The sequence below is a fragment of the Bufo gargarizans genome, chromosome 4, assembly GCF_014858855.1.
Source record: "Bufo gargarizans isolate SCDJY-AF-19 chromosome 4, ASM1485885v1, whole genome shotgun sequence".
NCBI lineage: Eukaryota > Metazoa > Chordata > Amphibia > Anura > Bufonidae > Bufo > Bufo gargarizans.
In genome coordinates, this window is record NC_058083.1 from 3,219,499 (window position 1) to 3,291,587 (window position 72,089).

The following is a 72,089-nucleotide window of genomic DNA, read 5'->3' on the forward strand; positions in this document are numbered from 1 at the left end:
TCCGCAAAACACATACGGACGTCTGAATGGAGCCTTACAGGGGGGTGATCAATGACAGGGTGGTGATCACCCCATATAGACTCCCTGATCAGCCCCCTGTCATTGATCACCCCCCCTGTAAGGCTCCATTCAGACATTTATTTATTTTTTGGCACAAGTTAGCGGAAATTGATTTTAATTTTTTTTTGTTTTGTTTTTTTCTTACAATGTCTCATATTCCACTAACTTGTGTCCAAAAAAAATTTCACATGAACTCACCATACCCCTCACGGAATCCAAATGCATAACATTTTTTAGACATTTATATTCCAGGCTTCTTCTCACGCTTTAGGGCCCCTAAAATGCCAGGGCAGTATAAATACCCCACATGTGACCCCATTTTGGAAAGAAGACACCCCAAGGTATCCGCTGAGGGGCATATTGAGTCCATGAAAGATTGAAATTTTTGTCCCAAGTTAGCGGAAAGGGAGAAAAAAAATAAAATAAATTTCCGCTAACTTGTGCCCAAATTTTTTTTTTCTATGAACTCGCCATGCTCCTCATTGAATACCTTGGGGTGTCTTCTTTCCAAAATGGGGTCACATGTGGGGTATTTATACTGCCCTGGCATTTTAGGGGCCCTAAAGCGTGAGAAGAAGTCTGGGATCCAAATGTCTAAAAATGCCCTCCTAAAAGGAATTTGGGCTGCAAAAAAGTGCCACACATGTGGTGTCACCGTACTCAGGAGAAGTTGGGCAATGTGTTTTGGGGTGTCATTTTACATATACCCATGCTGGATGAGATGAGATAAATATCTTGGCAAATGTCAACTTTTCCCATTTTTTTATACAAAGGTGGCATTTGACCGAGATATTTCTCTCACCCAGCATGGGTATATGTAAAATGACACCCCAAAACACATTCCCCAACTTCTCCTGAGTACGGCGATACCAGATGTGTGACACTTTTTTGCAGCCTAGGTGGGCAAAGGGGCCCACATTCCAAAGAGCACCTTTCGGATTTCACAGGGCATTTATTACACATTTTGATTTCAAACTACTTCCCACATATTTGGGCCCCTAAAATGCCAAGGCAGTATAACTACCCCACAAGTGACCCTATTTTGAAAAGAAGACACCCCAAGGTATTTTGTGATGGGCATAGTGAGTTCATGGAAGTTTTTATTTTTTGTCACAAGTTAGTGGAATATGAGACTTTGTAAGGAAAAAAAAAATCATCATTTTCCGCTAACTTGTGACAAAAAATAAAAACTTCCATGAACTCACTATGCCCATCACAAAATACCTTGGGGTGTCTTCTTTTCAAAATAGGGTCACTTGTGGGGTAGTTATACTGCCTTGGCATTTTAGGGGCCCAAATATGTGGGAAGTAGTTTGAAATCAAAATGTGTAATAAATGCCCTGTGAAATCCGAAAGGTGCTCTTTGGAATGTGGGCCCCTTTGCCCACCTAGGCTGCAAAAAAGTGTCACACATCTGGTATCGCCGTACTCAGGAGAAGTTGGGGAATGTGTTTTGGGGTGTCATTTTACATATACCCATGCTGGGTGAGAGAAATATCTCGGTCAAATGCCACCTTTGTATAAAAAAATGGGAAAAGTTGACATTTGCCAAGATATTTATCTCATCTCATCCAGCATGGGTATATGTAAAATGACACCCCAAAACACATTGCCCAACTTCTCCTGAGTACGGTGACACCACATGTGTGGCACTTTTTTGCAGCCCAAATTCCTTTTAGGAGGGCATTTTTAGACATTTGGATCCCAGACTTCTTCTCACGCTTTAGGGCCCCTAAAATGCCAGGGCAGTATAAATACCCCACATGTGACCCCATTTTGGAAAGAAGACACCCCAAGGTATTCAATGAGGAGCATGGCGAGTTCATAGAAAAAAAAAATTTGGGCACAAGTTAGCGGAAATTTATTTTATTTTTTTTCTCCCTTTCCGCTAACTTGGGACAAAAATTTCAATCTTTCATGGACTCAATATGCCCCTCAGCGGATACCTTGGGGTGTCTTCTTTCCAAAATGGGGTCATTTGTGGGGTGTTTCTACTGTCTGGGCATTGTAGAACCTCAGGAAACATGACAGGTGCTCAGAAAGTCAGAGCTGCTTCAAAAAGCGGAAATTCACATTTTTGTACCATAGTTTGTAAACGCTATAACTTTTACCCAAACCATTTTGTTTTTTACCCAAGCATGTTATTTTTTTTTATCAAAGACATGTAGAACAATAAATTTAGAGAAAAATTTATATATAGATGTCGTTTTAAAAAAAAAAATTACAACTGAAAGTGAAAAATGTAATTTTTTTGCAAAAAAATTGGTAAATTTCGATTTAATAACAAAAAAAGTAAAAATGTCAGCAACAATGAAATCTCTATTAGTGAGAAGAAAAGGAGGTAAAATTCATTTGGGGGGTAAGTTGCATGACCGAGCAATAAACTGTGAAAGTAGTGTAGTGCAGAAGTGTAAAAAGTGGTCTGGTCATTAAGGGGGTTTCAGCTAGCGGGGCTGAGGGGGTTAATAGGTAGGTAGGTAAATGTTTGATAGATGGATAGATAGGTAGTTAGATGTTTGATAGGTAGGTAGGTAGATGTTTGATAGATGGATAGGTAGGTAGATGTTTGATAGGTAGGTAGATGTGTGATAGATAGATGGATAGGTAGGTAGATGTTTGATAGATGGATAGGTAGGTAGATGTTTGATAGGTAGGTCAGAAATATTGAGCAGAAAGGAGTCCAGGCAGTGACGGCCGATGGCTGTTACATTACAGATGGGTTCGGCAGGAGCCGTGTTGTCTGATCTCCAAGAGGGTCAGGAATTTGTGCATAATCCTTTTTGTGTCCTAAAACTGAGGGCTTCAGACGGACCCCATAAAGTGCTTCATGCTTTGCCCGGAGAAGAAACAAGGAGATTGTCCAGAGATCTGTTTCTTTTCCCAATGAATAGAGTTATCTGTATCACGATGTGTTATATCCTACATGTTATATCCTACGTGTTATATCCTACGCGTTATATCCTACGTGTTATATCCTACGTGTTATATCCTACGTGTTATATCCTACGTGTTATATCCTACGCGTTATATCCTACGCGTTATATCCTACGTGTTATATCCTACGTGTTATATCCTACGTGTTATATCCTACGTGTTATATCCTACGTGTTATTGTTTTAGAGAAATAGGAAGTGAAATATAATCTTGTACTTTCGTTATATCCAAGTATATTCCTGGTATCTGTATCTACAGCCTGGCCCATAAATATTGGGACATGGACACAATTCTAACATTTCTGGCTCTATACACCACCACAATGGATGTGAGATGAAACGGACAAGATGTGCTTTACCTGCAGACTGTCAGCTTTACCTGCAGACTGTCAGCTTTACCTGCAGACTGTCAGCTTTACCCGCAGACTGTCAGCTTTACCTGCAGACTGTCAGCTGTACCTGCAGACTGTCAGCTTTACCTGCAGACTGTCAGCTTTACCTGCAGACTGTCCGCTTTACCTGCAGACTGTCCGCTTTACCTGCAGACTGTCAGCTTTACCTGCAGACTGTCAGCTTTACCCGCAGACTGTCAGCTTTACCTGCAGACTGTCAGCTTTACCTGCAGACTGTCAGCTTTACCCGCAGACTGTCAGCTTTACTTGCAGACTGTCGGCTGTAATCTGAGGTATTTACATCCACATCAGGTGAACGGTGCAGGAATTACAGCAGTTGCATCTGTGCCTCCCACTTGTTAAGGGACCAAAAGTAATGGGACAGAATAATAATCATAAATCAAACTGTCACTTTTTAATACTTGGTTGCAAATCCTTTGCAGTCAATTACAGCCTGAAGTCTGGAACGCATAGACATCCCCAGACGCTGGTCTCATCCCTGGTGATGCTCTGCCCGGCCTCTACTGCCACTGTCTTCAGCTCCTGCTTGTTCTTGGGGCATTTTCCCTTCAGTTTTGTCTTCACCAAGTGAAATGCTCAATCGGATTCAGGTCCGGTAATTGACTCAACCATTGCAGAACATTCCACTTCTTTCCCTTAAACTCTTTGGTTGCTTTTGCAGTATGCTTTGGGTCATTGTCCATCTGCACTGTGAAGCGCCGTCCAATGAGTTCTGAAGCATTTGGCTGAATATGAGCAGATAATATTGCCCAAAACACTTCAGAATTCATCCTGCTGCTTTTGTCAGCAGTCACATCATCAATAAATACAAGAGAAGCAGTTCCATTGGCCGCCATACATGCCCACGCCATGACACTACCACCACCATGCTTCACTGATGAGGTGGTATGCTTAGGATCATGAGCAGTTCCTTTCCTTCTCCATACTCTTCTCTTCCCATCACTCTGGTACAAGTTGATCTTGGTCTCATCTGTCCATAGGATGTTGTTGTTCCAGAACTGTGAAGGCTTTTTTAGATGTCGTTTGACAAACTCTAATCCGGCCTTCCTGTTTTTGAGGCTCACCAATGGTTTACATCTTGTGGTGAACCCTCTGTATTCACTCTGGTGAAGTCTTCTCTTGATTGTTGACTTTGACACACATACACCTACCTCCTGGAGAGTGTTCTTGATCTGGCCAACTGTTGTGAAGGGTTTTTTCTTCACCAGGGAAAGAATTCTTCGGTCATCCACCACAGTTGTTTTCCGTGGTCTTCCGGGTCTTTTGGTGTTGCTGAGCTCAACGGTGCGTTCCTTCTTTTTAAGAATGCTCCAGACAGTTGTTTTGGCCAGGCCTAATGTTTTTGCTATCTCTCTGATGGGTTTGTTGTGTTTTTCAGCCTAATGATGGCTTCACTGATAGTGACAGCTCTTTGGATCTCATCTTGAGAGTTGACAGCAACAGATTCCAAATGCAAATAGCAGACTGGAAATGACCTCTGGACCTTTTATCTGATCATTGTAATTGGGATAATGAGGGAATAACACACACCGGCCATGGAACAGCTGAGAAGACAATTGTCCCATTACTTCTGGTCCCTTAACAAGTGGGAGGCACAGATGCAACTGCTGTAATTCCTGCACCGTTCACCTGATATGGATGTAAATTCCTCACATTAAAGCTGACAGTCTGCAGGTAAAGCCGACAGTCTGCAGGTAAAGCCGACAGTCTGCAGGTAAAGCTGACAGTCTGTGGGTAAAGCTGACAGTCTGCAGGTAAAGCTGACAGTCTGCAGGTAAAGCTGACAGTCTGCAGGTAAAGCACATCTTGTCCGTTTCATGCCAAATCCATTGTGGTGGTGTATAGAGCCAAACATTTTACAATTGTGTCCATGTCCCAATATTTATGGACCTGACTGTAGAATTAGGTAAAAGAATGGTGTGGAGTTAATGACTTCATTGTTAGGATATCTGAAGAGTAAATATCTTGAGGGGTTGTTTGAAGAGTAGATTTAAGAATAGATGTTTGACAAGTTGGTGGACATCATTGTCTTTCTTGTTTGATTCAAAGCTCTGCCCGAGACTGACATGAAAACCTTATCTTTTTGCAAACTTAAAATAAAATCGAAGTGTTGATTATGATTGCTCAGACTGTTACATCGAACCCTAATTCCATCTTGTGGTAGGATTGACATAAGACATAAGGGATGTCGCAATACAAAGTGATTGGTCAGATAAATCCTGGAGCTCTGGTATAGTATTCATTTGTATATATATATATTAGGCAACTAATTAGCCATAGATTAGAAAAAAATTATAAAATATATATATATACATTAAGATTGTTGCGGGTATCAAAATATCGGTACTTTTGACATTTATTGATACTGGGCTGCCCTACTGCGCAGTCTAGTATCACAGAACCCCCCCCCCCCCCCCCAGTATTAAAAACATTGGTGGCAGTGGCCCCAGGGTCCCCTCCCCTCCTCCTCATTGGTGGTGCAGTGGCATCTTCTGATCGGAGCCCCAGCAGTGTAATCCCAGGGCTCCGATCGGTTACCATGGCAGCCAGGACGCTACTGAAGCCGTCCATGATAACCTCCCTGCGGCTGTGTGTACTATGCACAGGGCAGCAGGCAGTGTGTGAGGTCCTAGTCACCCTAAGGCCCCTTTCACACAGGCAAGTATTCCGTGCGGGTGCAATGCATGAGGTGAACGCATTGCTCCCGCACTGAATCCGGACCCATTCACTTCAATGGGGTTATGCACATGAGAGATGTTTTTCACGCATCACTTGCTGCGATTTTCACGCAACGCGCATGTTCTATATTCTGCGTTTTTCATTCCAAGCAGGCCCCATAGAAATGAATCGGGCTGCGTGAAAATCACAAGCAAGTGCAGATGCGGTGCAGTTTTCACGCATGGTTGCATTGCATTGCACTCGCACGGGAAAGACTGAACAACTGAACTCGATCGCAGTCAAAACTGACTGAAATTCCGTGCCTACTTGCGCGGATTTGCCGCAATGCAACATGAACACATGCGGCCCTCACCTGCGATGCCCGTGTGAAAGAGGCCTAATAGAGCTCTATCAGGGTGCATAGGACAAGGGATGGAAAGATCCCAGGTTCTACCCCTAAGGGGGCTAATAGTTATTAAATAAAAAGTATAAAAAAGAAAAACTAAATATGAAGTAGAAATCACCCCTTTTCCCAATTTTACATCTAAAATATATAAACAATAAATAATCGCCACATCCGAAAAGTCCAAACTATTAAAATATAAAAAAAATGCCCTATGCAGTGAACGCCGTAACAGAAAAAAAATAATAATAAAATACAAACGATTCGCCATTTTATCTAAATGCGGAATGCATGTGGCTTTTTTGGTGTTTTATTTTTTTTTGCGTGGTATCGAATGGTATAGAGTATCGCAATACTTTTTTATGATATCAAAACCAAATCAAAATGGTATATCGGACCCAAACCCGTACATGAGTAGATTAGTGTGCCAGGCATCGTTACATTTATAGATGACATTACTACTACACTATAAAGGCTAGAGACATGTAGTAATGGCTGTTATACCTCAGGTAGGTGACATCAGATGTCGGGTGTTATAGATGACATTACTACTACACTATAAAGGCTGGAGACATGTAGTAATGGCTGTTATACCTCAGGTAGGTGACATCAGATGCCGGGTGTTATAGATGACATTACTACTACACTATAAAGGCTGGAGACATGTAGTAATGGCTGTTATACCTCAGGTAGGTGTCATCAGATGCCGGGTGTTATAGATGACATTACTTCTACACTATAAAGGCTGGAGACATGTAGTAATGGCTGTTATACCTCAGGTAGGTGTCATCAGATGCCGGGTGATATAGATGACATTACTTCTACACTATAAAGGCTGGAGACATGTAGTAATGGCTGTTATACCTCAGGTAGGTGTCATCAGATGCCGGGTGTTATAGATGACATTACTACTACACTATAAAGGCTGGAGACATGTAGTAATGACTGTTATACCTCAGGTAGGTGTCATCAGATGCCGGGTGTTATAGATGACATTACTTCTACACTATAAAGGCTGGAGACATGTAGTAATGGCTGTTATACCTCAGGTAGGTGTCATCAGATGCCGGGTGATATAGATGACATTACTTCTACACTATAAAGGCTGGAGACATGTAGTAATGGCTGTTATACCTCAGGTAGGTGTCATCAGATGCCGGGTGTTATAGATGACATTACTACTACACTATAAAGGCTGGAGACATGTAGTAATGGCTGTTATACCTCAGGTAGGCGTCATCAGATGCCGGGTGTTATAGATGACATTACTTCTACACTATAAAGGCTGGAGACATGTAGTAATGGCTGTTATACCTCAGGTAGGTGTCATCAGATGCCGGGTGATATAGATGACATTACTTCTACACTATAAAGGCTGGAGACATGTAGTAATGGCTGTTATACCTCAGGTAGGTGTCATCAGATGCCGGGTGTTATAGATGACATTATTATATATAGGGATCACACTTTCCAAGGATTTTTCTTTTCCATTAGAAGCAGAAAACTGAAGGGTCAGAAATTCCCCTGGAAACCATAGAAAGGCTGGTGAATCTGTGGCTCACGAACTGCTGTTGGCTGCCCATAGACTTCCAGACTGCTGACTGCCACACCCCAGTTATCAGGACACTCGGAGGGCAGCGGGGTGAACTCCACCCTAATCCACCCACAGGTTGCTGCTCTCCTCTGCCACAATTCAGTGCTCAGTATTGTATTCAATCTGTGTGTTCTCTCCTATAGGTTCTGACTCCAGGAGGAGAAGTCCCCCCGAGAGATATCCCCGTCCTCAGTATTCCCAGGACTGTCCAGAGGAGAAGCTCCAAGAGAACCATCAGGTAGATGGAGCTGAAGTCTCCCCAGAATCTGACCAGAAAGGGATTGAACCAAAGATCATTTTACATTTCTCTTGTTTAGGATGAAAATCTGATGGATATTAAGGCTGAGGTTAAAGATGAAGCAGAAGAGGAGACGGATTTATGGGGCGATCAGCAGGGTAAGGAGGGGGGCTGTCATGGGTCACCTGGATACTACTCCCATCATCTCATCACATGTAGTAATCTCTCCTGCCCCTGTGTGTTTCCTACAGATGGACTCATAGAAGGAAATCCCCCCGAGAGATGTCCCCGTCCTCTGTATTCCCAGGACTGTCCAGAGGAGAAGCTCCCAGAGAACCATCAGGTAGATGGAGCTGAGCCCTATACACATCTATTTAGGGGGGTCCTGCAGTCATAGAGGGGTCATAGATTGTGGGGGTCTCTTATGTGGATCTGTTAGATTTCCCACCTGTCTGCTGTATTGTCCTGAATTGTTACAGATGACAAATCAGGGGGAAGATATGACTGATATTAAAGTGGAGGATGAAGAAGAGCGGATGATGGGCGATCCCCCGTGTAAGAGTGAGGTGGAGGAGGACATTCCAGTCCATGTGACCACAGGTATGGAATCATGAATGGAGGAAGGGAATTGGGAGGTTTCTTCAGGTGAGGCTCCACCTTAGAGCTGCAGTAAATGAGCACTCCGGGCAGTGACCCAGCTTTGAGTCTTGAAATAGCAATCTAATGGTTGTATACTAGTAAAGTCACCGGAGACATGTAGTAATGGCTGTTATACCTCAGGTAGGTCTCATCAGATGCCGGGTGTTATAGATGACATTACTACTACACTATAAAGGCTGGAGACATGTAGTAATAGCTGTTATACCTCAGGTAGGTGTCATCAGATGCCGGGTGTTATAGATGACATTACTTCTACACTATAAAGGCTGGAGACATGTAGTAATGGCTGTTATACCTCAGGTAGGTGTCATCAGATGCCGGGTGTTATAGATGACATTACTACTGCACTATAAAGGCTGGAGACATGTAGTAATGGCTGTTATACCCCAGGTAGGTGACATCAGATGCCGGGTGTTATGGGTGACATTACTACTACACTATATAGGCTGGAGACATGTAGTAATGGCTGTTATTATGAATGATCAGATTGTCACATTTTTTTATGTTATACCCAAAAACTTAAAGGCTATGGACACCTTTGGGGGCATATTGTACTTGAGCTAAAAATCTTTTTTTTTCAATTGGTTTATTAAAAATATGGAGTCCTTTTCTCTGTACAGAGCTGAGATGCTCTACTGGCAGTGTATGAATTTTCTCTCTGCTCCGTCAGGCAGGGAGGTGACAGGCTCTTTATCTCTGACATTATAGACCCTCATTATAGATCAGTTCTTATCTTACTGATGGCCTCTAAGGCCTGTATTACACCAACAGATTATCTGACAGATTTTCTGACCAACTATTGGTCTCATTGGGCAGATATTGGTCAGATAATCTGTTGGTGTAATACAGGCCTTAGTAATTTAGAGATCAGGATTATTAGATGACCAGCACAAGTACCAGTCACACAGCTAGATAAACAGTTAACCCTTTGTGACAGAACGGCTCAATATTTTTACTAAAGAGCAATTGAAAAAATGATTAAGGCCCAAATGAGTAAAATGCAATCATAAAATAATGTTCCCCATACATAGTCTTTAAATGTATTTTATTGCGATTTTATGTGATCGACCAACACAAAGTACAAGTCTGTGTGAGGTTTCTCTGCAGAAGCGTCTGTGAACAGCAATCTATATGTCTTGTCACAGACAAGATTAAACCCTTCCATTGTAGCTCTGGCTGGATGTTTAGGGTTGTTGTCCTGCTGGAATGTGAACCTCCGCATCAGTCTGAAGTCTTCTGCAGCCTCTACCAGATTTTCCTCCAGGATTGCCCTGTATTTAGCTCCTTCCATCATCCCATCAACTCTGACCAGCTTTCCTGTCCCTGTTGAAAAGACGGCCCCCCACAGCATGATGCTGCCACCACCATGTTTTATGGTGGGTTCAGGGTGATGTGCAGTGGTAGTTTTCTGTCACACATAGCATATTACATTTGTGCCAAAAAGTTCCACTTTGGTCTCCTCGGACCAGAGCACCTTCTTCCATGTGTTTGCTATGTCCCCTACATGGATTGTGGCAAACTTCAAACAAGATTTCTTATGGCTTTCTTCTTGCCACTCTTTCATAAAGGGCAGATTGGTGGAGTACACAACTAATAGGTGTGCTGTAGACAGATTCTCCCACCTGAGCTGTGGATTTCTGCAGTGTGACCATGGTCCTCCTGGCTGCTTCTCTAATTAGTGTTCTCCTTGCCTTGTCTGTCAGTTAAGGTGGACGGTCATGTATTTCTAGATTTGCAGTTGTGCCATACTCCTTCCATTTTCAGATAATGGATTGACCTGTGCTCCAAGAGATGTTCAGAACTTTGGATATTTTTTTTTATAACCTAACCCTGCTTTACACTACTTCACAACTTTATTCTTGACCTATCTGGCGTGTTCCTTGGTTTTCATGATGCTGTTTGATCCCTGATGTTCTCTAACAAACTTCTGAGGCCTTCACAGAAGAGCTGGAGTTATACTGAGAATACATTACACACAGTTGGACTCTGTTACTAATTAGGTGACTTCTGAAGGCAGTTTGTTACACTGGATTTTATTTAGGGGGATCAGAGTACAGGGGGCTGAATACAAATGCATGCCATACCTTTCAGATATTTATTTATTAAACACTTTTAAACAATGTCTCATCTTCTTCTCACTTTACACAGACTTGTGCTTTGTTGGTCGATGACATAAAATCCCAATAAAATACATACAAAGGGGTATGAATACGTTTTATGGCACTGTATAAGACCTTCATTCCGAATACTGCGCCTTCTTTTTTTCCCCAGGCTTGTAAAAACATTTTGGCAAGCTGTTAGATGAGAAGCAAAGTAAAGGAGGGTTACCACCTTCAGTCCCGGCCCCAGAAAAATTCTAAATCTCAGATTTACATGCAAATTCATAAAGAGCTTCTGCAGTAAACAAGGAGGTCTTTTCTCTATTGGAAAGTTCTGAAAACTTATGGTTCCTTTTATATGATTATAAACCTCAGGGAGATTAATCCGTACCTGGCGTGTAAGGAAATTCAGGACGGAGTCCATCCAATCCACAATCAAGTATCGTTTCAAGGACTGTGTGATGGGCACAATAGTTATGAAAGATGCTTAGTATCACGTGCCGATTCTTCATTTTCAATATCGTGCCCTAATATTCGGAGTCTGCCAAGCCCCCAGAGTGTTCGCGGGGAGACCCGTGTAGCCCTTTGACTAGACCACAATAAAAAGGCATATTGGCGGTCATTGGGTTAAAGGCTTTTACTATAAATACCAGATCAGCGGTGGTCCGACGCTTGGCACCCTCGCCGATCAGCTGTATGAAGGGAAGGCGCGTGCACTGCGCACATGCCGTCTCCCTTCCTGGTCACCGCTGCTGCTGTCTATGGCAAAGCTCTCCTGTGAGCGGCGTCACATCTTCTGTACTTTATTTCACACCATCAACACGGATCCATCTTCCATATCTTTTCTTACGCGTTTCGATCATAACGTCTTAGTCACAGCCGGGGTTACACTAATAAATGCCATCTTTACATACTGTCCCATCTGAGACTCCCAGCATGCACCTCTCACTATGGGGGCAGCGCCGCCCCCTGTGGTTACCAAACCTTAGTGAAAACAGATGGAATTGGAAACCTGAGCATGGTGGGAGAGTCACTCCTGAACATTAGGACAGCAAAAAAAAAAAAAACTGCACATACTTAGTGTGAATGGTTCTCATAAGTGTGGACACAATATCTGCAAAACTTGCAGGTTTTTGGAAGTGCGGCATCTTTTTAAGACAATAGTTTTTTATTGGGTTTTTGAAGTAATCAAAACATTACACAAAGTCTGTAAAACATCTTAGTAGCATCGTACATCGCTTAATATACATCAAGTACATGTGCAAAAGTTTTTCTACATTAATGAGATACTAATAATAGTAGTTCTATTTTACGATTTATAAACTACAACCAACTTGTTTCATGGAAGAGAAACGTAAAAGAATAAAACCTTCAAACTAGGAATTCTCAGCGATCTCGAGTTGTTGGAAAATATCAAGAGCTTTATTGGCTCGGTATAACTGCATAAGTAGACGTTGGCCAAGATCTCCAAGAGGTCTCAAAGCGTGAATAAGTATGGTTCATATAGGCAATCATTTTTTCGTATGCACAAGAAGTATTTACCAAGTCAACCACCTCTCCTAATCGGGGGACTGTTGAGGGTTTCCAGTACCTCGTTACGACTAGCCTGGTGGACAACAGAATGTGAGCCATAACTATGCGTGCTTTAACCGGGAAGTTTGATATGTCATGAAATAATAAAGGCAATTCTGGGGATGGACTGGTCTGGACTCCAGTGAGAGAGTAAAGCTATCGTCCCAGATATTTTGGAGCTTGGGGGATGACCAGACGGTGTGTAGGAGGGATCCTCTCTACCCGCAGCCTTTCTAACATAGGTCGGAAGTGCCCGGGTAAATATGGCTCAATCTATCCAGGATGAGATACCATCTGAGCATTGTCTTGATAGCTGCTTCATAGTGGGAGATACAGGTAATTGATGCGGAAATGAAAGAGAGTGAGGATGTCCAGCTAAGATCTGAGAATGTTTTACCCAATTCCTTTTCCCATGAGAGGAAGGGGGTTGACTTGGCAAATTTGTGTTTGGACTCAAGCATATCATAAATATGCCTTAAAGGGCTTCTGTCACCCTGCTAAACTTTTTTATTTTTTATTTGGGTACTTATAATCCCTATACTGCGATATATCTATACATTATGTTATTAATCATTTTCGTTCAGTAGATAATGTAAAAAACAAACTTTTATAATATGCAAATTACCTGTCTACCAGCAAGCAGGGCGGCTACTTGCTGGTAGCAGCCGCAAAATACCGCCCCCTCCTGCTGTTGATTGACAGGGCCAGCAGCGATCTCCTCCTCCGGCTGGCCCTGTCTGCATTTCAAAAATCGCGCGCCTGTCTTCATTCGGCGCAGGCGCTCTGAGAGAAGGAGGCTCGCCTCCTCAGTACTCCCTCAGTGCGCCTGCGCCGTTGATGTCACCGAAAGAGAAGACGTCAACGGCGCAGGCGCAAATTGCAGATCCACAACACACCCGCCCGGTACCCCTATAGAAATGCCTATTCTTGTCCGCAAGCTGCGGACAAGAATAGGACATGTTCTATCTTTTGCGGAGCTGCGGACCCGAAGATCGCGGCCGCGCTCCGCAAATGCGGATGCGAACAGCACACTGTGTGCTGTCCGCATCCATTCCGTACCCATAGTAAATGAATGGGTCCGCACCCGTTCCGCAAAATTGCGGGACAAATGCGGAACCATTTGCAGACGTGTGAAAGGAGCCTAAAGGTGACTTTTTATAAGGGATTCTGGATTTGGTTCTTTGGGATTTTACTCGTTGAGCCAACAGTTTACCAGCTTTTGTAATTTTGCGAGTGATATCTAGTGTGGAGGGATAAGCTCGGGATCGCCTTTGCTGGGGTCAAAGGACACTTGTCTGTTTCACACAATTCCAACCAGCCACCAAGGTAGAAGTTCTCAGCTGGCCTGGAGCCAGGTTTATTGAGCAGGTTGCACAAATAAAATAAAACAACAAAAGAAAAGTCTTGCCGGTCCGGCACTTACTAAACATTAGAGGTTCCTATCTGTCCGCTGGTAGGCTTCTCCCGGCCAGCTCACAGAACAAGGCATCAGCAACCGAGTACTCATGGTTTGCTCGCTCACACAGACATGCTTTCTGTGTCCCCAGGCAGAGAGAGACTGACTGACCTCTTGCTCTGTTATATCAGTGCTGCTTCATTAATGACCTCACAGGTGAGATTCTTTCACCTGCTACTTACATAGGAGAGGAATCTAGGGGAAATATACCTCCCTTCCACTACCAATCCAGCATTGGTATCACATATCCCCCCCCCCCCTGCAGGGCCAGAAACCATCTTGTAACTCTGCTATTTTTCTCTCTGTTCATGTTCATCCACTTCAGAGGGGCATGATCAGTGACCAGGCGAAACTTCCGACCCAGCAAGTAGTATTTGAGTGATTCTATGGCCCACTTGATGGCCAAACACTCCTTCTTCTCTACAACTGCATAGTTCTTCTCATGCTTATTTAGTTTGCGGCTCAGGTAAAGCACAGGATGCTCCTCTCCATTAACAGTCTGTGACAACACTGCCCCTATTCCTGAGCTGGAAGCATCTGTCTGTACCACAAATTAATTTCTAAAGTCAGGGGTCATCAATACTGGTTGGGAACAAAGAGCCTGTTTTAAAGTCTGAAACGCTTCTTCTGCCTCATAATTCCATTTTACCATCACCGACCCGTTTCCCTTGGTGAGATCGGTTAAGGGAACTGCTATAGCTGCAAAATTGGGAATATAATAGCCAGTAATCCCCAGAAATGCCTTCACTTGTTTTTTATTTACAGGGCGGGGCCAGTTCTGTATAGCTTCAATCTTGTCAACTTGGGGCTTGACTACCCCTCTCCCAATAATGTAACCCAAGTACTTGGCTTCTTCTAGGCCAATGCTACATTTCTTGGGGTTTGCAGTCAACCCTGCTCTCCTCAAATCATCAATCATTGCCTGTACCTGTACTTTCCCAGTCTGCACTGTGTATCACTATATCATCAAGATAAGCAGACGCGTACTGTCTATGTGGTCTTAACACTCTGTCCATTAGCCGCTGAAATGTTGCAGGAGCCCCATGTAGTCCAAAAGGCATAGTTACATATTGGAATAGGCCGTCAGGTGTGGAAAATGCTGTCTTCTCTTTGGCAGCGTCCGTCAGGGGTATTTGCCAATAATCCTTTGTCAGGTCTAAGGTCGTAATGTAACGGGCTGTACCAAGTCGGTCTATAAGTTCGTCCACATGTGGCATAGCGTATGCATCGAATTTAGACACAGTATTTAACCTCCTAAAATCATTACAGAACCTTATGGTACCATCAGGCTTTGGAATTAACACAATCGGGCTTGACCATTCACTATGAGACTCCTCAATTACTCCCAACTCCAACATATCTTTTACTTCTTTTGAGACTGCTTCTCGTCTGGCCTCAGGAATCCTATAAGGTTTTACATGGACCTTAACACCAGGTTCAGTTATGATGTCATGTTTTATGAGTGATGTCTGCCCCGGCTTTTCTGAAAAAAATTCTCTGTTCTGAGTGACCAACAATCTAGCTTCCTTCTTTTTGGACATCGGACAGAGTTTCGGCTATTCTGACAGCAGGTATTGCTGCCCCATTATTGATGGTTGGAGCAAGTGCTGCTGCCAGGACTGGCCGGTCCTTCCAAGGTTTTAACATATTTATAGAAACATAGAAACATAGAATGTGTCGGCAGATAAGAACCATTTGGCCCATCTAGTCTGCCCAATATACTGAATCCTATGAATAGTCCCTGGCTCTATCTTATATGAAGGATGGCCTTATGCCTATCCCATGCATGCTTAACCTTCTCCACTGTATTTGCAGCTACCACTTCTGCAGGAAGGCTATTCCATGCATCCACTACTCTCTCAGTAAAGTAATACTTCCTGATATTACTGTTAACCCTTTGTCCCTCTAATGTAACACTATGTCCTCTTGTAGCAGTTTTTCTTCTTGTAAATCTTCTCTCCTCTTTTACCTTGTTGATTCCCTTTATGTATTTAGCAGTCTCTCTCATCTCCCCTCTGTCTCGTCTTTCTTCCAAGCTATACATGTTAAGGTCCTTTCATCTTTCCTGGTAAGTTTTATCCTGCAATCCATGGACCAGTTTAGTAGCTCTTCTCTGAACTCTCTCTAGAGTATCAGTATCCTTCTGGAGATATGGCCTCCAGTACTGCGCACAATACTCCAAGTGAGGTCTCACCAGTGTTCTGTACAGCGGCATAAGCACTTCACTCTTTCTACTGCTTATACCTCTCCCTATACATCCAAGCATTCTGCTGGCATTTCGTGCTGCTTTATTACATTGTCTTCCCACCTTTAAGTCTTCTGAAATAATTACTCCTAAATCCCTTTCCTCAGATACTGAGGTCAGGACTGTATCACTGATTGTATATTCTGCCCTTGGGTTTTTACGCCCCAGGTGCATTATCTCGCACTTATCCACATTAAATTTCAGTTGCCAGAGTTCTGACCGTTCCTCTAGTTTTCCTAAATCCTTTTCCATTTGGCGTTTCCCTCCAGGAACATCAACCCTGTTACATATCTTTGTGTCATCAGCAAAAAGACAAACCTTACCATCGAGGCCTTCTGCAATATCACTTATGAAGATATTAAACAAAATTGGTCCCAGTACAGATCCCTGTGGAACCCCACTGGTAACATGACCTTGTTTTGAATGTTCTCCATTGACTACAACCCTCTGTTGCCTGTCCCTCAGCCACTGCCTAATCCACTCAACAATATGGGAGTCCATGCTCAATGACTGCACTTTATTGATAAGTCTTCTATGTGGGACAGTGTCAAAAGCCTTACTAAAATCTAGAGATATGCGATGTCTACTGCACCTCCACCGTCTATTATTTTAGTCACCCAGTCAAAAAAATCTATAAGATTTGTTTGACATGATCTCCCTGAAGTAAACCCATGTTGTTTTTCATCTTGCAATCCATGGGATTTTAGATGTTCCACAATCCTATCCTTTAATAGGGTTTCCATTAATTTGCCTACTATTGATGACAGACTCACTGGTCTATAGTTGCTCGATTCCTCCCTACTACCTTTCTTGTGAATGGGCACGACATTTGCCAATTTCCAATCTTCCAGGACGACTCCTGTTACTAATGATTGGTTAAATAAATCTGTTAACGGTTTTGCTAGTTCGCCGCTGAGCTCTTTTAATAATTTTGGGTGTATCTCATCAGGCCCCTGTGACTTATTTGTCTTCACTTTAGACAGCAAACTTAGAACATCTTCCTCTGTAAAGACACATGCATCAAACGATTTAATAGTCATCCTTTCTAGTGGAGGTCCTTCTCCTTCTTTTTCTTTTGTAAAAACTGAACAGAAGTATTCATTAAGGCAGTCGGCTAGCCCTTTATTCTCTTCTACATACCTTCCGTCCTTTGTTTTTAATTTAGTTATTCCTTGTTTTAATTTCCTTTTTTCATTTATATATCTGAAGAATGTCTTATCCCCTTTTTTCATAGACTGAGCTAGTTTTTCTTCTGCCTGAGCTTTAGAAGTTCTTATAACTTGCTTGGCCTCTTTCTGCCTAATCTTGTAGATTTCCTTATCTTCATTGCTCTCGTTTTTTTTATAATTACAAAATGCTAGCTTTTTTTTATTTTTATGATTTGGGCCACTTCTGCTGAGTACCACAGTGGTCTCTTCCTTTTTTTGCTTTTACTGACAAGTCTAATGCAATTTTCTGTTGCCTTCAATAATGCACCTTTTAAGTAGTCCAATTTCTCCTGTAATCCGTTCCAGTCTGATAAGGACTCATTTATGACTAATTTCATTTTTGAAAAGTCTGTTTTTCTAAAATCTAAAACTTTTGTTTTTGTGTGGTGGGACTCTTTCACAGTTCTTATATTAAACCACACTGACTGGTGATCACTAGATCCCAAGGTTTCACCTACAATGACATCATATACCGAATCCCCATTTGTGAATACCAAATCCAAAATGGCCTCCCTCCGGGTTGGCTCCTCAACCATTTGTTGTAGGGATAACCCCAGTAGGGAATTTAGAATATCTGTACTCCTGGTAGAACTTGCTATTTTGGTTTTCCAGTTTATATCTGGAAGATTGAAATCTCCCATAATGATAACTTCTCCTTTCATTGTCATTTTAGCTATTTCTTCAACTAGTAGATCATCTAGTTCTTTAACTTGACCAGGTGGTCTATATATCACACCTACACGAGTTACTGCATGATTAGCAAACTGCAACGTAACCCAAACTGACTCTATGTTGGCCTCACCAACTTGTATTAGGTTATATGCTATCTTTTACATACAGGGCCACTCCTCCTCCTTTCTTGCCTTCTCTGTCTCTTCTGTATAAAGAGAACCCTGGTATGGTTATGTCCCAGTCATTTCTTTCAATAAACCATGTCTCCGTAACAGCCACTAAATCTACAGTCATGTGAAAAAATTAGGACACCCTTTGAAAGCATGTGGTTTTTTGTAACATTTTTAATAAAAGGTTATTTCATCTCCGTTTCAACAATACAGAGAGATTAAAGTAATCCGACTAAACAAAGAAAACTGAAGAAAAGTCTTTTCAAGATCTTCTGTAAATGTCATTCTACAAAAATGCCTATTCTAACTGAGGAAAAAGATAGGACACCCTTGCCCCTAATAGCGAGTGTTACCTCCTTTGGCTGAAATAACTGCAGTGAGACGGTTCTTGTAGCCATCTACCAGTCTTCGACATCGGTCTGAGGAAATTTTACCCCACTCCTCAATGCAGAACTTTTTCAGCTGTGAGATGTTTGAGGGGTTTCTTGCACGTACAGCCCTTTTCAAGTCACCCCACAGCATCTCAATGGGATTCAAATCTGGACTTTGACTTGGCCATTCCAGGACTCTCCATTTCTTCTTTTTCAGCCAATCTTTGGTTGATTTACTAGTATGTTTTGGGTCATTGTCATGTTGCATGGTCCAGTTCCGCTTCAGCTTTAATTTTCTAACTGATGGTCTCACATGTTCTTCAAGCACCTTCTGATACACAGTAGAATTCATCGTGGATTCTATGATGGTGAGCTGACCAGGTCCTGCTGCAGCAAAGCAGCCCCAAACCATGACACTTCCACCTCCATGCTTCACAGTTGGTATGAGGTTCTTTTCTTGGAATGCTGTGTTTGGTTTACGCCAAACATGTCCTCTGCTGTTGTGTCCAAATAATTCAATTTTGGACTCATCTGTCCAAAGAACATTATTCCAGAAGTCCTGGTCTTTGTCAACTTTATCAATGGGAAATGTCAGTCTGGCCTCGATGTTTCTCTTGGAAAGCAAAGGTTTCCTCCTTGCACACCTCCCATGCAAGTTAAACTTGTACAGTCTCTTTCTGATTGTAGAGGCATGTACTTCTACATCAACAGTAGCCAGAGCCTGCTGTAGTTCTCGAGATGACACTTTAGGGTTTTTGGAGACCTCTTTTAGCATCTTGCGGTCTGCTCTTGGGGTGAACTTGCTGGGGCGACCAGTCCTGGGCATGTTGGCAGTTGTTTTGAAAGCCCTCCACTTGTAGACTATCTTCCGGACAGTGGAATGGCTGATTTCAAAATCTTTTGAGATCTTTTTAAATCCCTTCCCAGACTCATAGGCTGCTACAATCTTTTTTCTGAAGTCCTCTGACAGCTCTTTTGCTCTCACCATGGTGCTCACTCTCACTTCAACAGTCAGGAGCACACCAAACTAAATGTCTGAGGTTTAAATAGGGCAAGCCTCATTCAACATGCAGAGTAACGATCTACTAATTATGTGCACCTGGTGTGATATACCTGTGTGAGATCTGAGCCAATTTAAGAGGGAATACATGTGAGGGTGTCCTATCTTTTTCCTCAGTTAGAATAGGCATTTTTGTAGAATGACATTTACAGAAGATCTTGAAAAGACTTTTCTTCAGTTTTCTTTGTTTAGTCGGATTACTTTAATCTCTCTGTATTGTTGAAACGGAGATGAAATAACCTTTTATTAAAAATGTTACAAAAAACCACATGCTTTCAAAGGGTGTCCTAATTTTTTCACATGACTGTACATTCTCAGATGCCATTATTGACCCAAGTTCATTGATTTTTTTTACCTAAACTGCGAGCATTTGTAGACAGGACTCTGAGCTTATCATTTCTTAACCTCTGTGCTTCTGACCTGTTCTGGCATTGTTTCGGGGGGCAATTGGACTCTTTTATTTTCACTCTTTTGCCCCCCCTTCCTAGTTTAAATACTCTTTCGCAAATTCTTGGAGTTGTTCACTAAGTACATTTGTTCCTTTGAGAGAAAGGGTTAGGGTTAGGGTTTTTGTACAGTTCCTTTCTATTCCAAGTAGAGCTATCATGAGAAACAAAGCCAAATCCTTGCTCTTGACACCATTTACCAAGCCATATGTTGAACTCCTTTTTTCCATATTTATATGGTAAATCTGTTCTGGCTTCCTTTTACCTGGTTGGTATACTTTATAGTTCACCTCACCTACTCTTCCAATTATTTCAAATGGACCTTGCCATTTACCGTATTTTTCGCCGTATAAGACGCACCGGCGTATAAGACGCACCTAGGTTTTTGGGGAGGAAAATAAGAAAAAAAATATTTTTAACCAAAAGGTGTGCTGTGGGTTTGGAACTAGGTGGTCTGTGGATGGCACTATTACTGGGGATCTGTGGATGACGGACACTGTTATGGGGGGATCTGTGGATGATGCACTATTACTGGGGATCTGTGGATGACGGACACTGTTATGGGGGGATCTGTGGATGACGGACACTGTTATGGGGGGATCTGTGGATGACGGACACTGTTATGGGGGGATCTGTGGATGACGGACACTGTTATGGGGGGATCTGTGGATGACGGACACTGTTATGGGTGGATCTGTGGATGACGGACACTGTTATGGGGGGATCTGTGGATGACGGACACTGTTATGGGGGGATCTGTGGATGACTGACACTGTTATGGGGGGATCTGTGGATGACTGACACTGTTATGGGGGGAACTGTGGATGACAGACACTGTTATGGGGGGGATCTGTGGATGGCACTGTTATACATGTGTCATCCACAGACCCTCCCAGCCCATAACTGTGCCATCCACAGATCCCCCGCCGCTCCAGTATACTAATAGTTAAGGCTGCAGCGCAGCCTGTAATTGTGGGAGGGGCATGCAGTACTTAGGCCGGCACTCACCTCCTCTCCAGCCTGACGTTCCAGCGGCGTGCAGTACAGTCCGGTTCTCAGCTGTGGCCTCCTCACTTCCGGGTCCGCCCCTCAGCTTCCTCCTGCTGCTTCTCCAGCGTTCGGCTCTCCTCAGCTCCCGGCGTCAAGGACACCACACGTGCAGTGCGCTCCGGTCCTCAGCTGTGGCCTCCTCACTTCCGGGTCCGCCCCTCAGCTTCCTCCTGCTGCTTTTCCAGCGTTCGGCTCTCCTCAGCTCCCGGCGTCAAGGACACCACACGTGCAGTGCGCTCCGGTCCTCAGCTGTGGCCTCCTCACTTCCAGGTCTGCCCCTCAGCTTCCTCCTGCTGCGTCTCCGGCGTCGGCCTTCTTTCGCTCCCGGCATCTCAAGGTATGTCTAGCGCAGCTCCTGCCTGCCACCTCACGCTGCCTGGGTGAATCGGCCGCCAGGGTCTCGCTTCTAGTGTTGTTCACGAATATTCGAGTTGCGGATTTTACTCGCGAATATCGGGACTTCGAGAATTCGCGAATATTTAGATTATCGCAAAAAATATTCGCATTTGCGAATAATCGATTTTTTGCGAAAATACCAGTTCATGCGAATTTTTATGCGAAAATTTGTATGCGAATTTTATGCGAATTTTCGCAGTCAAGAGGATAATGCCTGGAGATCAGGAATTCGCTAATTCTCGAATACATGGCGAATATTCGTCCAAAATATTCACAAAATCTCGCGAATTCGAATATTGCCCCTGCCGCTCATCACTACTCGCTTCCCGCGTCTGCCTGGTCTGAATGCCTGTCCCTTACCTTCCCTCATCTTTTCTGTCTGCCCCCCTCTGTCCACTGGGGCTTGGTCTTTTCTCTGCTTCCCTGGAGGTACTTGCGTGTTTCTGGGGCTATTGTCGCGCGTTCCCATAGTCTGGTGGGGCGCACAACAATAAACGCACGCTTGTTCTGAGGCTGCACCTGTTGGACGCCTGCGGCTTGCGCCTACAGAACACAACATGAATGCTCAGGTCCTAACCCATCAGGCCGTCCCCCAGCTGCAGCATGTGTTTCCTCCAGCCACTGCGGAGTCTTGTTCCATGCTCCGAGTATGTCGGCCTCCGCAGTCGCTAGTTCATGTCTCTGGGCCTCATCTCTGGTTGTCCTTTTTCTATCACACCACGGCCCTCGGTCTCTCCGAGTGTTCCGCATCACAGCATTCTCGCCTTATTTTCTGTCGTGGCTTATTCTTCCCGGGTCCCCGGGCTCTCTCCCTCGCGGTGTTCGTCCTGTCTCAAGCCTTGGATCGCCCAGGGTCGTCTCTTTTCCGGTTCGCCCGGTTCGCGTGTTTGTCTCCTGGATCGCCCAGGTCCCTTCCCTAGTTCGCCTGGGGTTCTTCTTTCTCCTGGATCGCCCAGGTCTCTTCCCTAGTTCGCCTGGGGTTCTTCTTTCGCCTGGATCGCCCAGGTTTCTACCCTGGTTCGCCTGGGGTTCTTTTTCTTTCTCCTGGATCGCCCAGGTCTCTACCCTAGTTCGCCCGGGGTTCCTCCTTCCTCCTGGATCGCCCAGCTCTGTTTTTCAGTTCTCGGTTACCTGGTCTCTCTGCTATTCACGGGTGTGGGTTGTCCATGCTTCTCGCTTCCAGTCGGCTGTCCCTTGTACCCCTGGGTCCTGTCTCAGGCTCTCCCATCTCCTGGGCCAGTCTGGTTGACTGCTCCTCTTCTGGCGTCTCACCTGTCTTCGCTTCCTTGGGGGTTCGCCTCCCATCTCGCTTCCCAGCTGTCGCTCATCTGGTCCTCATATGCATTATCTTCAGATCGCAGGTTTGGTCCGTTTTTTCGGCTCGCGTCAGTCAAAGGTTTTAAAATCTTTCCTAAGGTAAGTTCAGGTCTTGTTCGGTCCCTCTGAGGACCGTATTTTTGTTTGTTTTCCTCTTCTCTTCTGAAGGTCTGGATTTTTCTTTAGCTTACCGGTTCGCATTCGGATTCAGATCTCCTTTTCCTTGGTCTTGGGCGTCTTCTGGTAAGTATTTTAAATAGTTTTGTTTCCCTCGCTTTTCATCTTCATTTTCGGCTGCTCCTTCGTGTCCGCAGCTTCGTTTTTCCTCTCATTTACATTCTTCCGCAGGTCAAGGATGTCGCACGTATCTGAGATGGAAGACAATATTTCCCTTCCTGGAACATCGGCTTCTGGTCACTCCGTCAGCGCTTCCTTACGGAGCTGGACCGTGCCTAGACTGATCACCGAGCTCAACCGCAGGGGGATTCGTCATCCCGCGTCATCCCGCGTCAGCCCGCAAGGCGGAATTATACCGCTTGCTGATGACGGCCCCGAGTTCAGTGGAAACTCAGTCCAGCTCTCCTTCCATCCAGCAAGCCTTGTCTCAGATCCAGTCCTCTATCAGCGGGCTTGCCAGTTCTCTGTGCGACATTCAGGCCAGGGTTGCAGCCCTAGAGTCCAGACCCTCGGCAATCCCACTCTCCTCGGTGGTGGCTCCCTCCCCACCTCCAGATGTGGCAGGTAGGCCAGCTTCTGGTCCTCTGATTGCCCCGTCTCACTTCATCCCCGAGCATATCAAGAAGGACATCTTGGCTGGGAAGGATGTGAATTTAGCCTCCATCCTTATCGCCTCCCAGGACATCTCGGAGAATCGGATCATTAATTGCGGGGAGGTTTCGGTGGTCTTGAAGGCCAAAGACGCCAGACTTAACCGCAAACTGTCCATTCCCGAGTTTGTCCTGGCCTTTAGCCTGTATCGGGACATTGTTTGTTCTGCCAATCCGTCCAGGAGGGAGGAGCTTGATACCTACCTGTATCGGGTGTCGGACCTGGGCCACAAGTACGGTGGCTCAGCGTTTTACGATTACCACAGGTCCTTTTCCGCTAAGGCGGCAGCAGCCCTGTCGCAGTTTCAGTTCATGACTAATTGGGCTGATCTCGACATGGAGCTGTTCTGCCGTCATTTCGCCGGTCTCAGAGCTCCCTCCTGCACCTCTTGCCAGTCCATATTCCATTCTTCTGACTGGTGTCCCGATCGGGCTCATCTTTCCCAGCCGGGAGCTGCTCCTAGTACTTCCGGGGCCACCAAGCCCTCGGCTACCATGGACAAACTAGGCAGACCTATCGTCTATTTAGGTAGCAGCCAAGTCTGCAACAATTTCAATGCGGGGGGTTGTGCCTTTAATGCCTGTCGAGCTCTTCACATCTGCTCGGCATGTTTTCGGGCCCATCCGCGTTCGGCCTGTACCAGGAAATCGTCTAAGAGCTCCTGACTAGCCGACATTGATGTAGACATTCTGGCTGTTCTGCTGCAGGATCACCCAGACCGTCTCTTCGTAGCCTTCCTCTTGGCCGGGTTCAAGGAGGGCTTCCATACAGGGCTCATCACCCTGCCTCACGGGTCATGGGAGGGTCCCAATTTGCGTTCGGCGTTCGGTGACCCGGAGGCCGTGGATGCCCTCCTTCAATCCGAAGTGGAAAAGGGTTTCATCATCGGTCCCTTTCTCCACATTCCATTTCAGTCCTGGCGGATCAACCCTATCGGGCTGGTTGTGAAACAATCCTCCAATAAAAAACGCCTCATCTACGACCTGTCAGCGCCTCATATGTCATCCACCCCAAGCCTGAATTCCCTTATCCCCTCTGAGGAGTATTCCATGCAATACTCGTCAGTTGAGGAAGCCATTCAGCTCATTCTCCAGTCGGGGGTTGGGTCCTGGCTTGCCAAGGTAGACATAGCTGATGCCTTCAAGCTTCTCCCGGTCCACCCGCATCTTTGGAGGTACTATGGTATCAATTGGTCGGACAGGTTTTATTTTGCCAACCGCTTAACCATTGGGTCCAAGAGCAGCCCCTGGCTGTTCGACCAGTTTGCCAGGGCTCTCCATTGGATCCTGGTGCATCACGGAGGTCTTCCCATGGTAATTCATTACCTGGACGATTTCTTGCTCATCGAGAATCCTCATCCGGTCCCTTCAATTCCCGCTACCCTCTTGGAGTTCTTCTCCCTCCTCCAGGTGCCCGTGGCCTCCTCCAAGACCGAGGGCCCTGCCACCAGGGTGACCTTTCTGGGCATCACATTAGATTCCGTCAAGATGGAGGCCAGTCTGCCACCTGAAAAGTTGACCAGGATCCGCTCTGCCATCTCCCGGGCGGTCAGCGCTCTGTCCCTGACCAAGGCGGAGCTTCAGTCCTTACTGGGTCTGCTGAATCACGCCACGAAGATCATGCCCCAGGGCCGGTCTTTTCTGGCCAGCCTGTTGCATCTTCTTTCCACAGTTCGTGACCAGGATTCTGTTGTCCACCTCGACCGCCACGCCATCTCGGATCTTGCCATGTGGAACACCTTCCTTTCAGAATGGAACGGCATTTCCCTCTTCGTCCCCCGCTGGGACTCTGCTTCCCCGATTATTTTCTCGGATGCAGCCGGTTCCATCGGCTTTGCCGCCATCTTCAGGTCCCACTGGCTGGCGGCCAGGTGGCCCCCGGAAATCCAAACAGACCCAGCTGCCATCGGGTCCTCTCCTTTCCTGGAATTATATCCCATCGTGGCTGCCGCCTTGGTCTGGGGCAGCTCCTGGTCCAACTTGCCAGTCTTGTTTGTCACGGACAACCAGTCCCTGGTCGATATCATCAATTCCGGCAGGTCCAGATCTCTCCGGGTCATGGCTCTACTGCGGAAATTAGTATGGCTGTCCCTCACCCACAACTTCCACGTCCGTTGTGCTCACATTCCAGGGGATTCCAATACTGCCGCTGACGCCCTCTCCCGTTTCTGTTTTTCCACTTTCTTTCAGGAAATGCCCGAAGCAGATCATTTCGGTACGCAGGTTCCTCCACTCAGCTCATTCATCCTGGATTAGCATCCCTGGTGGTCCAGGCAGAGAGACTGGTTGAGGGTTCTCTTTCCCACAACACAGCCAGGAATTATCGGGCCGGCTTCACAGCTTTCAGCAAGTTTGCTCGAGAATTCCCAAGGGGTCAGCTGGAGGAAACCTCATATGTCTTGGCATTCATTGCATTTTGCCACACTCGCCTCTCCTTGTCGCACAACACCATCAAGCTATATTTAGCAGGGCTCCAGCATTATCGCATGATCGCCAAGCCAGATGGGGGTTCCATCCTTGCTTCACAAGCCGTCAAGGCAACACTCAGGGGTCTGCAGAAGAAGGGGAAGTGTCCGCGCACCTGTAGACTGCCGGTGTCGGGGGAATTGTTCAGAGCCCTATCCTCGGCCTTAGACGGCAGTCCTTTTGGGCCCTCTCTCAGCACGGTTCTGAAGGCGGCTATTTACCTCGGGTTCTACGGCTTCCTCAGGCCTGGTGAATTCACGTCGGGTTCCGGGCATCATAGCTTCCTCCAGAAACGCCACCTAGTCTGGTCCACAGACCATTTTGTCCTCCTTCTCCCGTCCTCCAAAACCAACCAGTCTGGTCCTCCCACGGAGATCAAGTTCTTTCCTTCAGGTAACCGTTGGTGCCCGGTCGAGGTTCTGTGGCAATTATCGTACTGCTTCACGGTCTCTCCACCAGACTCCCCTCTTCTGCCTTGCGTGGGTAGGCCACTCACCACATCAAAATTCATGTCCCTCGTCCGGTCCCTGATGCAGGGGTTGGGTCACGACCCCAGTACCATTTCAGGTCATTCATTCCGCATTGGGGCTGCGTCGGCAGCTTCCAAGCATCAGGTCCCCGCACATGTCATCCGCTGCATGGGGCGTTGGCGTTCGTCCTGTTTCGCCCGCTATATACCAAATCCCCAGGCAGAAATCTCTCAGGCCTTCCGTACACTGGCTTTGTGATATTCAATAAAACTATGTTACCTATTCAGAGTCTTTGGCCCCTTTTCTTGGCGTACCCGCGACCGTGGCTCCCGGCACACCCCAGCCTCTAGGTTCAGGGTTAAGGGTTTCCCCTTTCCCGCTTCCACCTTCCTAGCCCTGACCACAAATATAATATGTCTGATTTAATTAATGGTTATTAAATATGCATCTTTATTCCTAATAGTACCTTAAATCCTAAGCGCTTCAGTACAATGCCGGCAGGCCGGGCAGCCGGCGCGGCGCGTCACTCACTGACGTCACTTGCCTGCGCCGCCTGCTTCATTCATAAAGTAGGCGGCGCAGGCACGTGACATCAGGGAGTTACGCTGCCGCCCGCCCGGCCTGCATTGTACGGATGCGCTTAGGATTTAAGGTACTATTAGGCATAAAGGGGCATATTTATTAACCATTAATTGAATATGACATATTTTATTAGTACACCGGAGCGGCGGGGCGGGCCTTTAGTACAGTGACTGCACCGCCCCGCCGCTATTGCCGGCCCCAGCTCCTCCTCCCAGTCCCTCCCAGAGTCCCCGCTTGCTTTACATCGCTGCCAGCGATGTAAAACTGACTGCATTCGCCGTATAAGACGCAGGGGCATTTTCCCCCCATTTTGGGGGAAGAAAAAGTGCGTCTTATACGGCGAAAAATACGGTAGCCAAGAATTTACTCTCCACGGTGGGGACGAGAACTAGTACTCGATCCCGTGGCGCAAATGTTCGAATCTTGGCCCCTCTATTATAAATCATTTTCTGTACTCCTTGAGCCGATTCCATATGTTCCTTAACAATTGGCATGACTGATGAAATCCTGTCCGGCATCTGGGACACGTGCTCTATTACACTTTTGTACGGTGTGACCTGTCCTTCCCATGTTTCTTTAGCCACATCTAATAAACCACGTGGATGTCTACCATATACAAGCTCGAAAGGTGAAAACCCTGTGGATGACTGTGGTACCTCCCTTATAGCAAACAGCAGATATGGGAGCAAAAAGTCCCAATTTTTACCATCTTTATCTACCACCTTTTTCAGCATTTGTTTTAGGGTTTTATTAAATCTTTCCACCAATCCGTCAGTTTGGGGATGATAGACTGACGTACGTAGCTGGGTAACTTTAAAAAGCCTGCAAAGTTCCTTCATGACATTAGACATAAAGGGCGTCCCTTGGTCTGTGAGTATTTCTTTTGGAATACCAACCCGACTAAACACCTGGACCAGTTCTTTTGCGATGGTCTTTGATGAGGTATTGCGCAAAGGTATGGCCTCTGGGTAACGGCTAGCATAGTCCATTATGACTAAGATATGCTGGTGACCCCGAGCTGACTTTATTAGGGGACCCACCAAATCCATCCCAATGTGCTCAAAGGGTATTTTAATAATCGGCAGGGGCACCAAAGGGCTACGGAAATGGGGCATAGGGGCAGTAATCTGACACCGAGGGCAGGATTCACAATATGCTTTAATGTCTCCATGCATTCCAGGCCAGAAAAACCTCTCTAAAATCCTTTCAGTAGTTTTCTGGATCCCCAAATGGCCACCCATAATGTGTCCATGTGCCAGATCCAGAACAGTTCTCCGGTAGGGCTTTGGGACCACTAACTGCTGTACCACCTCCTTTCTCTTCTTGTCTATCTGATACAACAAATCGTTCTCTAGAGCCATGTAGGGAAAAGCCAGCCTAGCACCAGGCTCCACAGGATTCCCATTTATCACTTTTATATTCTCTCTGGCCCGTGTAAGGGTGGGGTCCTTCATTTGCTCACTTTGAAAGTCGTCTTTCCGAACGTCTAGGTCAGACATACCCTGAAGTGTTACCCCTTCAGTCTCAGTCTCTGATGTGGACTCGTCTAGATCCCTTGCCATAACATGGAAATGGGGTGGAGCTATCTGCCGATAGCTCAACTACATCCCCTAGTGGGGAATCCTCTAATTGTTCTGGGCCTATATCAGATGCTGTCAATATCTGCGGTGTACTTCTTTTTGTTTCCAATTTGGATTCCCATAATTTCCAAAAATGTGGAAAATCTCTCCCAAGAATAACCTCATGCAGTAGTGCTGGGACTACTCCAACTTTATGACACACAGACCCATAGGGTGTGGTAATATAAGCAAGAGTAGTCTGGTATTCACATACATCCCCATGCACACAAGTCACAGTGAACGTGTCTGATTGACTGTCAGAGGGGGCTATAAGGCCTGCTTTCACCAGAGTTACTACACTCCCTGAGTCTAGCAGCGCAGTCACACTCTTATTATCCACTTTTAATTCACACAGATGTTTTTCCGCACTGTCTGAACCTGCCGCAGCACACACCATTTGCGCAAACATAGACATGCGTTTTTTCATAAAGGCAACATCACATTGCATAGGTTCAGTAGTCGTAGGACAGTTAACTGCAATGTGTCCCAACCCATTACACCGAAAACATCTTATGGGACCTTTGTTTAGTTCAACATTATACCCTTTGGGCTTTCCTGAGCTCGCAGTCTCATTGTCTTCTTCACTTAAAGTTTTTACATTTCTCCCAGTTCCCTTAAGCCCCGGAACAGTCTTACCCGGAACCCTCGGACTCCGTGGGGTTGAGAGCTGAGAGTTATTTAGAAAATCCTCAGCCGCAGAGTATCGCTCCACTAGGTCAATAAGCTGGTCTGCTGTATTCGGATCCCCATGGCTCACCCACTTCCTTAGGGCTGGGGGTAGCGACCTCAGGAACTTGTCGAGGACCACACGCTGCACGACGTCAGGTGCCGATAGCATCTCGGGTTGTAGCCATTTTCGGGCCAAATGGATGAGATCGAACATCTGCGAGCGTGGTGGTTTATCCATTTTATATGTCCACTGATGTACTCGTTGTGCTCTAACTGCTAGGGTAACACCTAGCCGAGCCAGGATCTCCGACTTAAGTTTATCATAGTCCTGGGCAGCCTCAGGTTCCAGATCAAAATAAGCTTTTTGCGCTTCACCTGCAAGAAACTGGGCTAACAGTCCTGCCCACCGTGGCTTTGGCCACACTTCCCGCCCTGCTGTCCTCTCAAATGTAGCCAGGTAAGCTTCCACATTATCCTCTGCTGTCATCTTTTGCAAAAAAATGACCCACATGGAAAGTTGTCTACTTTTTTCCTGGCTGTACCACTGGAAGACTTGCCACACGCTGCACCACTTCCTGCAAGATTTGGCGGTCTTTATTTGCGGCCTCTATTAGGGTGGTTAGCTGTGCAGACAGTAAGCGGTTTGCTTCTTGCTGGGCTGCATTTGTACGCTGTTGTTCTCTGGTTGCCTCTTGCTGGGCTGCCACAGACTGTATCAGGGCCTTTACTACGTCATCCATTTTCAGACTTTTAACGTGTTGCCCGCTCCAAGCCACCACTTGTGGAGGGATAAGCTCGGGATCGCCTTTGCTGGGGTCAAAGGACACTTGTCTGTTTCACACAATTCCAACCAGCCACCAAGGTAGAAGTTCTCAGCTGGCCTGGAGCCAGGTTTATTGAGCAGGTTGCACAAATAAAATGAAACAACAAAAGAAAAGTCTTGCCGGTCCGGCACTTACTAAACATTAGAGGTTCCTATCTATCCGCTGGTGGCTTCTCCCAGCCAGCTCACAAAACAAGGCATCAGCAACCGAGTACTCACGGTTTGCTCGCTCACACAGACCTGCTTTCTGTGTCCCCAGGCAGAGAGAGACTGACCTCCTGCTCTGTTATATCCCCACCCTCAGTGCTGCTTCATTAATTACCTCACAGGTGAGATTCTTTCACCTGCTACTTACATAGGAGAGGAATCTAGGGGAAATATACCTCCCTTCCACTACCAATCCAGCACTGGTATCACACTAGCTTTGACTTTTTGTAAGTTCCGCTCATATCTATATAGAAGGCAGTCTTTATCTCCTTAAGGACCCGGCTCTGTCACTTTGTGTGATAACTTTAAAACGCTTTGACTTATCCAGGCCATTCTGAGATTTTTTCATCACATATTGTACTTCATGACACTGGTAAAATGGAGTAAAAAAAAATCATTTTTATTTATAAGAAAATACCAAATATACCAAAAATCTGGAAACATTTGCATATTTCTAAGTTTCAATTTCTCTACTTCTATAATACATAGTAATGTCTACAAAATAGTTATTACTTTACATTCCCCATATGTCTACTTCATGTTTGGATCATTTTGGGAATGACATTTTATTTTTTGGGAACGTTAGAAGGCTTAGAAGATTAGAAGCAAATCTTGAAATTTTTCTGAAATTTTCAAAAACCCACTTTTGAAGGACCAGCTAAGGTCTGAAGTCATTTTGTGAGGCTTACATAATAGAAACCACCTAAGAATGACCCGATTATAGAAACTACACCCCTCAAGTTACTCAAAACTGATTTTACAAACTTTGTTAACCCTTTAGGTGTTCCACAAGAGTTATTGGCAAATGGAGATAAAATTTCAGAATTACATTTTTTGCCAAATTTTTCATTTTAATCCATTTTTTCCAGTAACAAAGCAAGGGTTAACAGCCAAACAAAACTCAATATTTATTGCCCTGATTCTGTAGTTTGCAGAAACACCCCATATGTGGCCTGTAAACTACTGTACGGGCACACGGTAGGGCGTAGAGGGAAAGGTGCGCCGTGTGGTTTTTGGAAGGCAGATTTTGCTGGACTGATTCATTTACACTATGTCCCATTTAAAGCCCCCCTGATGCACCCCTAGAGTAGAAACTCCATAAAAGTGACCCCATTTTGGAAACTACGGGATAAAGTGGCAGTTTTGTTGGGACTATTTTTAGGGTACATATGATTTTTGGTTGCTCTATATTACATTTTTGTGAGGCAAGGTTACCAAAAATAGAAATTCTGAAATTTCATCTCCATTTGCCATAAAGTGTTGAGGTACACCTAAAGTGTTAATAAAGTTTGTAGAATTAGTTTTGAATACCTTGACTGGTATAGTTTCTTAGATTGGGTCACTTTTATGGAGTTTCTACTCTAGGGCTGCATCAGGGGGGCTTTAAATGGGACATGGTGCCCCCCAAAAAAAGGCATCAAAATCTGCCTTCCAGAAACCATATGGCGTTCCTTTCCTTCTGCGCCCTGCCGTGTGCCCGTACAGCAGTTTACGACCACATATGGGGTGTTTCTGTAAACTTCAGAATCGGAGTAAGAAATATTAAGTTTTGTTTGGCTGTTAACCCTTGCTTTGTTGCTGGAAAAAACGGTTTAAAATGGAAAATTTGCCCAAAAATAGCTGTTTTGGCACTTTTTTTTTTTTTTTTTAGGACCATGTTCATCTAAGGGGTTAGGTCATAGGGTATTTTTATAGAGCAGATTCTTACGGACGCGGCGATACCCAATATGTCAACTTTTTTAAAATGTATTTAGGTTTTACACTATATTATCCTTTTATAAAAAAAAAAAAAAACATTTTTGTATCTCCATAGTCAGTTTTTTTTTTTTTTTTTAGCTTTTAGCCGATTATCTTAGGTAGGGGCTCATTTTTTGCGGGATGAGAGGACGGTTTGTTGGCACTATTTAGGGGGGCATATGACTTTTTTGCTCCACCATCAGATTCTCCAAAAAAATAAAGAGTCATATTCAGTGAAGCCCACTGTGGGAATCTGGATTCCTGCTTGGACAACAAAATCAGGAATCGCAGGCTCAAAATGCTCTGGGGTACACCAGACAAGTTTACCGGTAGGGGGCTCAGGTGGACTTATCTGGTGGGCCGGAAAACTAGTACGAGCCCCAGAGCTGCTCGTACTAGTGTGGGCCACAGTGTCCCTGGCATGGCGGTCCCCTTGCTCCGCCGCCTTGGGGGCTCATCATCATCACTAGATGATAAGGACGCGGATGACAAGAGGAAAGTGGGGTCATCCTCGTCCTCACTGGGACTCTCTGATTCGGAGGCAAGGCGGGCTATAGGGGAGTGTGTGTGTGTGTGCATGCGTGGAAAACTTTATTTAGTGTGTGTGGGGGACGGGTGTTCACGTACTTACCCTAAGCCTAACAGGAAAAAAACCCAAAAATTTGAAAATCCCAAAAAGTGTAAAAATAAAATAAAACAAAAATTCAAATGTGGTGATCAACGGTGGGGTGGGCAAAAAAAATAAAAATGCGCCCCCAAAAAATGTGTGTGTGGGGGCAGGGGGGCAAGCTGCAACACCACTGGGGGGTCTAGGGTCACACAGCTCAGTGCTGTGGACCCCAGACACCCGATCCGGTCTTACAACACAATAAAAAAACTATTTTATTTCCCCCCCCCCAACTCTCCCTCACTATTCCTGCCTAATCTACCTCTCCCAAAAACACAGATTTGTGCCTGATGGCACAAAACAACTTGCAATACAGCCGAGCTCCTCTCTCTCCTGCTTCACGGACCTCCTCTCTCTCCTGCCCACCTGCCCAGCCGACCAATCAGAAGCGATCCTGAGAGGTGGAGTGGCCGCCACCTCTCAGGATCGCAGGACGGTGATAGGTATTGTGATATACATCACCAATCACCGTCCTATTCCGGGTTATCGGGTTACCAGAGACCCGAATAACTCAGAAACGCAGCAAACCGCAGGTCTGAATTGTCCTGCGGTTTGCTGCGATCGCTAACGCGGGGGTGGGTAACAGGACCCCCCCTTGGCATTGTACTAAGGTGCCTGCTCAATTATTTGAGCAGGCACCCAGTTCCGATCACCGCCCGCCGGTGATCGGAAATACCGGACATCAGGGCATACCCGATAGGTTAAATTGGAGCCTGAGGTCTCTCGGGTTGTTTGAGTATAGGGGGGTAATCTTATTTCTCCTCTCAAGATCTTCTATTTTGGTCAACTGCTCTGAGATCTTTCTATCCCTGCCTTTTTTAGCTGCAGAACCCAATTTAATAAAAATTCCTCTCATAAGTGCTTTATGGGCCGACCATAACGAAAAGGTGGATGACACTGACCCAATATTATGTCGGAAATACTCCTGCCATGCAGCTTCTATGTCCGCTCTGTATAATGTGCCACTAGAAAGGTGTTGTTACGCCAGAGAGAGTGGTGGTTTCTACTCTAGGGGTGCATCAGGGGGGCTTCAAATGGGACATGGTGTCAAAAAATAAGTCCAGCAAAATCTGCCTTCCAAAATCCATATGGCATTCCTTTCCTTCTGTGCCCTGCCATGTGCCCGTACAGCAGTTTGCGACCACATATGGGGTGTTTCTGTAATTTACAGAATTAGGGCAATAAATATTACGTTTTGTTTGGCTGTTAACCCTTGCTTTATTGCGGGAACAAATGGATTAAAATTGAAAATTTGCCCAAAAATACCTGTTTTGGCACAGTTTATATGTTTTTTTTATTATTTACAACGTTCATCTGACAGATTAGATCATGTGCTATTTTTATAGAGCAGGTTGTTACGGTCACAGGGATACCTAATATGTTTACTTTTTTTATTTATTTAAGTTTTACACAATAATATCATTTTTGAAACAAAAAAAAATCATTTTAGTGTCTTCATAGTCTGAGAGCCATAGTGTTTTCTTTTTGTTTTTTTTATGGGCAATTGTCTTAATTAGGGTCTCATTTTCTTGCAGGATGAGATGACTGTTTTAATGGTATGATTTTGGGGTGCATATACCTTTTTGATCGCTTGCTATTACACTTTTTGTGATGTAAGGTGACAAAATAATGGCTTTTTTTACACCATTTTAATTTTTTATTTTTACGTTGTTCACCTGAGGGGTTTGATCTTGTGATATTTTTATAGATCAGGTTCTTACGGACACGGCAATACCTAATATATGTACCTTTTTTTTATTTATTAAGGTTTTACACAATAATATCATTTTTTAAACCAAAAAAACTTGGGATCAGAAACTTGCATGAGCGCCACAAACCGCAGGTCTGAATTGACCTGCGGTTTGTAGCGCTCGGCAATGCGGGGGGGGATCACAGGACCCCCCTAGGCATTGTCACAGGGTGCCTGCTGAATGATTTCAACAGGCACCCCGTTCCAATCACTGCCAGTCGTGCGGCAGTGATCAAAACTACGGGTAACGCCCTGTGTCCTTAAGGGGTTAAGCAACGTACCCGAGGCGGGTTGACTTGATGTTTGGAATTGGGCCAGGTTAGGGGCCACCGAAGAGTCTTGGTGAGGCACCGGAGAGACGGACTCTGCTTCTCCGGATTGCTGGTAGAGGACAAAGATGGCGCATGCCACGTCCGGGAAGGCAGCGGTACGGCTGAATCCCCCACATCAGGGTGTTTGAGAGCTCTGCGCTGCTTCTCCCCGGTATGCGCAGTGGTGAGGGCTCATTATTCCCGGTGTCTGGGGAAGGAGGAGATGCCTCCGGTCCATGCTGTGGCGGGGAGAATGATCCCTGAGAGCCTGCTTGCAGATCCTCAAAACACTGATGCTGCCCGTGTGCCTTCTGCAATTTACGGAACAGGCAGCCCATTATAGAAATGCTGATAGTTGTCCGCAAAACGGACAAGAATAAGACATAATCTATAATTTTCACGGGGCCACTGAATGGAGCAACGGATTCGGACAGCACACAGAGTGCTGTCCACATCTTTTGCGGCCTGCTGCAGTGAATGGGTCTGCACCCGAGCCGCAAAAAATGCGGCTTGGATGCGGAACCAAACCACGTGCATGTGAATGTGCCCTAAGGCTACTTTAACATCTGCGGTTTTTCTGGATCTGGCAGGGTTCTGCAAAAACACTTCCATTAAGATAATACAACTGTCTGCATTCATAATGAAAGGATCCGGTTCTATTATCTTTAAAATAACCAAGATGGATCCGGCGCCAAAACCATTGTAAGTCAATGGGTGCCGGATCCGTTTTCTCAGACACATTATCCCATGACACACACAAGACCACTGTATGCAGCGTTTTTCTGTCCGCCATGGGAACGCAACCAAATGGAACGGAATGTAATCTGGTGACTCCGTTCTGTTCAGTTTTGTCCCCAGTTTTCCTCTGCGCACCTTCTCTTCAAACAGCTGATCGTCCGGGTGTCTGACTCCAGCCGATCTGATATTGATTACCTATCCTGAGGACAAATATAACTTGGACAACCCCTTTAATGCTGTACAGAGATCCGTCTCTGTACAGCATTAAAATGCACGGCCTCCGATGAGGAGAAGTCAGTTATTTGCAAAGTTTCGCAAGAATTCATGGAATAACTGCACCAATTGAAGTGAAAAACGACTTAAAAACTTGGATCCAAACTTTGCTTCAGATCCGAGGTAGCAGTCAGAACCATAGGAGCACAGTGTGATTCTACTAGACTCCAATGCATACATGCCCCAACATGAGCCCTCGCACAGCTCCGTGCACATAATAATTGTATTATAAATGAATCATAAATAATGGTAAGAATATGCTGATGCGAAGAAAAAAGTTATTTTTTCCAAAATGTTTAATTCCCCCCCGAGTATTAAAACACAAGAAAAACTATACACATTTGATATCATTATAATCGTAGTGACCCGGTGAATGGAAGTAACAGGTCAGTTTTACCTTATAGCAAATGTTGTAAAATTAAAACCTATAAAACTTTGTTGGAAATTATTTTTATTTTTTTTATAATTCCACCCCACCATTTGGAATTTATTTCCCCGCTTCCCACTACATTGTATGCAACCGTAAATGGTTCCATTAAAAAGTACAACTTGTCCTGCAGCAAAAAATCTTGCATATAGCCATGCGAATGGAAAAATAAGAGTTATGGCTTTGGGAAGGCTGGGAGTAAAAATAGAAAATTGCCCGAACATTAAAGGGTTAATGTCCCAGGATTTGGGGGTGGGTGGGGGGGGGGGGGGGGGGGGTACTGAGTGCAGACCAGAATCTGGGACGTCACTGAAACATGTTAGCTTATGTTCTGATTAGCTTTTTTTTTCCGCCCTGACTTCGGAACACATTCTGTGTCATACTCCAGGCTGATCGATCATCTAGTAGATGATTTATCCGCAAAAAAGTGACCTCCTTCCTCCTGTTACAATTTCCGCGCAAATTCGCTCCATTGATTTAGGCTAAATCTGCAAGCAGATCCTCAATATGCAAACTGCAGAAACTCATGAGATGTTCAAGAGTCGGCCTTAAATTTCTACAGCAAATACATAGCAGAGAAGGGAAGGATGTATTCCTCACATTCCTGATGGATCCACTTCTGACTGGCACAAAAAATGTATTTTATATTGTATGTGTCTCTCCAGCCTAAGGCCAGATTCACATGAGCTTATTACGGACATATTATCCATCTGTATTGTGCACATGTGTCCCGACCACAGGTTCAGCTGACATCAACTCACAGCATCATAGATACATGTGCACGTAACATAGATGGATATGTCTGTTACATGTGAATCCAGCCTCATTGGAATGTGATAAATTTATCAAAAAGTTTTAACAATAAATCATAAAATCTATTCTTAATCTTAACAGCAAATCCCTGTGAGAAGCCTGAAGGAAACATCATCATGTTATCTCTAGATTATAAAGAAGATGAAGATACCAGGCAGCGCTCTTCAGAAGAAAACTTCATTACCTGTACTGTACATCCAGGACTTCACAATGCAGAGCCATCAAATAATTCCCCCAAAATTGAGGAATTTTCTGATGACCAATCACAGATTATCAACCCAAGTCCAAATCTATCATATAATCACCCTAAACATGAGGAATCTTCTACTGATCAATCACAGATTATTACTCCAAATATAAGGCAGAGACGGGGTAAAATGTTTAATTGTGAGGAACGTGGAAAACAGTTCAGATATAAGTCAGAGCTTTCTGTACACAGTGATCTTCACAAAGGAGAGAAGCCGTATTCATGTTTGGAATGTGGGAAATGTTTTACCAAGAAATCCTATCTTGATCGTCATAAAATAGTTCACACAGGAGAGAAGCCATATTCATGTTCAGAATGTGGGAAATGCTTTAACCAGAAATCAAGCCTTGATCAACATAAAAGAATTCACACAGGAGAGAAGCCATATTCATGTTCTGAATGTGGAAAATGTTTCATAGAAAAAAAAGATCTTGCTAAACATCTCAGAATTCACACAGGAGAGAAGCCGTATTCATGTTCAGAGTGTGGTAAATGTTTTACAGATAGATCAAATCTGCTTGTACATCAGAGAATTCACCTAGGAGAGAAACCACATTCATGTTCAGAGTGTGGGAAATGCTTTAACCGAAAATCAAGCCTTGATCTACATAAAAAAATTCACACAGGAGAGAAGCCATATTCATGTTCTGAATGTGGAAAATGTTTCATAGAAAAAAAAGGTCTTGCTAAACATCTCAGAATTCACACAGGAGAGAAACCATATTCATGTTCTGAATGTGGAAAATGTTTCATAGAAAAAAAAGTTCTTGCTAAACATCTCAGAATTCACACAGGAGAGAAGCTGTATTCATGTTCAGAGTGTGGTAAATGTTTTACAGTTAGATCATATCTGCTTGCACATCAGAGAATTCACACGGGGGAGAAGCAACATTCATGTTCAGAATGTGGGAAATGCTTTAACCGAAAATCAAGCCTTGATCTACATAAAAGATTTCACACAGGAGAGAAGCCATATTCATGTTCTGAATGTGGAAAATGTTTCATAGAAAAAAAAGGTCTTGCTAAACATCTCATAATTCACACAGGAGAGAAGCCGTTTTCATGTTCAGAATGTGGGAAATGCTTTAACCGAAAATCAAACCTTGATCTACATAAAAGAATTCACACAGGAGAGAAACCATATTCATGTTCTGAATGTGGAAAATGTTTCATAGAAAACAAAGTTCTTGCTAAACATCTCAGAATTCACACAGGAGAGAAGCCGTATTCATGTTCAGAATGTGGGAAATGCTTTAACCTAAAATCAAGCCTTGATCTACATATAAGAATTCACACAGGAGAGAAGCCATATTCATGTTCAGAGTGTGGTAAATGTTTTACAGATAGATCATATCTGCTTGCACATCAGAGAATTCACACGGGGGAGAAGCAACATTCATGTTCAGAATGTGGGAAATGCTTTAACCGAAAATCAAGCCTTAATCTACATAAAAGAATTCACACAGGAGAGAAGCCATATTCATGTTCAGAATGTGGGAAATGCTTTAACCAAAAGTCAAGCCTTGATCTACATAAAAGATTTCACACAGGAGAGAAGCCATATTCATGTTCTGAATGTGGGAAATGCTTTAACCAGAAGTCAAGCCTTGATCTACATAAAAGATTTCACACAGGAGAGAAGCCATATTCATGTTCTGAATGTGGAAAATGTTTCATTGGAAAAAAAGGTCTTGCTAAACATCTCATAATTCACACAGGAGAGAAGCCATTTTCATGTTCAGAATGTGGGAAATATTTTAGAGATAAAAACAATCTTACTACACATCAGAGAAGTCACACAGGAGAGAAACCATTTTCATGTTCAGAATGTGGGAAATGCTTTGCCAGAAAATTCAATCTTTATCAACATAAGAGAATTCACACAGGTGAGAAGCCATATTCATGTACAGAATGTGGGAAATGCTTTAACCAGACATCACACCTTGATCAACATACAAAAATTCACACAGGAGAGAAGCCATATTCATGTTCTGAATGTGGAAAATGTTTCATAGGAAAAATAGATCTTACTAAACATCTCAGAATTCACACAGGCGAGAAGCCGTATTCATGTTCAGAATGTGGAAAGTGTTACATAGAAAAAAAAAGTCTTGCTAAACATCTCAGAATTCACACAGAAGAGAAGCCATATTTATGTTCAGAGTGTGGTAAATATTTTACAGAAAAATCATATCTGTTTGCACATAAGAGAATACACACAGGAGAGAAGCCATATTCATGTTCAGAGTGTGGTAAATGTTTTACAGTTAGATCAAATCTGCTTGTACATCAGAGAATTCACATAGGAGAGAAGCCACATTCATGTTCAGAATGTGGGAAATGCTTTACCCAGAAATCAAGCCTTGATCAACATAAAATAATTCACACAGGAGAGAAGCCATATTCATGTTCGGAATGTGGGAAATGCTTTACCAAGAAATTAAGTCTTGATCGACATAAGAGACTCCACACAGAAGAGAAGACATGATGTTTTGTGTAAGAGTAATGTTTTTAGTTTTTTTTAACAAATATCTTTATTTGTTTTTCACAAAGACAATATATGTGACACTTGCAATGTTACAGAATAGAGTAAAGTTACATGTTCAAATTCACATAGTTTCAAATGTGACACCGTGTATAAAGAAAGACGTGCATAACAAGCGCTTAACAATAAAAGTATTTTGGTAATATAGAGAAATGAGTGACAATTATTATATCACTTGGACCAGTACGGGTCTTAAACCACTCAGATATCGCAGTTGTTATTATACTTAGACTAAAGATCTTTGTCGAAGTATGACAGTATTAGTAAAAACAAAAATAACTTCTGGAGGAGTATGAAACCTCCAAGGAATGAAAAATGTTTTACAAAGAAATTAGTCTTTCAAACTTGCAGACTTGTTTATTTTACCTCATTGTGCCAATATTGTATGCGAGTGAGCAACAGAAGTCATGCTTACAAGTCGCTGATAAACCTTTTAGTTTTTTTGCTTCATTCCAATATAAAATGGCACATCATGAGGGACGCTGAGACAGACATCGTCCACACCTCCTCCCCTCCACGCGACGTTTCGGGAGAACACGCCTCTTTACTCATGCATACAGGTAGAGGGGGAGGTGGGATTTTTATGGCACCAACAGCTGATGCATATATACAAACCACATCGTTTTATACAAAATGCATAGCCATAAATAACCCTAACACATGAAAGTGATCAATCATAAGAATGCACTAAAGCTACATATTTCATTTAACCCTTAAAGAGGATCTTTCACTCGTATACAAACTAAAAACGAACTCTATCTGTGGGCAGAGCGGCGCCCAGGGGTCCCCCTGCACTTACTAGTATGCCTGGGCGCCGCTCCGTTCGCCCGGTATAGGCTCCGGTGTCTCAGCTCCGTCTGTTGTACTGGACTGATTTTTTGTAGGAGGCGTGTCCCTTGCTGCAGCACTGGCCAATCGCAGCGCACAGCTCATAGCTCATAATTATAGCACTACAGTTCCCACAGCTCAGACAGGGAAAAGTACCCCTCCTCTGAGTTGCAAGGAAACTCTGTCTTTCCATTTTTTTAGGGTGCATGTCACTTCTAATCAGCATGTTATTCAGAGAGGCAAAAAGGGGGTTATCAACAAACATTCTCCCAAATTTTTGATCATGTCTTAGTACCCCCCAATATTTCAGAATAACATTTTTTTATTAGTTTAGAATGTCGATCATATTTTGAAACCTACACAAATTGTTTCTTTTGCTTATCCCTCTTTATAACCTGTCTGATGTCCTGTTTTTTTTTGTTTTTTTTAGCAACCTCAATTCCAATTTCCATCACCCCTTTCTTATTATAACTAGAGTTGAGCAGATACCTGGATGTTCGGGTTCGGCCGAACTTCGGAAAAAAGTTCAAGTTCGGGACCTGAACTCGAACCGAACTTGACCCAAACCCCATTGAAGTCAATGGGGACCTGAGCACAAAAATTGCTGTAAAAATGTCAAGGAAAGGGCTAGAGGGCTGCAAATGGCGTCAAAATGTGGTTAAGAGCATGGCAAGTGCTCTGCAAACAAATGTGGATAGGGAAATTACTTAAAATAACATAAAATACGTAAAAATTAAAAATTATAATGTTGATCTAGGAAGACCAGGTCCATATGGAGAAGGAGGTTGAGGAGGCGGTGGATGTGGCACTGTAGGTGGAAGTGGAGGAGGAGGAGGTAGCCTACACTGCTTTCTGGTTTTAAATTTTTTTTTTTTTTTTAAATTAGGGTACACCCCAAAACATTGGGAAATATAGCCCTCCAGTCGTGCTAAACACACGTTCAGACAATACACCGGCTGAAGTGCAGGCCAGCACCTCCAAGGTGTAAAGGGCAAGCTCAGGCCATGTGCCCAATTTGGAGACCCAGAAGTTGCAGGGGCTGACCCCTGTCAGTTAGTTTGTGTAGGTGTGTGCACACTTACTGCCCCACCCACCATGTCGCACGTCCCCGTGATGTTCACGATCCAATTTGATATCTGCTCTATCAACTTTCAATGTTCTTTAATGCGCCTACCATGGTGATTACGGGTGGCGGGGAATCAGGGTTCCAGGCCGGAGAGGGAGCGTGAGAAAAAGAGACCAAATTTAAGGGAGATAAATTTATTTTAAAAATTTGGGATCAAGAAAAAATGGGGGAAAAGTTATTGAGGCGCAAATGTGGGACAATTTACAGAAGCCCAAATGTGGGCCAAAAGAGTCAAGCGGAATTGTGGAAAAAGCTATTGAGGCGCAAATGTTGGCCAAAAGAGTATAGCGGAAATGTGGGACAAAGTATTGAAGCTTAAATGTGGGATTTTGTGTATAGAGCTGAGGACACGGGTTGCTAGATGGCCGCTAGCACATCCACAATACCCAGTCCCCATAGCTCTGTGTGCTTTTATTGTGTAAAAAAACCGATTTGATACATATGCAAATTAACCTGAGATGAGTCCTGTATGTGAGATGAGTCAGAGACAGGACTCATCTCAGGTTAATTTGCATATGTATCAAACAGGTTTATTTACACAATAAAAGCACACAGAGCTATGGGGACTGGGTATTGCGGATGTGCTAGCGGCCATCTAGCAACCCATGTCCTCAGCTCTATACACAAAATCCCGGTGATAGGTTCCCTTTAAGTTTAAGCATTGAATCAAAGGAGGTGGCGCGCATCAATTAAAGAAGCATTTCAGAAATTGTATTCCCTGTCACCTATGCAGAGCAGGGGTTTATTCACGTCTAAAACTGTATAATGTCAACCCAAGAATGTAACAGACAAATTACAGGAATTCATTAACCTGTCTTCTTGGTAGAGCAGGGGTCTATGACAGAAAACAATTGTTTATTGTCACCCGAAAATGTAAAATAAAAATTATTGAAAGTTATTAAGCTGTCAACTAGGTAGAGGAGGGGTATATTACACCCAAAAATTAGTGAATTTCACCATAAAATGTAAGAGACCAATTTATTTTTATTGTTTAACCTGTCTACTAGGTATAGCAGTGGTACTATACACCTAAAAATTGGTAAATTTCATCCAAAAATGTAAATGACAGAATAGTGAAATGATATAAAATAAAACTCGTACAAAAAAAAAATGGATTTATGAGGTGGAGGTCCATATGGAGTAGGAGTTTGAGGAGGCGGTGGACATAGCGGAGTAGGTGGAAGCGGCGGTGGCGGAGGGCAAGATAGCCAACACAGGTTTTTGGTTTTAATTTAATTTTTTAAAATTAAGGTACACTCCAAAAGAGTGTGAAATATCCAAAATACAAACATGAGCAATTGTGCTGCAGTATAACAATGGCTGCTTAGTGCCGGTATACATGTTTATTCTGCACAAGGTACGGACAAGTCCTGAGGGATCCAGGCCTGGTTCATTTTAATGAACGTGAGCTTGTCCACATTGGCTGTGGACAGGCGGCTGCGCTTGTCTGTGATGACGCCCCTGCCGTGCTAAATACACGTTTAGATAATACACTGGCTGCAGGGCAGGCACCGCCACCTCCAAGGCGTAGAGGGCAAGCTCAGGCCATGTGCCCAATTAGGAGACCTAGAAGTTGAAGGGGGCAGACCCGTTATTTAGTATGTGTAGGCGTGTGCACACATACTGCTCCACCATGTTGGTGAAATGCTGCCTCCTGCTAAGACGTTCCATATCAGCTGGTAGTGCTGGTTGTTGTGGCGTACTGACAAAGCTTTTCCACATTTCGGCCATGCTAACCCTGCCTTCTGAGGTGCTGGCAGTGCCCCAACTGCGTTGGAGACCTCTTCCTCGTCCTCTGCCTTCGCCTTGTGCTTCCACTGTGCCCCTGCTGTCAGGTGGGAATGCCACCAGCAGCGTGTCTACCAGCATGCGCTTGTACTCGCTCTCCAGTGAGGGAATTAAGGACGGTACGTTGTCCTTGTAACGGGGATCCAGCAGCGTGGCCACCCAGTAATAAGCAAAAGTTAGAATGTGGGCAACTCGGCGGTTGTTGCGGAGACACTGCAGCATGTAATCGCTTATGTGTGCCAGGCTGCCCAAAGGCAACGAAAAGCTGTCCTCTGTGGGAGGTGTATTGTCTCTGTCCTCTGTATCCCCCCATCAACGCACCAGTGATGGCCATGATCTGGTCTGGGTGCCACCCTGCTGTGAACATGGTTCCTCCTCATCCTCCAGAAATGTGCCCTGGCTGGACAATTGTGTACCTTGGGTTTGTGGGTGCAGGAACCCACCCTCGGAGCCACTTGGAAATGACTGGCCGGAAACCCTACGAAATGATCCCTCTTCCTCCTCCTCCTCCTCCTCCTGTGCCACATCCTCTTCCATCATCGCCAGCAGTGTTTTTTTAAGGAGACTTAGAAGTGGGATAGTAACGCTGATAACGGTGTCATCACCACTGGCCATGTTGGTGGAGTACTCGAAACAGCGCAACAGGGCACACAGGTCTCGCATGGAGGCCCAGTCATTGGTGGTAAAGTGATGCTGTTCCGCCGAGCGACTCACCCGTGCGTGCTGCAGCTGAAACTCCACTATGGCCTGCTGCTGCTCGCACAGTCTGTCCAGCATGTGCAAGGTGGAGTTCCACCTGGTGGTCACGTCGCATATAAGGCGGTGAGCGGGAAGGCCGAAGTTACGCTGTAGCGCAGACAGGCGAGCAGCGGCAGGATGTGAACGCCGGAAGCGTGAAACAGACGGCCCGCACTTTATGCAGCAGCTCTGACATGTCGGGGTAGTTGTGAATGAACTTCTGCACCACCAAATTTAGCACATGCGCCAGGCAAGGGATGTGCGTCAAACCGGCTAGTCCCAGAGCTGCAACGAGATTTCGCCCATTATCACACACCACCAGGCCGGGCTTGAGGCTCACCGGCAGCAACCACTCGTCGGTCTGTTGTTCTATACCCCACCACAACTCCTCTGCGGTGTGGGGCCTGTCCCCCAAACATATGAGTTTCAGAATGGCCTGCTGACGTTTACCCCGGGCTGTGCTGAAGTTGGTGGTGAAGGTGTGTGACTGACTGGATGAGCAGGTGGAAGAAGAGGAGGAGGAGGAGGCAACAGGAGGCAAAGAATGTTGCCCTGCGACCCTTGGCGGCGGAAGGACTTGCGCCAAACAGCTCTCCGCCTGGGGCCCAGCTGCCACTACATTTACCCAGTGTGCAGTTAGGGAGATATAGCGTCCCTGGCCGTGCTTACTGGTCCACGTATCTGTGGTTAGGTGGACCTTGCCACAGATGGTGTTGCGCAGTGCACACTTGATTTATCGGATACTTGGTTGTGCAGGGAAGGCACGGCTCTCTTGGAGAAGTAGTGCCGGCTGGGAACAACATACTGTGGGACAGCAAGCGACATGAGCTGTTTGAAGCTGTCTGTGTCTACCAGCCTAAATGAGAGCATTTCATAGGCCAGTAGTTTAGAAATGCTGGCATTCAGGGCCAGGGATCGAGGGTGGCTAGGTGGGAATTTACGCTTTCTCTCAAATGTTTGTGAGATGGAGAGCTGAACGCTGCCGTGTGACATGGTTGAGATGCTTGGTGACGGAGGTGGTGGTGTTGGTGGTACATCCCCTGTTCGCTGGGCGGCAGGTGCCAACGTTCCTCCAGAGGCGGAGGAAGAGGCCGAGACGGCAGCAGCAGAAGAGGCCGAGGCAGCAGCAGAAGAGGTAGCAGGGGGAGCCTGAGTGACTTCCTTGTTTTTAAGGTGTTTACTCCACTGCAGTTCATGCTTTGCATGCAGGTGCCTGGTCATGCAGGTTGTGCTAAGGTTCAGAACGTTAATGCCTCGCTTCAGGCTCTGATGGCACAGCATGCAAACCACTCGGGTCTTGTCGTTAGCACATTGTTTGAAGAAGTGCCATGCCAGGGAACTCCTTGAAGCTGCCTTTGGGGTGCTCAGTCCCAGATGGCGGCGGTCAGTAGCAGGCGGAGTCTCTTGGCGGCGGGTGTTCTGCTTTTTGCCCACTGCTCCCTCTTTTGCTACGCTGTTGGCTCGGTCTCACCACTGCCTCTTCCTCCGAAGTGTGAAAGTCAGTGGCACGACCTTCATTCCATGTGGGGTCTAGGACCTCATCGTCCCCTGCATCGTCTTCCACCCAGTCTTGATCCCTGACCTCCTGTTCGGTCTGCACACTGCAGAAAGACGCAGCAGTTGGCACCTGTGTTTCGTCATCATCAGAGACATGCTGAGGTGGTATTCCCATGTCCTCATCATCAGGAAACATAAGTGGTTGTGCGTCAGTGCATTCTATGTATTCCACCGCTGGGGAAGGGCTAGGTGGATGCCCTTGGGAAACCCTGCCAGCAGAGTCTTCAAACAGCATAAGAGACTGCTGCATAACTTGAGGCTCAAACAGTTTCCCTGGTATGCATGGGGGTGATGTGACAGACTGATGGGGTTGGTTTTCAGGCGCCATCTGTGCGCTTTCTGCAGAAGACTGGGTGGGATATAATGTGAACGTGCTGGATCCACTGTCGGCCACCCAATTGACTAATGCCTGTACCTGCTCAGGCCTTACCATCCTTAGAACGGCATTGGGCCCCACCAAATATCACTGTAAATTCTGGCGGCTACTGGGACCTGAGGTAGTTGGTACACTAGGACGTGTGGCTGTGGCAGAACGGCCACGTCCTCTCCCAGCACCAGAGGCTCCACTAACACCACCACGACCACGTCCGCGTCCCTTACTAGATGTTTTCCTCATTGTTACCGTTCACCACAATAAGAAAAATATTATTTGGCCCAATGTATTGTATTCAAATTCAGGCCTTTTTTTACAGACACCTTTAGGCGCTGGGTGACAGGTATATGTTTACGGACAGAATTAGACTTGGAAATGCACGGTAGTGTGTGAAGTTATTGAGAATGACCCTATCCGCACCTTGAATCTAATATACCCTTTTAGGCATAGATTTAAAGTAGCCCTGATACAGCAGAAACCACTAATTTAGAGAATTGCTAAGTTGGGAATTGTATTTCAACCTAGAACAAAAATATATCCTTTGCCAGACAACAGACAGTATTACAATTGGCTAGCCACAGCTGAAACACCAGATTTAGGGTACTGCTATTTTGGCAATTGTATTTCACCCCTCAATAAAATAGCAAGCACAGCCAAGCCCCTGATGTAATATATTGCAAAAAAATAACCACACTATTGATGGTTAAATTAAAAATCTTTTTTAGGGAGAATAATCATTCCGCGAGCAGGTTAATCGTTTGGGATACTGCTAAAGCATATTTGAGAGGACTGCTTTTCAAAAAAGTGAACTACTGGAAAAAAACCACTAGGGAAAGGGGGACCGTATTGGAAAAAAAAGTTCAAGAAGCAGGAATAACATGTGCAAAATACACTACTGAACTGAATAAGAAAATATGGGAGGAAGATCAAATGGATAGAAGCAGGAAAGAATTACTTTTCCAAGGGATTCGGTTAGCCTCAGAGGGAGAAAAAGTTGGTAAACTTCTGGCAAGCATAGTGAGAAACCAAAGAGGGAAATCTTGGATAGGGGCGATTAAAGATAAAAGGGGTATAATAACTAACACACCTGAAGGAATTAAAGAAGTGTTCCTGGAATATTTCCAGGCGTTATATAAGTCCAGGGTACATTACTCAATACAAGATTTAGAGCTATACCTAGATCAGATTCCCCTCAGAGAGATATCCCAGGCCCAAAAAGAATCTTTAGAAAAATAAATATCAACGGCGGAAATAAACGAGGTTCTGGGACGGGTAAAACCTGAAAAAGCACCAGGATGTGATGGGCTTCCTTTTGAAATATATAAAACTTTCTCCCAGGTGTTAGTACCTGAATTAAAAATAACATTGGATGAGGCCCAAAAAATTGGGGATTTACCAGATTCTATGAAAGAGGCAATTATTACACTAATCCCAAAAAAGGGTAAAGAACAACTAGACCCTGGATCATATAGGCCAATATCGCTTCGATTTTTGCAAAAATTTTGGCCGAAAGGTTATCAAAAGTGATTAAAAGTGTAATCAATGAAGATCAAACTGGTTTCATACCTGGAAGAACGATATATTGAAATATAAGAAGGTTGTTTTTAAATATTGAAGCCAATAGATTAGAAGCGGGGGAAAAAGCGGTACTTTCACTGGATGCCCAAAAGGCATTTGACTGTATTGAATGGGAATATTTATGGATAGTACTAAAAAGATTTGTTATAGGGGATGGATTTATAAGGTGGGTACAGTTAATATATTCCAACCCTAGGGCCAGAGTGATGGTGGACGGGAGCTTGTCCCTGCCCCTTGCCCTATATCGGGGCACTAGGCAGGGATGCCCTCTCTCTCCACTATTGTTTGCTATTGCGATTGAACCTTTGGCATGTATAATAAGAAGTGATAGGGAGATTAAAGGTTTTCACTATGAGGGTGGGGAAGAAAAACTGCTGATGTATGCAGATGATATTCTCCTATTTATGCACAATACTGAGGATTAGTTCAATAGAGTTATAGATATAATTGATAGGTTTGGCTTTTTTTCAGGACTAAATATTAATTGGGGGAAATCACACATGATGATGTTGGGAGATGCACAACCACAGGGGGTTCTAAAGGTCCAGGTGCTTGGTAAACATGAAAACTTTAAATATTTAGGGATACAAATTTCTGGAAATGTTGGGGAATATGAAAAATTAAATGTACTCCCCCTTATAAAAGAACTTAGGGCCAAAATACATATCTGGCGAAGACTACCGATGTCAATACAGGGCCGGGTAAATTTAATAAAAATGGTTTTCCTCCCTAAAATACTCTATGTCCTTCAAAATGCCCCAGTTAGGTTGCCGCAGGGTACTTTTAGACTATTTGATAGCTTAATGGGAGATTTCCTCTGGAAAGGTACGATCCCCAGAATAAAGAGAGAGATACTTCAGCTCCCAGTGAGTGAAGGTGGACTAGCTGTTCCGAATTGGTTTTTGTATTACTTAATTACACAATATGGTCATATAAAAGTTAGTTTAAACGGTTTAGTGGGTAGGCAGGTATTAAATAGATTGGGTTGGAAAGAAGAATGGAATTATTTAGAGGTGTTGGAATCGGGTATAACTTGGTAGAAATAATACTGGAAATAGAATTTTAAATCTATTAGAATATATATGGGTGGAAATTAAAAAAATATTAGAGATTAAAGGGTTTTTGTATTATACACCTATTTGGAAAAATGTGCATCTTAAGGAACTGCAGGGGATTAAGGCGTATAAAGACTGGGAAAAAAACGGGGTGAAATATATAAACCAGATATTTGAGCAGGGCAAATTGAAAGACTTCAATACAATGGTTAGAGAGTTCGCTATACCGCAAAAAGATATATATAAATATTTCCAGCTTAGGAACGCTTTGCATACAGTTCTGCAAGAGGATAAATATAAGATGGAAAGATCTGATACACTGTATAACTTTATTAATGCGGGTGAAAGAGGAGGAGCAACGGCTAAAAGATATAGGATATTGATGAAGGGAAAAAAGAAACGGGTTACAATTCCTGCCAGGATAAAATGGGAAAATGAACTCCAATCTTTTACGGAAGAAAAATGGAATGACGCTTTAAAAAACTATGCAGTAGTCTCCAATAGGGGTTCACATAAGATCTCACCAATTTTTGTAGTTCATAGGCTCCATCGATCCCCACAGATATTGAAAAGAATGGGTGTTAGAATTTTGGATAACTGTACGAAATGTGGGGGAAAGAATGCTGACTTAATACATTGTTTTTGGAGATGCCCAAGACTGTTCAGATACTGGACAGAAATAACGGACACTGTATATCTAACCTTGAAGGTTCAAATATCGGAAGATCCCATGATTTGTATTTTGGGGGCAACCGAACATCCGAGGTTGAATAGAGATACACGAATGGTCTTGAGTAAGGTGTTATTTCAAGCCAGACTCCTTATACTAAAGAAATGGGTAGGGGCGGACCCTCCAACAGTGGGACAGTGGAGAAAAGCAGTGGACAACCTGATTAAAGAACAAGCGATGGAGGGCCACGCTAGAAAAGTAAAAAGTGTTGATGAACTATGGAAGAACTTTAGGGCTAGATAGATGGATATTTTTTTCTTTTTGTCCCTCGCATCTCCCTCTCCCCCTCCCCCCACCATAAGAGTCTTGGGTGGGTAAATGGGGAATGAAGTTATATGTTTATGTATAGGAAAAATTGGTATGTTTTTTGATATACTAAAAATTTTATTTTTTATCATGTTGAATTTTTTCTATTCTTGTTGAGATGATGGAAATAAAGAGATATTTAAATAAAAAATAAAAAAAGGATATAGCAAAAAAATAACCACACTATTGATGGTTAAATGTACTTAATGGCAGCTTGTGCTGGCGCACCACAAGACACAAAATGGCCGCCGATCACTCCAGAAAAAAGTGACTGAAAAACGGTCTGGGCAGCCTAAAAACAGTGAGCAATTCAATAGCAGCAGTTCAATCATCCACAGCTGCAGATCGATCACTGAATGAAGTCTTTTGGAGGAGTTAATCTGCCTAATCTCGCCCTAACGTCGCAGCTGCAACCTCTTCCTACACTGATCAGAGCAGAGTGACTCCAGCTTAAATAGAGCCCGGGTCACATGCTGCACTGGCCAATCACAGCCATGCCAATAGTAGGCATGGCTGTGACGGCCTCTTGGGGCAAGTAGTATGACGCCTGTTGATTGGCTGCTTTGCAGCCTTTCAAAAAGCGCCAAGAAAACGACGAACACCGAAACCGAACCCGGACTTTTACGAAAATGTTTGGGTTCGGGTCCGTGTCACGGACACACCAAAATTCGGTACGAACCCGAACTATACAGTTCGGGTTCGCTCATCACTACTAATAACCCTTAACAAAGTGTTAGGAATATCTGGTCTGTCTATCTATGTAATGTTGTATGGCTATACGGTGGTTCCTGTAGGCTTTGCGTGTGTAAGGTGGGGAGGGCGTGGAGGGGGGGGCCTCCATGTCTATTTTGCTTGGGGCCCCCAAATTCCTTCAAACGGCCCTGTTTACAGCCACACTAAGTAAAACAGTGTCAGCGAGCACTAGCTGCCGCTGACACACAAAATTACCGGTTCTTATCTCACCGAGGCCAGGAACCTCGGTGACACGTACCTTCCGTCAATGACGGACCCTTGCGCCTTACTACAATATATACTGCTAAAAAAACTAAAGGGAACACTTAAACAACACAATGTAACTCCAAGTCAATCGCACTTCTCTGAAATCAACCTGTCCAGTTAGTGGTGGAGTTATCAGCGGTTCTTCAAGCATTCCTGAGTCTGCACCACATAATCAGAGGTCATCATGTAAAGTATACTCCATTTTCTCAGATCCCAAGATGAAGAAGTGGCACAAGTAATAATGATTGCCCCTTAGTGGCCAAAAAGGTCTTGGTTCCTCCTGCTCCACTGTTTGTCAGCAGGGGAATACTGGATTCTGCCGTCCATACCAGACCTTCTCCATGTGGGTATGGCCTTCCACCCCAATGTTCTACAACTTTATCTAACTGCCTGGAGGTTGAACGGCTCTTATTTAAACAAAGAGGCCTTACCGATGCTGTCATATCTACTTTACTTCATGGTAGGAAACAGATCTCCAGAACTTATGTACAGACATGGAACACCTTTCTGTCCTTTGCAGGTAACAGATGGGATCCACAGAAGCAATTAGATGTGGGTCTATTGTTAGAATTTTTGCAGGCAGGCTCCGATAAGGGTCTTAGAACCAGTCCCCTTAGGCCTCTTTCACACGGGCGTCCCAGATTTTCTCCGGTTGAGTCGCGTGTGCATTGCGAGAAACCTGTGCGAGTAGGCATGCAACTGCAGTCAGTTTTAACTGCTATTTCGTTCCGATGTTCAGTTTTTTTCTGCGCGAATGCAATGCGCTTTGCACGCGCGGGAGAAAAAACTGGATGTGCTACCCAGACCCGAACCCGGACTTCTTCACTGAAGTTCGGGTTAGGTGTTCTATTCATTCTATAACATGGGTATAAAGGAGAATAATAGGATTCTTAATACAGAATTCTTACTGAAATGTCCCTTGAGGGGTTTAAAAAATAAATAAAAAATTAACTCACCTCATCCTGTTGTTCGCGCAGCCGGCATCGTCTTCTTTCTCCTTCTTTCAGGACCTGCGAAAGGACCTTTGATGACGTGATCACCCTCACCACGTGGTGACGTCAGCGCAGGTCCTGCTGAATAAAGAGAGAAGATCCTTCTATCTTCATTCAGCAAAGGTCCTTTTGCGGGTCCTGAAAAAAGAAGAAAAACGATGATGCCGGCTGCGCGAACAAGTGGAAGAGGTTATTTTTTAACCCCTCAAGGCACATTTTACTAAGCATTCTGTATTGCGAATTCTATTAATTTCCCTTATAACCATGACATAAGGGAAAATAATACAGTGATTAGACTTTAATGGGGTTGCTCATCCCGATCGTCTCCTAGCAACCATGCGTGAAAATCTCACCGCATCCGCACTTGCGATTTTCAGGCAGACCCATTCATTTCTATGGGGCCTGCGTTATGTGAAAAATGCAGAATATAGAACATGCTGCGATTTTCACGCAAAGCACAAGTGATGCATGAAAATCACCGCTCATCTGCACAGCCCCATTGAAGTGAATGGGTCCGGATTTAGTGCGGGTGCAATGCGTTCACCTCACCCATTGCACCCGCGCGGAAAACTCGCCCGTGTGAAAGGGGCCTTAAGGCTCAGATATCGGCTTTCAGTGCCTTTTTGGATCTTAAAATAGCGGAGTTTCCTCTTGTTAGGAGATTCATAAAAGGCAGAAGTAGAATTTGTCCCACCTACTTCGTTAGAGTTCCTCCTTGGGATTTAAACCTCGTTCTCTCTGCCCTCACTGCGCTGCCGTTTGTACCCTTAACAGACATATCCCTGAGGTTATTAACATTAAAGACGACCTTTCTTATAGCCATCACCACTGCTGGGCAAGTTGGGGAAATTCAGACTTTCTCTTGTAAAGCTCCCTACTTTACTGTGCTAGAAGATAGGGTCATCTGTAAAGGCTATGTACACCTTTGGGGGCAATTTTTGTTTATGAATGCATTTTACAAATTTTTTGCTAAAAATCATATTTTCTATTGGTCTTTATTAAAAATATTGAGACATTCTGTCACAAAGGGTTAACTAACTGTGTGACTTTCACTTTCTGCAGTCATCTAATAATCCTTCTCTCTATACTACCGAGAGGTCATAAACACTTATTTAAGCCACATTCTTATATAAAAACTAAGCTATAATGAGTGTTTATAATGTCAGAGATAAGGAGCCGTCAGCTCCCTGTCTGACAGAAGATCCAGAGGCTGCTACTAGAGCATCTCAGCTCCGCACAGAAAAAAGGGCTCCATATTTTTTATAAATACCAATTGAAAAAAAAATGTTTTGCTCAAAATAAGTAAATCTGCTAGATTGAGTGTTACCATATAATAGTCTTGGAAGATTTATTGTAGATCTTATTGACTCCATCTTGAATTTTTTGAAGCGGTTCAAATACTTTAGACTGAAGAATGTTCTTTTTAATCAGAAATAGGGGAGAGTACAATACCTGTTCTACTTCTTTTTCTGGCAGGGTCACTACCTCTGACTCTAGAGCTATCTGCTTGAGGGAATGTGACATAGTCTTGTTTATCATAAACCTTAAGTTTGGAGAGGAGGATGAAATTCTATGCTGTGACCAGAGAGAATCTGGTCTAGGACCAGGAGGAGGCTTCTATAGAATCCCAGGCCTTATTGAAATTTGTGAGCCTGCCTCCCACCATACTTATGGCATCATTAAGTTTTTTTGGTAGAGGAGTCAGGGTTAAGTAGAAACCTTCTTCCTCTAGAAGACTGCTATCTTCCAGAGAAATCCCTTTTTTCTGTTCCTCTGTTTCCATATTGGGAACGAAAACATTTTCTTTGCTGATAGAATTGGTACTCAGACGAAAAACCTTTTTTCTTGTCCGAACCCTTATCCAATATATTGTTTAGTGCAGACCCAGAGAGCCTATCTCCCTCACAGGGTATAGAGCAGAGACTACTCTTTGAGCCCGCATCACCTGACCAAGACCTCAACCAGATTGCCCTACGGGTGGCATTCGATAGAGCCGTGGATCTGTCCGAAAGTCTTACCAGGTCCGCAGAAGCGTCGACTAGGAAATTTGAGGCCTGCTTCACTTTCCAATATTTTGAGGGATCTGCATATCGGCGTGGAACGTCTCCAGCATCAGCTGTATACCAGAAGTGTGTCACTTGGCTCTGCCCCCTGTTGGCGGAAGTGACAGGGCTCAACGCGTCACAGGACTCCTCCTGCCCACAGAGAATTCCCATCTGCAGAGCCACAAGCAGCGCTGATCTCTCGTGCCCGCACAGAGAAGGGGAGGCCACGCCCCAACTGGAGCCTCTGTCTACAACTCAGCCCTCCCAAGAAGGGGAATGGTCCAGACTGAGCAAATCCAAGCCGGAGCACTGGCAGAGGCTTCCACGTGTCCTGAGGGACAGGAAGCAACAACTGAAGTAGGTAGGAGAAGGTGTCTTTTTATTGGGGCTTCCACTGTTGATTCCAGTGCTTGGGAGGCGGGATCGTCCTCCTAGCAGTGCCGGAGTGGAAGTGAAGAAAAGTCGGAAAAGCGAGGACTGGAATAGAAAGCATATGAAGACGATGACACTAGAAGCAAACTAGGCCAGGAAGAAGATAGCAGAATATAGAAGGATTACTGCACTCCCAGCACCGAGCTCCCGCTATAACCAGCAGCTACCGCAGGAGCCAGAGATCCTGGAAGAGAACCCAACCAATCAGGAGCTGGATCTACAGCAGAGAGAGTAGCGGACCTCCACTAATGGCTGAGCTGTGAGAGCGGAGAAGAGCACTGCCCCCAACAGAGAGATGGAGGAGGAGACCACCGACTGCAGAGAGAGGAGCCAACCTCCACTAATGGCCGAGCTGTGAGAGTGGAGAAGAGTACTGCCCCCAACAGAGAGATGGAGGAGGAGACCAACGACTGCAGAGAGAGGAGCGGACCTCCACTAATGGCCGAGCTGTGAGAGCGGAGAAGAGCACTGCCCCCAACAGACAGATGGAGGAGGAGACCACCGACTGCAGAGAGAGGAGCGGACCTCCACTAATGGCCGAGCTGTGAGAGCGTAGAAGAGCACTGCCCCCAACAGAGAGATGGAGGAGACCACTGACTGCAGAGAGAGGAGTGGACCTCCACTAATGGCCGAGCTGTGAGAGCGGAGAAGAGCACTGCCCCCAACAGAGAGATGGAGGAGGAGACCACCGACTGCAGAGAGGAGCGGACGTCCACTAAAGGCCGAGCTGTGAGAGCGGAGAAGAGCACTGCCCCCAACAGAGAGATGGAGGAGGAGACCACCGACTGCAGAGAGGAGCGGACCTCCACTAATGGCCGCGCTGTGAGAGCAGAGAAGAGCACAGCCCCCAACAGAGAAATGGAGGAGCAGACCTCCACTAATGGCTGAGCTGTGAGAATGGAAAAGAGCACTGCCCCCAACAGAGAGATGGAGGAGGAGACCACCGACTGCAGAGAGAGGAGCGGACCTCCACTAATGGCCGAGCTGTGAGAGCGGAGAAGAGCACTGCCCCCAACAGAGAGATGGAGGAGGAGACCACCGACTGCAGAGAGAGGAGCGGACCTCCACTAATGGCCGAGCTGTGAGAGCGGAGAAGAGCACTGCCCCCAACAGAGAGATGGAGGAGGAGACCACCGACTGCAGGGAGGAGCGGACCTCCACTAATGGCCGAGCTGTGAGAGCGGAGAAGAGCAGTGCCCCTAACAGAGAGATGGAGGAGTAGAACACCGACTGCAGAGAGAGGAGCGGACCTCCACTAATGGCCGAGCTGTGAGAGCGGAGAAGAGCACTGCCCCCAACAGAGAGATGGAGGAGGAGACCACCGACTGCAGAGAGAGGAGCGGACCTCCACTAATGGCTGAGCTGTGAGAGCGGAGAAGAGCACTGCCCCCAACAGAGAGATGGAGGAGAAGACCACCGACTGCAGAAAGAGGAGCGGACCTCCACTAATGGCTGAGCTGTGAGAGCAGACAAGAGCACTGCCCCCAACAGAGAGATGGAGGAGGAGACCACCGACTGCAGAGAGAGGAGCGGACCTCCACTAATGGTCGAGCTGTGAGAGCGGAGAAGAGCACTGCCCCCAACAGAGAGATGGAGGAGGAGACCACCGACTGCAGAGAGGAGCGGACCTCCACTAATGGCCGAGCTGTGAGAGCGGAGAAGAGCACTGCCCCTAACAGAGAGATGGAGGAGTAGAACACCGACTGCAGAGAGAGGAGCGGACCTCCACTAATGGCCGAGCTGTGAGAGCGGAGAAGAGCACTGACCCCAACAGAGAGATGGAGGAGAAGACCACCGACTGCAGAGAGAGGAGCGGACCTCCACTAATGGCTGAGCTGTGAGAGCAGACAAGAGCACTGCCCCCAACACAGAGATAGAGGAGGAGACCACCGACTGCAGAAAGAGGAGCGGACCTCCACTAATGGCCGAGCTGTGAGAGTAGAGAAGAGCACTGCCCCCAACAGAGAGATGGAGGAGGAGACCACCGACTGCAGAGAGAGGAGCGGACCTCCACTAATGGTCGAGCTGTGAGAGCGGAGAAGAGCACTGCCCCCAACAGAGAGATGGAGGAGGAGACCACCGACTGCAGAGAGGAGCGGACCTTCACTAATGGCCGAGCTGTGAGAGCGGAGAAGAGCACTGCCCCTAACAGAGAGATGGAGGAGGAGACCACCGACTGCAGAGAGGAGCGGACCTCCACTAATGGCCGAGCTGTGAGAGCGGAGAAGAGCACTGCCCCTAACAGAGAGATGGAGGAGGAGACCACCGACTGCAGAGAGAGGAGCGGACCTCCACTAATGGCCAAGCTGTGAGAGCGGAGAAGAGCACTGCCCCCAACAGAGAGATGGAGGAGAAGACCACCGACTGCAGAGAGAGGAGCGGACCTCCACTAATGGCCGAGCTGTGAGAGCGGAGAAGAGCACTGCCCCCAACAGAGAGATGGAGGAGGAATCCCACTGACTGCAGAGAGGAGCGGACCTTCACTAATGGCTGAGCTGTGAGAGCAGACAAGAGCACTGCCCCCAACACAGAGATGGAGGAGAAGACCACCGACTGCAGAAAGAGGAGCGGACCTCCACTAATGGCCGAGCTGTGAGAGTAGAGAAGAGCACTGCCCCCAACAGAGAGATGGAGGAGGAGACCACCGACTGCAGAGAGAGGAGCGGACCTCCACTAATGGCCGAGCTGTGAGAGTGGAGAAGAGCACTGCCCCCAACAGAGAGATGGAGGAGGAGACCACCGACTGCAGAGAGAGGAGCGGACCTCCACTAATGGCGGAGCTGTGAGAGCGGAGAAGAGCACTGCCCCCAACAGAGAGATGGAGGAGGAGACCACCGACTGCAGAGAGGAGCGGACCTTCACTAATGGCCGAGCTGTGAGAGCGGAGAAGAGCACTGCCCCCAACAGAGAGATGGAGGAGGAATCCCACTGACTGCAGAGAGGAGCGGACCTTCACTAATGGCTGAGCTGTGAGAGCAGACAAGAGCACTGCCCCCAACACAGAGATGGAGGAGAAGACCACCGACTGCAGAAAGAGGAGCGGACCTCCACTAATGGCCGAGCTGTGAGAGTAGTGAAGAGCACTGCCCCCAACAGAGAGATGGAGGAGGAGACCACCGACTGCAGAGAGAGGAGCGGACCTCCACTAATGGCCGAGCTGTGAGAGTGGAGAAGAGCACTGCCCCCAACAGAGAGATGGAGGAGGAGACCACCGACTGCAGAGAGAGGAGCGGACCTCCACTAATGGCGGAGCTGTGAGAGCGGAGAAGAGCACTGCCCCCAACAGAGAGATGGAGGAGGAGACCACCGACTGCAGAGAGGAGCGGACCTTCACTAATGGCCGAGCTGTGAGAGTGGAGAAGAGCACTGCCCCTAACAGAGAGATGGAGGAGGAGACCACCGACTGCAGAGAGGAGCGGACCTTCACTAATGGCCGAGCTCTGAGAGCGGAGAAGAGCACTGCCCACAATAGAGAGATGGAGGAGGAGACCACCGACTGCAGAGAGGAGCGGACCTTCACTAATGGCCGAGCTCTGAGAGTGGAGAAGAGCACTGCCCCCAACAGAGAGATGGAGGAGGAGACCACCGACTGCAGAGAGGAGCGGACCTCTACTAATGGCCGAGCTATGAGAGCGGAGAAGAGCACTGCCCCCAACAGAGAGATGGAGGAGGAGACCACCGACTGCAGAGAGAGGAGCGGACCTCCACTAATGGCCGAGCTATGAGAGTGGAGAAGAGCACTGCCCCGAACAGAGAGATGGAGGAGGAGACCACCGACTGCAGAGAGGAGCGGACCTCCACTAATGGCCGAGCTGTGAGAGCGGAGAAGAGTACTGCCCCCAACAGAGAGATGGAGGAGGAGACCACCGACTGCAGAGAGAGGAGCGGACCTCCACTAATGGCCGAGCTGTGAGAGCGGAGAAGAGCACTGCCCCCAACAGAGAGATGGAGGAGGAGACCCACCGACTGCAGAGAGAGGTGCAGACCTCCACTAATGGCCGAGCTATGAGAGCGGAGAAGAGCACTGCCCCCAACAGAGAGATGGAGGAGGAGACCACCGACTGCAGAGGTGTAAGAAGAGGAGAGGACTCCAACTCCCAGCATGCTCAGCCCGTTATTAAGTGATATTAGAGGACATTATAGGAGGAGGTAGAAGAGAGGACTACAACGCCCAGCATGTACAGCCTGTTATTATGTGACATCAGAGGACATTACAGGAAGGGGTAGAAGAGGACTACAATGCCCAGCATGTACAGCCTCTTATTATTTGATACTAGAAGACATTACAGGAGGAGGTAGAAGAGGAAGGGACTACAACTCTCAACATGCCCAGCCTGTTATTATGTGATATCAGAGGACATTACAGGAGGAGGTAGAAGAGGACTACAACTCCCAGCATATCCAGCCTGTTATTATGTGATACCAAAGGACATTGCAGGAGGAGGTAGAAGAGGAGAGGACTACAACTCCCAGCATGTACAGCCTGTTATTATGTGATATCAGAGGTCATTACAGGAGGAGGTAGAAGAAATGACTACAACTCCCAGCATGTACAGCCTGTTATTATGTGATATCAGAGGACATTACAGGAGGAGGTAGGAGAGGACTACAACTCCCAGCCTCTCTGTAGAGATTTCCCGCTTTCTTCGTTTTCCAGGTTTTCAAAGTTTCCTTACAATTACTTTTCTTCAACCTTGTTGAGCTCCGCCCCTTCACTAATCACAAAGTGACGTCATCGCAGGTCTTTCATGAACTATCTTCAACATTGCTGAGCTCCGCCCCTTTTGGTCACATGACATTATCACAGGTCCTTTACCAGCACATACATTCTGCTTTGCTACACTCCGCCCCTCCGGCACTGATCACATGACGATGACGTCACCGCAGGTCCTTCGGCTTTCTGTCTCCATGGAGAAGCTGCCCCCGGGCGCCATGATGGAGGCTCCCCTCCCAGGTAACAGGAGCTTTGGTTGGGGGCTGGTCCGGGCTGACACTGCTGGATGTGCGGGGAGATTCCTGGGGTCCGGGGCCGCGGTCTGTGGGAAGGTCCGGGGCCGCGGTCTGTGGGAAGGTCCGGGGCCGCGGTCTGTGGGAAGGTCCGGGGCCGCGGTCCGTGGGAAGGTCTGTAGTGTATATACAGTATACTGTCCTCTGTAGTATATATACAGTATACTGTCCTCTGTAGTGTGTATATACAGTACACTGTCCTCTGTAGTGTGTATATACAGTACACTGTCCTCTGTAGTGTGTATATACAGTGCACTGTCCTCTGTAGTGTATATACAGTATACTGCCCTCTGTAGTGTGTATATACAGTACACTGCCCTCTGTAGTGTGTATATACAGTACACTGTCCTCTGTAGTGTGTATATACAGTGCACTGTCCTCTGTAGTGTATATACAGTGCACTGTCCTCTGTAGTGTATATACAGTATACTGCCCTCTGTAGTGTGTATATACAGTACACTGCCCTCTGTAGTGTGTATATACAGTACACTGCCCTCTGTAGTGTGTATATACAGTACACTGTCCTCTGTAGTATATATACAGTATACTGCCCTCTGTAGAATATATACAGTATACTGTCCTCTGTAGTGTATATACAGTATACTGTCCTCTGTAGTATATATACAGTATACTGTCCTCTGTAGTGTATATACAGTATACTGTCCTCTGTAGTATATATACAGTATACTGCCCTCTGTAGTGTATATACAGTGTACTGTCCTCTGTAGTGTATATACAGTGTACTGTCCTCTGTAGTATATATACAGTATACTGCCCTCTGTAGTGTATATACAGTATACTGTCCTCTGTAGTGTATATATACAGTATACTGTCCTCTGTAGTGTATACACAGTATACTGTCCTCTGTAGTATATATACAGTACTGTCCTCTGTAGTGTATATACAGTGTACTGTCCTCTGTAGTGTATATACAGTATACTGCCCTCTGTAGTATATATACAGTATACTGTCCTCTGTAGTGTATATACAGTATACTGCCCTCTGTAGTATATATACAGTATACTGTCCTCTGTAGTGTATATACAGTATACTGTCCTCTGTAGTGTGTATATACAGTACACTGTCCTCTGTAGTGTGTATATACAGTACACTGTCCTCTGTAGTGTATATACAGTGCACTGTCCTCTGTAGTGTATATACAGTGCACTGTCCTCTGTAGTGTATATACAGTATACTGCCCTCTGTAGTATATATACAGTATACTGCCCTCTGTAGTGTATATACAGTATACTGTCCTCTGTAGTATATATACAGTATACTGTCCTCTGTAGTGTGTATATACAGTATACTGCCCTCTGTAGTATATATATACAGTATACTGTCCGCTGTAGTGTATATATACAGTACACTGTCCTCTGTAGTGTATATATACAGTATACTGTCCTCTGTAGTGTATATATACAGTATACTGTCCTCTGTAGTGTGTGTATATACAGTATACTGTCCTCTGTAGTATATATACAGTATACTGTCCTCTGTAGTGTATATACAGTATACTGTCCTCTGTAGTATATATTCAGTATACTGCCCTCTGTAGTGTATATACAGTATACTGTCCTCTGTAGTGTATATACAGTATACTGTCCTCTGTAGTATATACAGTATACTGCCCTCTGTAGTGTATATACAGTATACTGCCCTCTGTAGTATATATAGTGTACTGTCCTCTGTAGTATATATACAGTGTACTGTTCTCTGTAGTGTGTATATACAGTATACTGCCCTCTGTTGTATATATACAGTATACTGTCCTCTGTAGTGTATATATACAGTATACTGTCCTCTGTAGTGTATATACAGTATACTGTCCTCTGTTGTATATATACAGTATATTGTCCTCTGTAGTATATATACAGTATACTGTCCTCTGTAGTATATATACAGTATACTGTCCTCTGTAGTGTATATATACAGTGTACTGTTCTCTGTAGTGTGTATATACAGTATACTGTCCTCTGTAGTGTATATATACAGTATACTGTCCTCTGTAGTGTATATACAGTATAATGTCCTCTGTAGTGTATATATACAGTATACTGTCCTCTGTAGTATATATACAGTATACTGTCCTCTGTAGTATATATACAGTATACTGTCCTCTGTAGTGTATATACAGTATCCTGTCCTCTGTAGTATATATACAGTACTGTCCTCTGTAGTGTATATACAGTATCCTGTCCTCTGTAGTGTATATACAGTATCCTGTCCTCTGTAGTGTATACAGTATACTGTCCCCTGTAGTATATATACAGTATACTGTCCTCTGTTATATACAGTATACTGCCCTCTGTAGTATATATACAGTATACTGTCCTCTGTAGTATATATATACAGTATACTGTCCTCTGTAGTGTATATACAGTATACTGTCCTCTGTAGTATATATACAGTATACTGTCCTCTGTAGTATATATACAGTATACTGCCCTCTGTAGTGTATATACAGTATACTGTCCTCTGTAGTATATATACAGTATACTGTCCTCTGTAGTGTGTATATACAGTATACTGTCCTCTGTAGTATATATATAGTATACTGTCCTCTGTAGTATATATATAGTATACTGTCCTCTGTAGTATATCTATACAGTATACTGCCCTCTGTAGTGTATATACAGTATACTGCCCTCTGTAGTGTATATACAGTATACTGTCCTCTGTAGTGTGTATATATACAGTATACTGTCCTCTGTAGTGTGTGTGTATATATATATATATATACAGTACTGCCCTCTGTAGTGTATATACAGTATACTGTCCCCTGTAGTGTGTATATATACAGTATACTGTCCTCTGTAGTGTATATACAGTATACTGTCCTCTGTAGTGTGTATATACAGTATACTGTCCTCTGTAGTGTGTATATACAGTATACTGTCCTCTGTAGTATATATACAGTATACTGCTCCCTGTAGTGTATACACAGTATACTGTCCTCTGTAGTGTATACACAGTATACTGTCCTCTGTAGTATATACAGTATACTGTCCTCTGTAGTGTATATATACAGTATACTGTCCTCTGTAGTATATATACAGTATACTGTCCCCACTAGTGACAGTGTCCCCTCCAGTACTGACCCCTGAGGTACCCCACTAGTGACAGTGTCCCCTCCAGTACTGACCCCTGAGGTACCCCACTAGTGACAGTGACCCCTCCAGTACTGACCCCCGAGGTACCCCACTAGTGACAGTGACCCCTCCAGTACTGACCCCTGAGGTACCCCACTAGTGACAGTAACCCCTCCAGTACTGACCCCTGAGGTACCCCACTAGTGACAGTGACCCCTCCAGTACTGACCCCTGAGGTACCCCACTAGTGACGGTGACCCAATCTGAGTGTGTACAGTAATAACCCCCCTCTGTTTTCTATCCCTCAGCCAGTTACTTACCCACATACAGACGTTTTCTCCCAGTCCGAGCATTCTCATTTTATATACTAACCTTTCATGTGGTACAGTGTCAGATGCTTTGGAGAATTCCAGATAAACGATATCGGGGGGGGCGCTCTCGTCCCTCTATGGTGTTCAGTCCTGATATCGGGGGGCGCTACTCGTCCCTCTATGGGGATTCAGCCCTGATATCGGGGGGCGCTCTCGTCCCTCTATGGGGGTTCAGCCCTGATATCGGGGGGTGCTCTCGTCCCTCTATGGTGTTCAACGGTGATATCGGGGGGCGCTCTCGTCCCTCTGTGGGGGTTCAGCCCTGATATCGGGGGGGGGGGGGGCTCTCTCTCGTCCCTCTATGGGGGTTCAGCCCTGATATTAGGGTCATTCTCGTCCCTCTATGGGGGTCACACTTTCCAAGGATTTTTCTTTTCCATTAGAAGCAGAAAACTGAAGGGTCAGAAATTATTTTGGAAACCATAAAATGTCCTGTGAATCTGTTGCTCACGAACTGCTGCCGGCTGCCCATAGACTTTCAGGCTGCTGACTGCCACACCCCAATCATCCAGACACTCGGAGGGCAGCGGGGTGAACTCCACCCTAATCCACCCGCAGGTTCCTGCTCTCTGCTCAGCGCTCAGTATTGTATTCAGTCTGTGTGTTATCTCCTATAGGTTCTGACTCCAGGAGGAGAAGTCCCCCCGAGAGATGTCCCCGTCCTCTGTATTCCCAGGACTGTCCAGAGGAGAAGCTCCCAGAGAACCATCAGGTAGATGGAGCTGAAGTCTCCCCAGAATCTGACCAGAAAGGGACTGAACCAAAGATCATTTTACATTTCTCTTGTTTAGGATGAAAATCTGATGGATGTTAAGGCTGAGGTTAAAGATGAAGCAGAAGAGGAGACGGATTTATGGGGCAATCAGCAGGGTAAGGAGGGGGGCTGTCATGGGTCACCTGGATACTACTCCCATCATCTCATCACATGTAGTAATCTCTCCTGCCCCTGTGTGTTTCCTACAGATGGACTCATAGAAGGAAGTCCCCCCGAGAGATGTCCCCGTCCTCTGTATTCCCAGGACTGTCCAGAGGAGAAGCTCCCAGAGAACCATCAGGTAGATGATGCTGAGCCCTATACACATCTATATAGGGGGGTCCTGCAGTCATAGAGGGGTCATAGATGGTGGGGGTCTCTTATGTGGATCTGTTAGATTTCCCACCTGTCTGCTGTATTGTCCTGAATTGTTACAGATGACAAATCAGGGGGAAGATGTGACTAATATTAAAGTGGAGGATGAAGAAGAGCGGATGATGGGCGATCCCCCGTGTAAGAGTGAGGTGGAGGAGGACATTCCAGTCCATGTGACCACAGGTATGGAATCATGAATGGAGGAAGGGAATTGGGAGGTTTCTTCAGGTGAGGCTCAGTAAAGGAGCACTCCGGGCAGTGACCCAGCTTTGAGTCTTTAAATAGCAGGCTAATGGTTTTATACTAGTAAAGCACCGGAGACATGTAGTAATGGCTGTTATACCTCAGGTAGGTGTCATCAGATGCCGGGTGTTATAGATTACATTACTACTACACTATAAAGGCTGGAGACTTGTAGTAATGGCTGTTATACCTCAGGTAGGTGACATCAGATGCCGGGTGTTATAGATGACATTACTACTACACTATAAAGGCACCGGAGACGTGTAGTAATGGTTGTTATACCTCAGGTAGGTGACATCAGATGCCGGGTGTTATAGATTACATTACTACTACACTATAAAGGCTGGAGACTTGTAGTAATGGCTGTTATACCTCAGGTAGGTGACATCAGATGCCGGGTGTTATAGATTACATTACTTCTACACTATAAAGGCTGGAGACATGTAGTAATGGCTGTTATACCTCAGGTAGGTGACATCAGATGTCGGGTGTTATAGATGACATTACTTCTACACTATAAAGGCTGGAGACATGTAGTAATGACTGTTATACGTCAGGTAGGTCTCATCAGATGCCGGGTGTTATAGGTGACATTACTTCTACACTATAAAGGCTGGAGACATGTAGTAATGGCTGTTATACCTCAGGTAGGTGTCATCAGATGCTGGGTGTTATAGAGGACATTACTTCTACACTATAAAGGCTGGAGACATGTAGTAATGGCTGTTATACCTCAGGTAGGTGACATCAGATGCCGGGTGTTATAGATGACATTACTTCTACACTATAAAGGCTGGAGACATGTAGTAATGGCTGTTATACCTCAGGTAGGTGACATCAGATGCCGGGTGTTATAGATGACATTACTTCTACACTATAAAGGCTGGAGAATTGTAGTAATGGCTGTTATACCTCAGGTAGGTGACATCAGATGCCGGGTGTTATAGATTACATTACTACTACACTTTAAAGGCTGGAGACTTGTAGTAATGGCTGTTATACCTCAGGTAGGTGACATCAGATGCCGGGTGTTATAGATTACATTACTTCTACACTATAAAGGCTGGAGACATGTAGTAATGGCTGTTATACCTCAGGTAGGTGACATCAGATGTCGGGTGTTATAGATGACATTACTTCTACACTATAAAGGCTGGAGACATGTAGTAATGGCTGTTATACCTCAGGTAGGTGTCATCAGATGCCGGGTGTTATAGATGACATTACTTCTACACTATAAAGGCTGGAGACATGTAGTAATGGCTGTTATACCTCAGGTAGGTCTCATCAGATGCCGGGTGTTATAGGTGACATTACTATTACACTATAAAGGCTGGAGACATGTAGTAATGGCTGTTATTATGAATGATCAGAATGTCAAATTTTTTTATGTTATACCCAAAAACTTAAAGGCTATGGACATCTTTGGGGGCATATTGTACTTGAGCTAAAAATCTTTTTTTTTCAATTGGTTTATTAAAAATATGGAGTCCTTTTCTCTGTACAGAGCTGAGATGCTCTACTGGCAGGATATGAGTTTTCTCTCTGCTCCGTCAGGCAGGGAGGTGACAGGCTCCTTATCTCTGACATTATAGACACTCATTATAGATCAGTTCTTATCTTACTGATAGCCTCTAAGGCCTGTATTACACCAACAGATTATCTGACAGATTTTCTGACCAACTATTGGTCTCATTGGACAGATATTGGTCAGATAATCTGTTGGTGTAATACAGGCCTTAGTAATTTAGAGATCAGGATTATTAGATGACCAGCACAAGTACCAGTCACACAGCTAGAAGAACAGTTAACCCTTTGTGACAGAACGGCTCAATATTTTTACTAAAGACCAATTGAAAAAATGATTTTAGCCCCAAATGAGTAAAATGCAATCATAAAATAATGTTCCCCATACATAGTCTTTAAATGTATTTTATTGGGATTTTATGTGATCGACCAACACAAAGTACAAGTCTGTGTGAGGTTTCTCTGCAGAAGCGTCTGTGAACAGCAATTTTTAAGTCTTGTCACAGACAAGACTGAACCCTTCCATTGTAGCTCTGGCTGGATGTTTAGGGTTGTTGTCCTGCTGGAATGTGAACCCCCTGCACCAGTCTGAAGTCTTCTGCAGCCTCTACCATATTTTCCTCCAGGATTGCCCTGTATTTAGCTCCTTCCATCTTCTCATAAACTCTGACCAGCTTTCCTGTCCCTGCTGAAAAGAAGCCCCCCCCCACAGTATGATGCTGCCACCACCATGTTTTACGGTGGGTATGGTGGATTCAGGGTGATGTGCAGTGGTAGTTTTCTGTCACACATAGCATATTACATTTGTGCCAAAAAGTTCCACTTTGGTCTCCTCTGACCAGAGCACCTTCTTCCACGTGTTTGCTGTGTCCCCTACATGCATTGTGGCAAACTGCAAACAAGATTTCTTATGGATTTCTTCTTGCCAGTCTTTCATAAAGGGCAGATTGGTGGAGTACACAACTAATAGGTTTCCTGTGGACAGATTCTCCCACCTGAGCTGTGGATTTCTGCAGTGTGACCATGGTCCTCCTGGCTGCTTCTGTAATTAGTGCTCTCCTTGCCTTGGCTGTCAGTTAAGGTAGACGGTCATGTATTTCTAGATTTGCAGTTGTGCCATACTCCTTCCATTTTCAGATAATGGATTGACCAGTGCTCCATGAGATGTTCAGAACTTTGGATTTTATTTTTTATAACCTAACCCTGCTTTACACTTATTCACAACTTTATTCTTGACCTGTCTGGCGTGTTCCTTGGTTTTCATGATGCTGTTTGATCCCTGATGTTCTCTAGCAAACTTCTGAGGCCTTCACAGAAGAGCTGGTGTTATACTAAGAATACATTACACACAGGTGGACTCTATTACTAATTAGGTGACTTCTGAAGGCAATTGGTCACACTGGATTTTATTTAGGGGGATCAGAGTACAGGGGGCTGAATACAAATGCATGCCACACCTTTCAGATATTTATTTATTAAACACTTTTAAACCATGTCTCATCTTCTTCTCACTTCACACAGACTTGTGCTTTGTTGGTCGATGACATAAAATCCCAATAAAATACATCTAAGTTTGTGAGTGTAACGTGTAGAAATGTGGAAAAGTTCAAGGGGTATGAATACGTTTTATGGCACTGTATAAGACCTACATTCCGAATACTGCGCCTTCTTTTTTTCCCCCAGGCTTGTAAAAACATTTTGGCAAGCTGTTAGATGAGAAGCAAAGTAAAGGAGGGTTACCACTTTCAGTCCCGGCCCCAGAAATATTCTAAATCTCAGATTTACATGCAAATTCCTAAAGAGCTTCTGCAGTAAACAAGGAGGTCTTTTCTCTATTGGAAAGTTCTGAAAACTTATGGTTCCTTTTATGATTATAAACCTCAGGGAGATGAATCCATACCTGGCGTGTAAGGAAATTCAGGATGGAGTCCATCCAATCCGCAATCAAGTATCGTTTCAAGGACTGTGTGATGGGCACAATAGTTCTTCATTTTCAATATCGTGCCCTAATATTCGGAGTCTGACAAGCCCCCAGAGTGTTCGCGGGGAGACCCGTGTAGCCCTTTGACTAGACCACAATAAAAAGGCATATTGGCGGTCATTGGGTTAAAGAGGTTTTCAGGTTTAATGTTTCCTCCGCTCCAGATAAATAGCATGGGATGTATTTAAGGCTTTTGTTGGGGGTTTGAATTAAAGGGGTTCTCCAGGCTTTTACTATAAATACCAGATCAGCGGTGGTCCGACGCTTGGCACCCTCGCCGATCAGCTGTATGAAGGGAAGGCGCGTGCACTGCCCACATGCCGTCTCCCTTCCTGGTCACCACTGCTGCTGTCTATGGCAAAGCTCTCCTGTGAGCGGCGTCACATCTTCTGTACTTTATTTCACACATCAACACGGATCCATCTTCAATATCTTTTCTTACGCGTTTCGATCATAACGTCTTAGTCACAGCCGGGGTTACACTAATAAATGCCATCTTTACATACTGTCCAGTCTGAGACTCCCAGCATGCACCTCTCACTATGGGGGGAGCGCCGGCCCCTGTGGTTACCAAACCTTAGTGAAAACAGATGTAATTGGAAACCTGAGCATGGTGGGAGAGTCACTCCTGAAGTGTTAGTAGGTGAGCGATGGTGGGATGTTATGTCCGTCAGTACGCCTCTCCTTACTCTTCTTGTGCCTAAAAAGGCCCCAACATTGGGACAGCAAAAAAAAACTGCACATACTTAGTGTGAATGGTTCTCATAAGTGTGGACACAATATCTGCAAAACTTGCAGGTTTTTGGAAGTGGTGCATCTTTTTAAGACAATAGTTTTTTATTGGGTTTTTGAAGTAATCAAAACATTACACCAAGTCCGTAAAACATCTTAGTAGCATCGTACATCGCTTAATATACATCAAGTACATGTGCAAAAGTTTTTCTACATTAATGAGATACCAATAATAGTAGTTCTATTTACGATTTATAAACTACAACCAACTTGTTTCATGGAAGAGAAACGTAAAAGAATAAAACCTTCAAACTAGGAATTCTCAGCGATCTCGAGTTGTTGGAAAATACCAAGAGCTTTATTGGCTAGGTATAACTGCATAAGTAGACGTTGGCCAAGATCTCCAAGAGGTCTCAAAGCGTGAATAAGTATGGTTCATATAGGCAATCATTTTTTCGTATGCACAAGAAGTATTTACCAAGTCAACCACCTCTCCTAATCGGGGGACTGTTGAGGGTTTCCAGTACCTCCGTTATGACTAGCTTGGTGGACAACAGAATGTGAGCCATAACTATGCGTGCTTTAACCGGGAAGTTTGATATCTCATGAAATAATAAAGCCAATTCTGGGGATGGACTGGTCTGGACTCCAGTGAGAGAGTAAAGCTATCGTCCCAGATATTTTGGAGCTTGGGTCATGACCAGACGGTGTGTAGGAGGGATCCTCTCTACCCGCAGCCTTTCCAACATAGGTCGGAAGTGCCCGGGTAAATATGGCTCAATCTATCCAGGATGAGATACCATCTGAGCATCGTCTTGATAGCTGCTTCATAGTGGGAGACACAGGTAATTGATGCGGAAATAAAAGAGAGTGAGGATGTCCAGCTAAGATCTGAGAATGTTTTACCCAATTCCTTTTCCCATGAGAGGAAGGGGGTTGACTTGGCAAATTTGTGTTTGGATTCAAGCATATCATAAATATGCCTTAAAGGGCTTCTGTCACCCCGCTAAACCCTTTTTTTAAATTTTTTTATTTGGGTACTTATAATCCCTATACTGCGATATATCTATACATTATGTTATTAATCATTTTCGTTCAGTAGATAATGCAAAAAACAAACTTTTATAATATGCAAATTACCTGTCTACCAGCAAGCAGGGCGGCTACTTGCTGGTAGCAGCTGCAAAAAAACGCCCCCTCCTCCTGTTGATTGACAGGGCCAGCAGCGATCTCCTCCTCCGGCTGGCCCTGTCTGCATTTCAAAAATCGCACGCCTGTCTTCATTCGGCGCAGGCGCTCCGAGAGAAGGAGGCTCGCCTTCTCAGCACTCCCTCAGTGCGCCTGCGCCGATGACGTCTTCTCTTTCGGTGACGTCATCGGCGCAGGCGCACTGAGGGAGTACTGAGGAGGCGAGCCTCCTTCTCTCGGAGCGCCTGCGCCGAATGAAGACAGGCGTGCGATTTTTGAAATGCAGACAGGGCCAGCCGGAGGAGGAGATCGCTGCTGGCCCTGTCAATCAACAGGAGGAGGGGGCGGTTTTTTGCAGCTGCTACCAGCAAGTAGCCGCCCTGCTTGCTGGTAGACAGGTAATTTGCATATTATAAAAGTAAGTTTTTTGCATTATCTACTGAACGAAAATGATTAATAACATAATGTATAGGGATTATAAGTACCTAAAAAAAAAAAAGTTTTAGTGGGGTGACAGAAGCCCTTTAAGCTATTTGGCGAGGGGCCTTTTGGTATTCCAGAGACCTAGAATCTCTTTGCATGTCACTACCATAAGGGAGTCGCTGTTTTGAAAGAAATGTCTCATTCTAAGATACATGTAAAAATCCTCGTGAGGTATTTGGTATTGTTCATGTATAGAAGAGAATTGCTTAAGTTGGGAGGAATCAAAAAGTTGTGATACCTGAGCGAGACCCCTATTTACCCAGTTAGCAACCTCTAAGCCAGGAATAAAGAAAGTAAGTGTCTCCAATGGAGCATATGAGTGGAGGGAAAGCTTGATTTGGAAGTTTTGGAGTGGAAGGTTCTCCACAGTGATGTCGAAATACGAAGAAAGCTCGGGAGGACTCCAAGTGGGAGTGTATGATCCAGAGTGGCAATGAGCTGAGCCTCTAAATTATGGCCTGGAGAAACAACTGATTCTATGTGGAGCCAGTGTTGTTGCAAATCTCCTTTCCACCATTCTTTCACAAAGCTCATGTGGGTGGCAAGGTTGTAGTCATATATGTTAGGGAGCCCTGGACCGCCCGCCTTTCTATGCTTCGTCAGTAGTGTAAGTGCAATCCGAGGTCTCTTGGGAGTTCAAATGAACTTATTTAATAATCTGTTAATGCAATTAAAAAAGGCCTGCGGTATCAGGGTAGGAGCTGTTCTGAACTTGTATAATATCTTAGGGAGCGTTAACATCTGGAAGGTCGCCATGCGGCCCACCCAGTATATTTCTTGTTTGCTGTATTGGGCGAGATCTGTTTCCACCTCTTTTAGTAATGGAAGGTAATTGGCACAATATAGTTGTTTGGTTGTTTTGTTTCTGAAGTTTTGTGGAGAGTCAGGGGATTTGCCTTGTTTTGGGATGGTCACTATGACTGCGGAGAGCATTTCTGCTGGGAAGCTACCCATTTCGAATCCCATCTGGAGGGCCTCGCGTAAGTAAGGAAGAAGGATTTGTAATAACAATTTGATAGGCCACCAGGCCCAGGGGCTTTTTGCATGGGAAGGGAGTTTATGACCTTTTTGAAGTTCTGTTTCAGTGAGTGGAGTCCCCAATAATTCTGCTTGTTCTGCGGATACTGTCGGGAGGTGGAGGCTATTCAGAAAGGCATTGATATCACCGAAGGGACTTGTAATAGGATTTGTGGGCGGGCTCAGATTGTAAGGAGAGGAGTAATAGTCTGTGAAACTATCAGCTATGCCTTGTGGATCCATGACTTTAGAGCCATCTAAGGCTCCATTCACACGTCCGTGGTGTGTTGCGGACCCGCAAATTGCGGATCCGCAACACACCCGCCCGGTACCCCTATAGAAATGCCTATTCTTGTCCGCAAGCTGCGGACAAGAATAGGACATGTTCTATCTTTTGCGGAGCTGCGGACCCGTGTGCTGTCCGCATCCATTCCGTCCCCATAGTAAATGAATGGGTCCCCACCCGTTCCGCAAAATTGCGGAACAAATGCGGACCCATTTGCAGACGTGTGAATGGAGCCTAAAGGTGACTTTTTAAAAGGGATTCTGGATTTGGTTCTTTGGGATTTTACTCGTTGAG

At 45.1% G+C, this 72,089-nt stretch overlaps 2 protein-coding genes across 2 annotated transcripts in view; both read left to right on the forward strand.

Moving 5' to 3' along the window:
* Positions 1-8,842: 8,842 nt before the first annotated feature.
* Positions 8,843-40,478, forward strand: LOC122936117 (oocyte zinc finger protein XlCOF6-like). The gene is made up of 2 exons (XM_044292136.1): positions 8,843-8,899; positions 37,482-40,478. The coding sequence occupies exon 2, from the start codon at positions 37,517-37,519 to the stop codon at positions 40,133-40,135; it is 2,619 nt and encodes an 872-aa protein (XP_044148071.1). The 5' UTR covers positions 8,843-8,899; positions 37,482-37,516; the 3' UTR covers positions 40,136-40,478.
* A 23,067-nt stretch (positions 40,479-63,545) lies between these two features.
* LOC122934986 (zinc finger protein OZF-like) overlaps positions 63,546-72,089 on the forward strand; it is a 17,319-nt gene continuing 8,775 nt past the window's right edge. Inside the window, exons 1-2 of the mRNA XM_044290679.1 lie at positions 63,546-63,921; positions 64,001-64,079. Coding sequence (XP_044146614.1) covers positions 64,013-64,079 — 67 coding nt within the window. The 5' untranslated portion in view covers positions 63,546-63,921; positions 64,001-64,012. The remainder of the gene's footprint in view (positions 63,922-64,000; positions 64,080-72,089) is intronic.

What these genes read in the sequence shown, in the direction of transcription:
- LOC122936117 (XM_044292136.1), top strand. Translation starts at nt 37,517, where the DNA reads ATGTTATCTCTAGATTATAAAGAAGATGAAGATACCAGGCAGCGCTCT.